At 38.5% G+C, this 72089-nt stretch overlaps 2 protein-coding genes across 5 annotated transcripts; both read left to right on the forward strand.

The window, feature by feature from the left end:
* Positions 1-3299: 3299 nt before the first annotated feature.
* Positions 3300-7908, forward strand: FABP7 (fatty acid binding protein 7, brain). 3 transcript variants are annotated; one of them, XM_011944450.1, is made up of 4 exons: positions 3300-3684; positions 4106-4278; positions 4929-5030; positions 7556-7908. In XM_011944450.1, exons 1-4 carry the CDS (start codon positions 3612-3614, stop codon positions 7604-7606), a joined length of 399 nt encoding a protein of 132 aa, XP_011799840.1. In that variant the 5' UTR covers positions 3300-3611; the 3' UTR covers positions 7607-7908. The 3 variants fall into 3 exon arrangements, with proteins under 3 accessions (XP_011799840.1, XP_011799841.1, XP_011799839.1); XM_011944451.1 differs by lacking the exon at positions 7556-7908 and adding an exon at positions 5590-5679 and having other exon boundaries at positions 3375-3684; XM_011944449.1 differs by lacking the exon at positions 7556-7908 and having other exon boundaries at positions 3375-3684; positions 4929-6723.
* A 4385-nt stretch (positions 7909-12293) lies between these two features.
* Positions 12294-32229, forward strand: SMPDL3A (sphingomyelin phosphodiesterase, acid-like 3A). Of its 2 annotated transcripts, XM_011944452.1 has the most exons (8): positions 12294-13285; positions 19138-19351; positions 20288-20432; positions 24385-24481; positions 26731-26900; positions 27983-28163; positions 29313-29437; positions 31598-32229. In XM_011944452.1, the coding sequence occupies exons 1-8, from the start codon at positions 13174-13176 to the stop codon at positions 31913-31915; spliced, it is 1362 nt and encodes a 453-aa protein (XP_011799842.1). In that variant the 5' UTR covers positions 12294-13173; the 3' UTR covers positions 31916-32229. The 2 variants fall into 2 exon arrangements, with proteins under 2 accessions (XP_011799842.1, XP_011799843.1); XM_011944453.1 differs by lacking the exon at positions 19138-19351.
* The last annotated feature ends 39860 nt before the right edge of the window (positions 32230-72089 follow it).

Raw genomic sequence — 72089 nt, forward strand, 5'->3', positions numbered from 1 at the left:
TTTTTTGACCCTTTCTGGTTTTCTGTATATTTCTATATTTGTTCATATGTTTGGCATTTGTGGAGCACATATCAAGTGGACTTGATACTATGCTAGACAATAGTCATAGAGCGCAATGCAGAATAAAATTGATGTTTCAAGGAACTTGTGTTCTTAAGATGGGAGAAATATACCAAACAACTGATTATAAAAGTAACAGAAATTATGATATATGTGTAATACATAAATGAAATCATAGGATGACATAACCATAGGGTTTTGACCCAGTCTTCCTTGAGGAAATATTAACTGAAGTAAACCCTAAAAGTGAAGTTAATCAGGAGGCTGGAGAGAAGAGTTTTCTTGGCAGAGTTGTGGCATATGAGTGACCCGAGCAGAAGGAAGGTCCCAGGACTTTTTAATAATAAACCTGGAATATGCAAAAAGTTCTTTCCTCAGTCACTATGTCAGATCTAGAAGCAGGCTAAGAATGGAATATTTAAATAATGGGAGGTAAAAGGAGAGAAAACTGCAGAATATAGTAGAGAAATGAGAAGGACAGTTCTCCAAAATGCATCTTTCAAAGGGTATGCCATACTTGGAGATATATCTCCCTCTAACCTAGTCTATATTGCTCAGGCTGGACTGCAGTGGCACAATCAGCTCCCTGCAACTTCCACCTCCTGGGTTCAAGAAATTCTAATGCCTCGGCCACTTGAGTAATTAGGACTACAGGCATGTGCCACCACATCCCAACTAATTTTTGTACTTTTAGTAGAGAAGGGATTTCATCATGTTGCCCAGGCTGGTCTCGAACTCCTGAGCTCAACAGATCTGCCCACCTCTGCGTCTCAAAGAGCTGGGATTAGGGGCATGAGCCACCATGCCCGGCCAAGTCTACATTTTCTAAAATGCAATAAGATAAAAGTTACATATCACCAAGAGACAGAAAATTCACTCATTTTTTCCTACCCCCACACCTCTTCACACCATCATATTCCGTTACTGATATTGCATTTAGCCCTTGCTTGAAGATTGGAATCCTCATCCTTCCTGGGCAGGAGCTGGCTTAGCTGGTTGATTGGTAAGGGTGGGCATGATAAAATGTGTACCCATGAACAGACAGGTAAGCCCCTAGGGAGTGTCTGTACCATTGCTTCAGCAAAAACAGTTTGTCTGATCTTCCTGAGGAGAGCAAAGATCACCTGGGGGCCATCAAGCAGATGGTGCAGAAGCAAAACTCTCTTATCAGAGGAATTCGGAAGTAAGTAGACTTCCCTATTATCTAAAACAGGTATCTGGTTGCAGGTTTCTTTCCCAAACATTTGTAACTAACTAGAATTTCTATATATCTCCAGGATACATGTGAATCACAACTCATTGTGCAACCCTTGCTGACATTAAGGCACCAAAATGTCTACAAATGTAATCATTTATCATGACCTAAGTGGCTGATATGATCTAAATTACCCTTAGGATCCTCCTTTAAGGACCATAAATACTCCTAAGGAAAAATCCACTGCTGCACACTCAGTCCTCTTAGTGAGGTGCCCACTGCACTCTTCTGGAGAATTCTTTCTATCTAATAAAACTTTTCTTTTTAAATCTATACTAGCATCTGTAAATTCTTTTTGCCAACCCTTAAGTTGACCACTTTCCAATGCCAGGGTTCTGACACCTTGCCCGGCATTACCTATTATGGGAGAGACTGTGGGCCAATGGTCCTTTTATTGTGTAATTACATTTCATTTCCAGCTACAGAGATATTCAATTACTATTTTATTCTTTGTAATTTGGTAAGAGAGAACCTCAGGCAGCAAGTACAAGATATCCCAGCTTTTTGAGCTGAACCAATGTATGCCTTCCATGTATTGATTTATATTTTTATATTTAATTTTATATTTTTGACTGCACTTCCTGGCTCCCTAAAATGTATAAAACCAAACTGTAACCTGACTGCCTTGGGACCACTTTCTCAAGGCTTCTCGGGTTTGTGTTTTCCCTGGGCCTCAGTTGCTCATATTGGTTCAGAGTAAACCTCTGTAAAATGTTTTACAGAGTTTGGTTTTTCTAGTAACAAGGCAAAAGAGATAGGCCTTGACATCAAGTTTGATTTTAGTGGTTAAGTATTAGAAATGATTCAGAGGTCTCTGGTTTGTACAGTCACAAATAAAGTGAAAATTGGAAGAAAAGCAGTTGTGAAGGAAGACTACAGTTTTTATTAAACAAGCACCCTTGAGACACCAAAGAAGACGCATGTAGGCGCCAGTTAGGGTAGGAGGGCCTTCCGAGCCTTATCTGTTGGATCTGGTGTGGAATGGGTAGAAATGTGCTGAGCTGCAGTTTAATTAGCAGGGAAGAGAGAAGGGCAGGGAATACTAAGTCGGATTCTCCTGCTCTGTCCCCAGGAGAGGCAGGTAAACTGCTTTCATTGCTGGTCCGCACTAGTAAGGCAGGAAGGAATCTCTTTGGGTGAAGGGGAGTTTCAGAGACTTCCTGTAAATACTCTACTTAGAACCCTCAAGGTATTTGCCATTCTTGGGGAACCCTGAGTCAGGGCAAATTGAAACAAAGTTCTTCTGATTCCTACTGCTCCTCCAGTTCCTGCCCTTCCCCATCACTAACTCCCAACAAATGTACAATGTATGCAGATTGTATGTATGTAGATGTGGCCTCAGGAAATCAAAAGGTCCTAGAATGCAGGTAATTTAAAGTCTTACCCAATAATCTTCTGTCCAGTTTTTCCACATGGATTCTATAATCTATTCAAGGAGGTGGGGGAAGAGCATTCTTTTCTTTATTTTTGTACCTCATTAGTAAGTCCTAACCATACTCTTCCTTAGATCCCTTTTCCAACTCAGTCTTGTTCTCACATTTTTAGAAAGGACAACGGGATCTTTAAATTCTCTCGGTTTGTGTTGGGAAAGGACCCAAATTAGTGTGCTTCCTCATTGACAGTCAGAGTAGCCTTCAAGCAGTATATCTAGGGAAGGCATTTACACCTCCTCCCCCTCCTCTTTTTCAGTTTGGCATACTCTAGCCTGCATTTTGCTCTCCCTGTAACAATGAGAGAAAATAACACACACTATTCACTCTTCTTTGTCTGCAAAGTCTGGCATTTCAGTGGTTTTCTTTAAGGGAGTCCTCATTTGTGACCAGCTTTGCCATTAACGGAAATCAATCTGAATGCCCCATTGTGCATCTTCTTTCTTTCCTTGCAGTCTGAGATTGCCTTTGCCAAGTTTTTTCTCACTGAACTTGAAAGACCTTCTCTCATTTTCCCGTTCCCTGCCTCCAGCCCCATTGAATCCCTGCAGAGCTTTCTCAGGCATAAGGGCTGTAGTGTGACGATTGGGAGGAACTCGACCTACTCTGCTAACCCAGTGGCCTGAGCCAATCACAAAGAGGATTGGAGCTTCACTCCTTCCCTTCTCCTCCCTCTGTGACAGCCTCTTGGAAAGAGGGACACTGGAGGGGTGTGTTTGCAATTTAAATCATTGGATTTTTGCCCACCTTCTTTCCAAATAAGAAGGCAGGAGCTGCTTGCTGATGTGTAAAGGGTCTTCTGAGCGGCAGTGGCAATTAGACCAGAATATCCTCCCTCCTGTCTCTAAAGAGGGGAACGGGCAAGGATGGTGGAGGCTTTCTGTGCTACCTGGAAGCTGACCGACAGTCAGAACTTTGATGAGTACATGAAGGCTCTAGGTAGGTAACAATAAGAACGGCTGTTCTCTTCTTATCGTGCTGCTTTAGATACTTGCAGATTCCATTTTTCACTCATCATGTCAGCAAGAGGCAAAGACAGATCACATTGTCCTGATCAGATGCTAGGCTATGCATTTTCCACTGAATGGATTTTTAATGTGGCACTTGTTTGCCTTCTTACCCAGGGCCAAAAACACAGAGCATCTGCTATTCTGTGGAGAAAGTGAAGCTTCTCTGACTTTTTTGGTTTTCTTCTGCATCCACTGATGATCACAGTAGTGTTTTACATGATTAATGGCTAATCATGTTCTAATGAAACTTACACTTTAGAACCTGGATTCCAGAATCAGAAAGCAGATTCTTGCTTTGTGAGCTATTTTGGAAGTTGCTGCAGACTGTACTGTTCCCTTTGCTATTTTAGGTGTGGGCTTTGCCACTAGGCAGGTGGGAAATGTGACCAAACCAACAGTAATTATCAGTCAGGAAGGAGATAAAGTGGTCATCAGGACTCTCAGCACATTCAAGAACACGGAGATTAGTTTCCACCTGGGAGAAGAGTTTGATGAAACCACTGCAGATGATAGAAACTGTAAGGTGAGAAACTGCTTCTTCTCCAGAGTGGGGATGGGGAGGGGGGAATAAAGATAAAGATTTCCAATGCATGTTTTTTTTTTTTTTTTTAAGATGTTGGAAAGTGTAGAATATTTTCAATATTTCAATCCAAGGAGAAATACACCAAAGTTAGTTTAGTGTGCATATGTTATATTTTGAACAATGGGTACTTGCTATAGCATAAATCTCAATTGTATTTGTCTCTTACCATATACTGTTCACATTTTATATCAAGCTTGTATTTCAGAAAACATTTGATAAAGTTTGTTTGAAAGAGAGAGTGCATTTTGTTTAATTCCCCAGGTTGCCTCAGATTGACTAGATTGACTAAATGGGCAGTTTGCCTCATTCTAAGGCTTTCTTTAGAAGGACGACTAGCTGCAAAGCACTAGTTTGGGATTTTTGTTTTTAAAATATTAAATTTTTGTTATTTAGATGTATATTTTTAATCAAATTATGAATTATTCAAATTTACATAATAATCTAGAAGTAATAGAGATAACAATAGGATAATTAATTGATCATGATTTATTCAATTACACAATTCTTTCAAAAATCACATCATTTGTCTTCCGTATCAGAAATCTGAATTGTATTTATTGCTATGTTTTGCATTTCATTGTTGGTTTCAGTCTGTTGTTAGCCTGGATGGAGACAAACTTGTTCACGTACAGAAATGGGATGGCAAAGAAACAAATTTTGTAAGAGAAATTAAGGATGGCAAAATGGTTATGGTAAGTAATGACAGTTCTCCATTCTTCCTTGTTTTTTACTCCTCTCTCCACACCTCTCACCTCCTTCCCTCTTCCTTCCTCCCCCTTCCATTCTTCCTCCTTCCTTCCTTCTTTAATAATACATCACTGGCAAGGTTCTTTAACTATATATAAAACAGGGGAAACAAAAAGATCCTAGTTAATTGTCTTCTTCAGCTCAACAATTTTGATTGCAGAAAAAGAGAACATTTCATGTGTAGTTAAAAAAATAAAAGTTGCCATTGATTTGTCTAAAACTGTGTCAAAAGATTTTTTTGTAGGATAACTATGGATGTCTCTCAAATAAAATTTAAATATAAAGCCCATAATCACTGAAATATATAAAGATAATTGCTATTATAAGAGAATCTCAGACAGATGACTTTATAGCTCCTGTAATAAGAGATCTTTAGTTTATATTTTAATTTATAAAGTTACAAAAGTTCAGCGCAGATAATTTAGAATATAACAGAAAAGTATAACATAAAAGTTAAAATCTCCTCTAATTTCTCATCAGAGATAACCTTTTTTTTTTTTTAAGATGAAATCTTGCTCTGTCACCCAGACTGGAGTGTAGGGGTGCAATCTCGGCTCACTGCAACCTCCACTTCATGGGCTCAAGCGATTCAACAACCTCAGTCTCCCAAGTAGCTGGGAATACAGGTGCAAGCCACCAACGCCAGGCTATTTTTTAAATATTTTTGTAGAGACGGGGTTTTGCCATGTTGCCCAAGCTGGTTTACAACTCTTGAGCTCAAAGTGATGCTCCTGCCTCCTGCCTCGGCCTCCCAAAGTGCTGGAATTACAGGCCTGCGCCAAGGCTCCTGACTCCCGTAGAGAACCATTTTGTCATTACTTCTTTCCAGTTTTTTCTTGAATGCATAATATGCCTTTTAAACATATATATTTAATACTAGGTAGCCATTAAAAATATTTGTTTCAATCACCCTCTTCTTACTTACTAGGAATTATCTGTAAAAGAGGATGTATTAGTGTCCTAAGGCTGCCACAACAAAGTACCACAAACTTGGTGGCTTAAAACAACAAAAGTGAATTTTCTCAGTTCTGAAGTCTAGATCCCTGAAATCAAGGCGACCCTAGTGCCACTGTCCTTCTGTGGGCCCCCTCCCTTGCTTCTTCCTACTTCCTGGGTGGCTCTTGGCAATCCTTGAGGTTGTTGGGCTTATAGTCGTATCACTCTGATCCATTTCTGACTCCATCTTTACAAGACTTTTTCCCTGTCTGTTTTTGTCCTAAATTGATCAAACATAAAATAATTAACAAATAATTTCTCTAACGATGGAGTAGTATCACAAACGAGAAGAAATATTATGCCTTGACCAAGTCCTCCTCAGACACTTTTTGTGTGACCTGCAATGGTATATTGATGATACTGACATAGGTGGGCAGGCTCATTCAATTTTGGAGGAGGGTGTGAGAATGCTTTACACAGTCCTTGTAAGATGACAGCAGAGAAAGTTTTGTTGTTTAAGAATGGGGACTCATGTTCCCTTCTCGATTTGACTACTGTAATGAGCACTGTTCTACACTGAGATATTCATGTTTCTGTGGAGATGGAGGTGGGGAGCAGAGGGACAGTTTTCCTTTAATGTTAAAGGATATTTGCTCACATTTTTTGGCAACAATCGACATAAGAAAGGACTCATTTCTAAAAGATTCGCTCTGAAGTTCTCCTTTATGCTTTTACCTCCATTTTTTTTTTTTTTTTTTGCTTGAACACAGAAAAGTAGATAGCTCAACCGTGGCCTGCATGACTACCATCAGGCAAGATTGAGTTCAAAAAGGAAGATTAAAGCAATAATTACAAGGATATACTATACTCCTGAACATCCCATCAATACATGAAAACAATGAGCACTAAAACCCCCTAAGTTCTGTAGAGTGGTTTTATAGCAACTCTTCAAGTTAGATTTGACATTAGAGTAACGGAGCTGATGTTCCACATCCTATCCAGCTACCTACCTGGGTTCACATAGGCTAAGCCATGACAACCAAAGCAAGAAGAACATTTGTACCTTTACATTTTCCTATTGATTTTGGAACAAGTCATTCCAAATACCATCAGCTCAAATGATTGGATTTTCTAATGACTGTTCAAAATTTATCTAGGTTATGAATTGAAAACTGTTATGTAAACCTATTATACAACTCATTCACTTTTAAAGCAGATAGCTGAGAAAAGAATATAGACACTCCATTTCTCACACTTAATCTGCTCAATTACCCTGATAATTTAAGGCTAAAGGAATTCTTTTGACCTGAATCTAAATTGCTAATCTCAGTTTTTGTTTCATTCTCATTTCAGAGACATAAACTATATTATCAATATAGAGTATCTTTTCAAGATGTAAAATGTTTATGCAGCATTTAATGTTTGTAAATGTCATTCTTTCGCATAATACTTAGATCACATATATGATGATCTTTAAAATTCAGTGACTGATGTTCGTGTATAAAAAGATTTCATTATCTTTTGAACCTTGCAGACACTTACTTTTGGCGATGTGGTTGCTGTTCGCCACTATGAGAAGGCATAAAAAAGTTCCTGTCTGGGCTTGGAAGAGCTCTTCAGTTTTTCTCTTTCCTCAAGTCTCAGTGCTATCCTATTACAGCATGGCTAATCATTAATTAGAAGGTTATCCTTGGTGTGGAAGTGGAAAATCGTGATTTAAAAACTTGTTACTCCAAGCAACTAGCCCAATTTTAATCTGAAAATTTATCATGTTTTATAATTTGAATTAAAGTTTTGTCCCTGCCCTTTTTTTATAAACAACTGAATATATTTTATAATTTCTTTTGGAATGTAAATCAAATTTGAATAAAAATCTTACATGTGAAATTTTGTTGTTGTTTTTAATATCATTAATCTGGCTAAGAACTCTATATTAAGACAATTTTAAGTAAAATAGTCACTCTTACAGCATAAAGTAAGGCTGAAAAGGTAGCACTTTGTTTAAAATATTAATTTAAAAAATAAACAAAAGCCTTAGAAAATATGGAAATGCCACAGTTTTGGTTGAGCCTTCCATGAAGAATCTGTGATAGTTAAATTCATTTGGCCAGGACCCAGAGATGCCTTGTATAGTGGGCTGGGCTATGGAAGTGGTGTCTTGTTTTTTCTTATTTTTTTTTTTTTTGAGATGAAGTTTCACTCTTGTTGCCCAGGCTGGAGTGCAGTGGCACCATCTCGGCTCACTGCAACCTCTGCCTCCCGGCTTCAAGTAATTCTCTTACCTCAGCCTCCTGAGTAGCTGGGATTACAGGCACCCGCCAACACATATGACCAATTTTTGTACATTTAGTAGAGACGGGGTTTCACCATGTTGACGTGGCTGGTCTTGATCTTCTGACCTCAGGTGATCCACCTGCCTTGGCCTCCCAAAGTGCTGGGATTACAGGCATGAGCCACTGCGCCCAGTGGAAGTGATGTCTTTAGAAGAAACAGTTTGAAGAAACAAAACGATGTATATCAAAATGTCTTATTAAAAGGTAAATATAATAAAAATATCATGTAATCAAAATTTCTTATTGAAAGGCAATAGAGAAAGGGAGTGAATTTTATCCTGGATTATAAAAAATGTTTCTCCAGACAACTAAACTGAGTTGGATAAAGTCAGTGAGAATGCAAATGGAGTGTTGTGCATGAAGACACTGAAAATTTCAGGATCCGCGGAGCAGGGCAGGATGAAGAAAGGGAAGGTGATTGAGTTGACCAAACCAAATTAAATACCTGTTTGTATCTGGCTAGGGTCTGAATTTGTAAAATACAAACAAACAAATATTATTACATATTTCATCATTTATGAAATACCTTTTATACATTTTCTCAACTGTACAATGTTTAGCAAGAAGGCAGGTATTATTTATTTTTACTTTACCAATAAGAAAATTGAAGTTTAGATTTGCATGTCCAAGTTCTCATGACTAGTAAATAATATTGAGAGCTGCAAATCCTGCAATATTTCCCTCTTTTTCCTCTCCAAAATTAATATTTCAGCTAACTTTTCTTCTGAAACAAAAACACAAGATTTTATTCTCCCTGATCATTCCTTTTCTTTGTTAGCCTCTTGGGAGGCTAGGGAGGTAAATTTATTTCAGCACTTATATGTAATACTGTATTTATTTTTAATCAGCCCAGTGTTTTCAGCAAGTTTTTATAAATTAATTCAAAGTTCAATTAACTGGCCGGGCATGGTGGCTCACACTTGTAATCCTAGCACCAGCACTTTGGGAGGCCGAGGCAGGTGGATCACGTGAGGCCAGGAGTTCAAGACCAGCCTGGCCAACATGGCGAAACCCTGTCACTACTAAAAATACAAAAATTAGCCAGGTGTGATGGTGCATTTCTGTAATCCCAGCTACTCATGAGGCTGAGTTACAAGAATCGCTTGAGCTGGGTGGTGGAGGTTGCAGTGAGCCAAGACTGTGTCACTGCACTATGGCCTGGGTGACACAGAAAGACTCTGTCTCAAAAGAAAAAAAAAAAAAGTTCAATTAGCTTACAGCTATAAGTATGAGAAAATTTTCTTTTTTTTTTTTTCCGCTAAGAGATGGGGTCTTGCTTAGTTGCCCAATCTAGTCTCAAACTCCTGGGCTCAAGCAATCCTCCTACTTCAGCCTCCTGAATAGCTAGGACTACTGGCACACACCACTGCACTCAGTTTACCTGTCTTTAAAAGCATGAAACAGAACATAAACAGGGTGTTGGCTCCAACTGTTCCGACGGCCACTAACTCTGCTTCTAGTGGAGGGCTGCTTAACTTGGGATTCCAGCCTACGCTCTACCAGAAGCTCAGATTCTGGCCTCTCTCTTATTAAAGATACAAAGCCAAAGACAGAGATTTATCTTTAGTTCATTATAATGAAGCCAAATAACACTGGCACCAGTTTCCATAACAGCTGTCTCACAGAGTGAGGAATGAAAAGGTTTTTGGGTGGCCTAAATGGGAAACAAAGATGCAATGGTCTGAAAGATCAAGGGTTGCAGTGGTAGAACAAATGCATTTTAAGGGGGAAGACAATTAACATGTTTGCTTCCTAAATTTTTCTGGGTAGTCGCAAATCATTTTTCTTCAAACCAAATTCTATTTCACACTGTCTATCTGTCAGTGCACTAACTTTTCTGGTTTGCCGTCTTTGTTTTGTTCTTTAACATAGTTAAGAAACATAATTAAAGGAAAGGAAAAACTACTGAGACCAAAGGCAATTTGACCAACAGGCCCTGGAAGAACATTTTTGAAATGATACAAAGGTCTCAAGGATACAAACTAAACTAAGCTAAGGTTGTTTTGTGAAGCTTCTGCCCTTCTTTCATGTGATTTCCCGCACCCAGATACACACACTCAGAATGACATATATGTACACCTGGAACATGGAGACCTACAAATATACGCCCATGGTTGAGATATACCTGTAGAGATGTTGGGGCACTGTAGTTTTTTGCTTCTTAGTGAGTATTAAAAAAAAAAAAAAAAAAGAAAGTGGAGTGAGTAGAAAGAAGGATGGTGTTTCTACCCACTAATTTTAATATGCTGTACTTTTTAGGATTGTAAATATTTTTTAAGTCTCAAAATGTATATGCCTTGTTTTATGCTCTGAAAAACTATTTTGCAACCAGTTACTTCCAGTAAAGAATATTGAAATTGGAAAAAAAAAAAAAAAAAAGGAGTGAAAAGAGCTATTTTTATAATTTATCCTTTTCCTAGCTTTCAAACGTTTGGACTAAAAACTCCTCTAAGTCGTTTTGTTAATCCTTACAGTTGTTTTGTCTCACCAGCTCACCATTTTTTTCTGGCTCCATTTTCTCCCATACTCTAGAGGTTGTGAACTGAGAAACTCCAAGGACCATCTTGTCCACCACTGGAATGCACTCCGGTTCCTGCAAACTTTGGAATCATCCAAAAGCTGAAGCAGGACTTGGGCTGCCCTGGCAGGACTTGAAACAGTAAACCGAAAGTACCTGAGACAGGTCTCAATCAATTTAGAAAGTTTACTTTGCCAAGGTTAAGGATGGGCCAGTGACACAGCCTCAGGAGGTCCTGACATGTGCCCAAGGTGGTCAGGGTACAGCTTGCTTTCATACATTTTAGGGAGACATAATACAGCAATCAGTACGTGTACGATTTTACATTGGTTAGATCTAGAAGGGCAGGACAACTTGAAGCTGGGCGGGGGGGTGGGTGTTTCCAGATCATAGGTAGATTTAAACATGTCCTGATTGTCAATTGGTTGATTGAAAAAGTTATTATCAATAGAAAGGCTGTCTGGGTTATAAGACGTTGTGAGACATAGATTTTATCACACAGATGAAGCCGTCAGGTAGCAGGCTTTAGAGAAACAGACCTTAAATGTGCCTTGTCAGACTTAAGGTTTGTGTTGATGTTAATTAGGCATGTCCAAACCCCCCCCAGCCTCCTTCTTATGGCCTGAACCAGTCTTTCACGTTAAACTTTAGGGTGCCCTGGCTGGGGAGAGAGTCCATTCAGATGGTCGCCCATTCAGATGGTTGTGAGGGGCCTTCAAATTTTATTTTTGGTTTGCAAAACAGAAAATGGAAGCACCTTGCTTCCCACTTCAAAACCCCTTTCATGAGACATGCTCCCATTAAATTACATGGGATACAAAACAAACCTTTCTATGATGGGAAAGAAATACCTTCTACAACATCTTTTTTGAGGTTAGTAATTATGGAAAGCATTTTCTTCTGCAAAGGAATTCCACACCCTATAAATTTAAATTATTAGCTTGTCATCTCCAAGCGATCAGAGTCCTCATAAATGGTGAGAAGGAACATAGAACACAGAATCCAGCAGTTTCAGGATTATTCATCATCTTTGCTTACTCCTTTGTACACTTCTTTGCCAGAAGTATATTCAAAAAAGTTCTTTGGAAGCATCAAATCAGCCACCTCTACCTATGATTTCCATTCATCTCTGGAATGCATAAAGTATGATTTTCAGACATGTTCTAATTCTAAGACCCTTCTCTTCCCGGCAGTTTAAAACAAAAACAAAAACAAAACCAAAAACAAAACGTGGTATCTTTGAGCATTGGTTTTCAAACATCACAATCACTTTAACATGACTTGAACTGCTTGTGAAAACACAAACTGCTGGGCTCCAGCAGGTTTCTGACTCAACAGGTCTAGGGTGGTGCTTGGGAATTTGCATTTCTAACTAGAGTTCCCAGGTGTTGCTGATGTTCCCAGTCCAGAGATAACAATTCGAGATCCACTGCGGTATCCAGAACTTTTGCTGATTCCCTGCAAATCATGATACTTCAGGGCTCTCTCTGCATCACCTCTACTGAGGAGCCCTCCCCATTAAAGCTGGGGTAGGTTGGCCCAAGAAGGGAATCAGGATCGTTGAGATTTCAGCACCCCAGCACTTTTTTTAGTGACTGAAATAATGAAAATTCTGATCAGGCTCCTGCTTGTTTGCACATTTTAACCAGTAGCTTTTTGCCCAATATTCTCCCTGTTTCCATAATATAATTATAAACTGCTGATACACTGCTTCCTCGTCAAGAACAAAGAGGTAACTTCAGGATGACAAAAATGTTTGTAGAAGGGATGAATACCTCGAAGGGCTTTGCAATCAGCTGCGGATGCCTGGACGTCTAATTGCTCAAGGTATTATCTGAGACTGAAGAAACAGACTTCCCCTGGATTATTTGAAACTCTCCCTCTCTTATTCTCTAGCAGTATAAAAACTCTCCGCTTTTTCCTTTTTACAGACGGATTTGAGAGATCTTGCTCTCCCTCCTTCTGGCTTTCACCAAATTGAATGTCTTTCTCTATCCCCAAGCACCAGTGTGTCAGTGTTTGACATCAACTGCACCACTGATACACGAGCCTGAATTTGAGCTTCTACAAGAACTTTCCTTCCTAGGCCAAACACCGACGCTAAGAAATACGAGAACAGATCATCGCTAAACAGCAGCTGAAGGCCAGGCGAACTGACTCGCCGCGGAATCTGTCTTTGCACGTGATCAGCCGGGCGTCTATACCCGCAGCCGTCTTCTGACTCCTCCTCACCCTCAGGCCTGACGGTCAGAGTGGAGCTGCGAGACAGCCCGAGCCTTCGGGTCAGCCCCGCGGTCCTCCATGGCGCTGCTGCACGCGCTTGTCTGCTGCCTGCTGACTGCTTGGCACTGCCGCTCCGGCCTCGGGCTGCCCGTGGCGCCCGCAGGCTACAGGAATCCTCCTCCGGCTGTAGGTGAGTTGTCCGCTACCCTTCTCTTCCCAGCCAGGGCCGAGAGCGGGGAGCGACGGCGCCTGCGCACAGCCGGAGAAGTGCGGGAGGGCAGCTGCCCCCGGCAGAGGATCCGGCTAGCCGGAGCCCTGACGCATCCGGCGTTCACTACGGCTGCTGGGCGCGGGGAGGGCGACCAAGGGACTAGAGCGTTAGGGCGTCCAGCCGGAAGACCGGTGCTGGGCGAGGGGAAATGCCAGCGCCGGTGGGGGCGCTCCAAGGGCGCGTCGGCCGGATTTCAACAGCCTGGCTTTTGTTTACATCCTGCATCTCAGTTGGTTTGCTCCTTGGGGAAGGAAGGAAAAGCTGCGGGACTCAAGGGAAGAGGAAGCTGGGAGTCCGATGTCCAGCACTGCAAGAGGCCCCGAATCAGTGCTGAATGGAGGGGGACTGTAGTTTCCCCCTCAGCTCAGGGATGTAAATTTCAGCGTGACTCAGACTTTCTTCTGTCTTGCTCGACCGAGATCGGTGGCTTTTTCTGCCACTCACCCAGCTAGAGCGCGAAAGCACCCTCGGTGTAGACTCGCCCCTTAGTCAACCGTGGAACTCACGGGGACTTCATTTCGCCTGGATGTCCACTAGGCTCTCTGCGGGCGGGACCCATTTTATTCACTCCCAACACTTAACACAGTGCCTGTTAACAGTAGTGATTCTCTAAGTGTGGCCCTGGACCGGTGGCAGCCCCCGCGGCACCTGAGCTTGTTAGCATTGCAAATTTCTAGCCCATCCCAGACCTACTGAATCTGAACCGCCGACTTTGGGGTTCCACAGTATGCTGTTTAACCCATCCTCCGCATGATTCCTTCCGGTCAGCTAAGTTTGAGACTCACTGGTCCAGAATAGATACATTTTGGTGGGAGATTGTACAATGCCATCCGAGCCTACAGTTTCAAAAATCAAGGTGCTCACACCTCCTCAACTCCCTTTAAAACTAATTGCACTGTTAGAGGAAAAACAAAATTAGAGAAGTGGAATTCTGTTTTCTTTGGGGGAAGAGTTGTCCCTGAGACTCGGTAGCAGCACCTAGTGCTGAAACTTCTCTCTTTGCTCATTCTGTGCTTTCTCAGGACTTGGGAGCGCTGTAGGGCAAATATCTTCTCTTTGAAGGCCAAGTCTTCATGACTCAGCTGTCTGGGAGGTCTGAAGCAAAAATTGTAAATCTGGTTTCCCAACTGTGGCAAATGTCAGTCATTACAAGAAATTTCCCCGAAATGTTTATGTATACTGGTTTCTGCATTTATTACAGCTTAGCTTATGTTACTTTAATTATGTGGCCGGTTAGGGTTTTGAAATAAAATGTCTCCAGTTGCTTGAGGCCACACAATGGCAAATTCACTGTGTTTTAAGGAGGCCTCAATGAGCGCTTTCTGGGGACTATGTGAGTCTTCACACCTCCGTTTTGGATGGGAAGCTGCAAGGTTGAATGCCCTCATACTGAAGGGGAAGGAAGAGGGGCTACTGGAGTTCACAGGTCTGAAGTGTTACTGGAATCACCGGAGTTCAAAGGTCTGAAGTATTCACTCAGCAGTTTCACAATTCTCCTTGTTTGTAGTATTTTGCATATTTTCCACTTGATGTGACAACTCCCCTGCCTCCTCCTCTCAGCCCCAAATGCTTGGACTTCCTTTCAACACCCTGTCTGGCTACGGCTTGCTTGTTATGTTTTTGCTTTTAAATTTCCAGTCTTAGCTTTCTGCCCTGTCAAGTCCTGGTGGTCGGAGGACAAAAGTCCTAGGAAGCTTCACATGTGTGTTTTTAGCTACAGTTCTTTAGATTTAGTAGGCTAGGACTGGCTTGATTGGTACTGTTAAATCAAACTAAATACGGCCTGAGAAGGACTCCTTACTTCTATATTTGAATCCTTGTGAATGAACTGTAACCTAGCTTAATAGTCAGATGAGACTGAAAACCTAACTTAAGAGTATTCACTGGTAACAATAGCTAAGTTTGGCCAATCCCAGCAGTCATACTTCAACCATTCATATACTGCTGAGTGTTCAAACTGTTCAAATAAGGAAGAAGGCGAGCTGAATTATGTCTGAACTATGGTTCATTGGGTTCTTGAGGAGAAGTTATAACATTTTCTTTAGATTAAAAGATTTTCTGGTATAATTTTGAGAGTTTTTCTAGATATGTTGAACACACATATTTTTGGAAATCTTTTTAAAGATGGTCTGCAGAACAGGAAAACGTGGTGTAGTAAAAAGAACTTTGGACTTTGAACTAGGAAACATGGTTTGGAGTGTGAGCTCTACCACAAGCCAGACGTTGGAAACACACATGCACACCCATTTTTTTATACAGTTTCATTAGGGGAGGGAGATGAGACTTCCAGATATTCATTATTCATGAGTCCCAGGTTAAGAACCTGTCAGATCTCTGTTCTTGGCTTCTATTTAAAGACATCTTTCAGTGAATTTAAATGACTATCCCCTAATTTATCTGTCTGGCAATGCCATGCAGCAGAAAATCACTAGACCGGAAGTCTGGAGAGACTGGTTCCAGTTAAGCTTTCATTACTGAGTCATCATATGATCTTGAGGATATCATGAAATTTGCCTTTGCCTAAATGTCATCATATATAAATTAAAGAATGTTTGTTGAAGGGCTACTATAAGTCATTGCATATTCTAGGTGCTGGAAACATAAATCTAGGTACTAAATTATATCAGAGGGGTGTCCTCTTAATGCATTTCAGCTTTGGGTTTACTGAAACAGATACTGAAAATTTTTACAGTCTTTTTCCCCTAATCTTCACAGTATCTGGTGTGTAGATATTGGCATTATTGGTTTTCTTTCTTCTTCTTCCTTTTTTTTCTTTTTTTTTAGAGACAGGGTCTCTGTCACCCAGGTCGGAGTGCTGTGGCCCAATCTTGGCTCACTGCACCCTCAATCTCCCTGGCTCAAGAGATCCTTCCTACTTTTTGTAATTTTTGTAGGCATGGGGTTTCACCATGTTGTCCAGGCTGGTCTCAAAATCCTGAGCTCAAGCGATCCTCCTGCCTCAGCCTTCCAAAGTGCTGAGATTACAGGCATGAGTGCCTGGCATCATTATCTGTTTTCATGTGAGGCAGGTGAGACTGGAGATATTTGAATATGAAAACACAGAGAGGAATTGTATGTGGATAAGGGCAATGTGGACTCTGGAGTCAGATTTTCTGAATTCATAGTTTAGCTCTGTTGAAGATGATGCATGTAACTTGAATTTAATCTCTATGTGCTTCAGTTTCTTATCTGTAAAATGGAGTATACATAATAATGAGTTCATACATGTGAAGCATAAAAAATAGTACTAAACATGTAATAAATACTTGAATTTTAAGTATTACTTGGAAATGGGGTTTGAAGTTAAAACAAAAAACAAAAAACAGTAAAACTAACATTGAGCTTACTTGGTGCCATACACCTTCTAAGGGCTTTACTTCTGCTAAGTCACTTAAACCTCACAGTAGGCACTATTATTCCCATTTCATCAATGAAATAGGCCAAGATCACACAGCTAGATTAGTGGGTGGTGGAACTTGGGTTGGAAGTCAAACAGTCTGACTCTGGTCTCCACTCTTAACCGTGACACTGTATTGTTTCATGTTCATTTACTATACCCTTACATTCTCGAAATAATACAAATACATGTTCACATTAAAACGACTCTCTGGGAACACTCTGAGCTATTTTCCATCTTTACTTTTTGTGCTAGATAAAGTATATATAAGATGGAAATAAAGATTGGAGTATTTTCTGCATTATGGAATAAAATAAAATTGCTTTTGGCAGATATTTTCAAATAGTGACTAAGTGCCAAGTAATTGACCATACTACTACTTTCTTCTGGATCTTTTGTCTACCATTTCTTAGTTGTGAACATAAATGTGTTATAAAATTATAATGACAATTATGTTGAGAAGAAACAACAACCAAAAGATAACTCACCCCTTTCAGCTTAACATATCAACTGTTTCACCTTATTATCCCAGCTTTGGATTTTATTCAGTTGTATCATATTGTTATAGTTTAAAGTTTGCATCCTACCTGTTTGCTCTGTGCTTCTGGTGCAGTGCATGCTACTTTGTCACTTCTGATGTGTTTCTAGTTATAATCAGAGTAAACTTGAAAACTCAAAAGTGTGGAAAAAAATCTCTTTATTAAAACAATTTAAACATGGTCTATAAGGATCATTGAGTATATATGTAAATGATGTATAAACAAACTTGGAGGCCCTTCAGTATGGGAGTTCAGATTTGTTTGCTGTGTATACTTTAACAAATTTTCCATTTGACCCAGCATGGTTTTTCCTTTCTAAAATAAGAACCATAATTCCCAGTTCAGAGAGTAGTTTTGAGAATCAAACGACATAGTATATTTAAATTGCTTATCACAGTGCCTGGCACATAGCAAATACTTAATAAAGAGAGATACCACTGTGATTGTTTGTTCTAGTATTACCTTCGATAAAGGAAACTTTCTTGGCTGGGTGCGGTGACTCACACCTGTAATCCCAGCACTTTGGGAATCCAAGGTGGGCAGGTCACAAGGTCAGGAAATCGAGACCATCCTGGCTAACACGGTGAAACCCCGTCTCTACTAAAAATACAAAAAATTAGCCGGGTGTGGTGGCACGCACCTGTAATCCCAGCTACTCAGAAGGCTGAGGCGGAAGAATCGCTTGAACCTGGGAGGTGGAGGTGGCAGTGAACCAAGACTGCGCCATTGCACTCCAGCCCGGGAGACAGTAGGAGACTCCATCTCAAAAAAAAAAAAACTTTCTTAAGATGATTTCCAAGTAAGGATGCTATTAAATGGGCCTGGCTGCTTCCTAAAAACCCAATGGAAGCATCCTTTTTAACAGTTGCTTTCCTTAATATTATTAACATTTTATACGAGTATATATTAGAAGATGTACCTCTATTAAATAGCTTTTAAGAACCTTTGGGAATTCCTATTTTTGGCTTAAAGCTTGTATTAGAGATTTATGTTTTTTGAATTAATGTTCAGAGGCAATATTTACAAGAAAGTAAGAGTGATAGATAGTTCCTGGTTCTGCAGTCTGCTTACTCACTGTGTAACCCTAACAAACGACAACATATTTATATGTCAACTTTTCTACAAGAAGAATGTAAATAATTTGTGAAATCTTAAATTCTTAAAGGAGACACACTATTAAGACACAAGATGATGTCATCATTGGCCTCTCCAAAGGATACTTTCATACATTTTATTATGGAAACATAGCTTTGCTAAATACTCTTTGTTCGGTTATCATGCTGATACTAATACTGAGCTCATCCATTCTTTTTTTTTGAAATGGAGTCTTGCTCTATCGCCCAGGCTGGAGTGCAGTGGCACGATCTCAGCTCACCGCAACTTCTGCCTCCTGGGTTTAAGCGATTCTCCTGCCTCAGCCTCCTGAGTAGCTGGGATTACAGGTGTGTACCACCACACTCGGCTAATTTTTTTATATTTTTGGTAGAGATAGGGTTTCCCCATGTTGACCAGGCTGGTCTCGAACTCCTGACCTCAAGTGATATGGCTGCTTCAGCCTCCCAAAGTGCTGGGATTATAGGCATGAGAAAGCTCGCCTGGCCTGAGCTCATCAGTTCTGACACACTTAAGTAGTAAATTGTTCCTACAGTTCCTTGAAGCTCATCTTCTCACAGAGAAGGATTGTATTTAACTTCAAGGTGTATGAACATTTAAATTACCAAGACTTTCCTCCATCACAGTGAGGAACAACCGTCTCTAGTCTTACTATAAATATTTATATGAAAATTCCAAAAGAGAACAAGTAGATTTATCTGCACTTTTTGTCTAATCAACAGGTCAGTTTTGGCATGTGACTGACTTACACTTAGACCCTACTTACCACATCACAGATGACCACACAAAAGTGTGTGCTTCATCTAAAGGTGCAAATGCTTCCAATCCTGGCCCTTTTGGAGATGTTCTGTGTGATTCTCCATATCAACTTATTTTGTCAGCATTTGATTTTATTAAAAATTCTGGACAAGAAGCGTCTTTCATGATATGGACAGGGTAAGTGATTATATAAGTACCATTAATTACTTAATATTTATTTACAGTGTCCTAAGCTTCATAAGAGTGCTGAATTTCATAAGAAGATTAGTTACATTTTAAGAGTTATTTGAGTTAAAAAACTCTAGGTCAAATGAATCAACATTATGAGAGGTAAGAACAATTTTAGAAGTGTGTTTTTTTTTTGGAATACAGATTTCAGAAATATATCAGTGTTAACTAAGAGATGAATCCATAAACAGCACACTTGCATCAATATCTTGAGATGTTGATACTAGGTCTTCATGAAATTATCAAAGACAAAAGGCAATAATGGAAGTTTACCTGTCATGACAATTTTGTAAAGCATCATCTTCTGGCAGTATAACTAACTGGTTCCCTTCATCATTACAGAGTGAAGAGGCCCATATTTCTTTACCTGGAATAATGACCATGGCTAATATTTGTAGAGTATTTACTTCGGGCTTGGCGCTGTTTTAATTAACTTATACATTGTAACTTATTTAATTTTTACAATGGGTATTATTATTCCCATTTTACAGATGAGGAAATGAAGGCACTGAACATCTAAGTAACCTATCCGAGTATACGCAGCTGGTAATTGGCAAAACTGGGATTTGAAATAGGCATTTGGGCTCTGGTTCAATTGGCATCTGCTTTCAATTATTGCAGTTTTTAGCCCCTTATAAATCTTCAGTCAGGTAGTGAAATAGACTGGGATTCCCAGCTTATTTTTTGTATTGTATTTTGTTAATTTTCTTTTATAGGATTCTCTGTAGGGAAGAGGTAGGTGAAGAGTAGTTTATCAACTCTTTAGCTGTAATCTGCTGTTTTAAAATGGAAGTGTGCAGTAATAGGTATAGCAAGGCATCATGCATAAGTCTAATAACTCTTTATGAAATTGATTTTGTTCTTTACAATCTGTCTCTTTTTCAGGGATAGCCCACCTCATGTTCCTGTACCTGAACTCTCAACAGACACTGTTATAAATGTGATCGCTAATATGACAACCACCATCCAGAGTCTCTTTCCAAATCTCCAGGTTTTCCCTGCACTGGGTAATCATGACTATTGGCCACAGGTAAATTTAATAAACTTTCAGAAGTGCTTAAATAATTGTTCCTATTAGTAGTGTCAAAATTGTAACAATAACTAGCTAGTGATAGGGCATGGAAATGGGTCTTATAGAGGAAGAATATGGTCTTAATCCTAACCATCAAGAAAGGCAAAGACAAGTACTTTGCAGATTGTAAAAGGATTCTTTTAATATTTCATGAGAAGTTATATCAATAGTGAGTTTTCAAAAGCAAATTCTCCCAGTTTGTGGATTATTAATTTATGTTTTCCTTCATAATCTTCTTCAATTTCTCTTTTCTTTTGAATAATGTTTATTTGCATGTCCATGGCAAGGTTAGCAAGTAGGTTAATATTGATAAATATATACTTTTTCCAGAATTCTTATTAGGCCTACAAATATGTGCATACCCCGATCTAAGCTAGACTATAAATAAAAACAAAAACATTACAAATTACCATAAGAAGCAAAGAGGAAGGAGGTCTATGTTCAAGTCTAGTTTATCTAATTAAGACATGATTCAAGGCAGAGACTGTGTTCAGAGCATTTAATGCCTAGATACCCCTGGCTCCAACAGATTTTTATTTGAGAACCAACCTGTGCATAACAGCCAGATAGCAGTCCTGTTTACAGCATCCTGTTGTAGTAGTGTAAAATTTTAGATTTGTACCCAGCGATTTTTGTTTAGTCCAGGGCTTGGAAATTGTCCCCTGTGGTACAAATTCAGCCCGTTGCTTGTTTTTGTAAATAAAGTTTTATTGGAACACAGCTATGTTTCCATTCATTCCACATTGCCTTTGATTGTTTCATGTTTCAGAATAGAGCAGTTGAAATGGATAGAAAAAAGTTTGCTGACCCCTGATCTAGACCTACCCTTTATTTTGTAAGTGAGAAAATGAAGGCTCAGAAATGTGAATTACTTGTTCAAGTGCTCAAAATCCATTGCGAGCAAAGCCCAAACTCTGGATCTTTTTACCTCAGATCTATGTTCACTTAAACCAACATCCTTTTGCACATCTCTTGCTCTTGCCTGACTAACATACTCAATGTTTCCAAATAAATCTACTTTCACGCCTCTCTGTGTTCACATTCTTCTCTTTGCTTAGAATATCTTCCATCTCATGTCAAATGAATGCTGAATGGGGGTTTTGATTATTTTTGGTTAATCGGACCTGAATACAGTAATTTTGACGAGTTGTATTCTAGAACAAGCTGAAGTTTCAAGTGACTTCTTGGCCCTGGCCTACTATCTTGAGATGAGTAATACGTGAGTCTTTTTGAGTCAGCCTGTCAACGAGCTTTTGTTCCTGTTGAGATATTAGACCACACAGTGCAGAGGCTTGGGAACAAATGAGTTCCAGCAGCCCAAGGTCACACACATTGTGTTTATATGTCTTAGGTGGCAGGAAGACTGGAATATTAGAAAACACAGGGGTTAGAGTCATAGTCACTAGAATGTAAATCTTTAACCAGCCCTGCCTTCCACCCCCTCCCTCCCACCGCCACACCTCCCTCCCAGCCCTGCTTTTAATAGCTTGGCCAACTTGGGTGATTCACTTAACATCGCTGATGCAGAGATCACTCATTTGTAAATAGAAGCCGTAGTACCTACCTTGTAAAGTTTTTGTGAGCATTGGTGATATGAAAAGGGCATAGCTTACTACCTGCCACAGCATAAGCCCTCAGTAAGTGGACTTGTGGTGATTGTCACATTAAGTGGTGACAGGGGATACATGTTTGTAACTCCTTTGAGGATTTGTTTTCATTTTATTTTTATGTCTGTCCCCACCCATGACATCAGAAGTAGGTATCAGTGTGGACAGCCTGGAGGATTCTTCCTGTTGCCACCCAGGGAAGAGTCCCCATTTACTCCTACACTGGCAAGACTGGTGCCACTGAATTTGTGGGTGGGTCACTTTCCATTAGGCTTCATTTCTCAGCACTGGTTATGTCATAGCCATAAAGGATTGGGAAGGAAACATGGTGCAATAGACAACTGGCTGTGAGAGTTTTCATGGGATTTAGACCCGCCCTGAGACTGACCATCTATACCTAGACCAGCCGTCTAACTTCTCTGGTGCTTGTATTTCTCATTTTTAAAATAGAGAAGAAAGTCTAAAATGATTTTTCCATAATTCTAAGCTTTTCCATCACCATACCATACTTGGTATCCATCCCAAAGTAAACAAGACTTTATGGCCAAGACTTTATGGCTTTTTATTATATGATGATAATGATGCACACCAATTTTTAATCAGAATCTAGATTGGCCTAAGCTGTTGTGTAATTCTCAGACAGGCGACCCTGATCTTGGACACAAACTGAAAATACATGTTTAGTCCAATTAAAACAAGTCTTTTGGTTATTACTTGCCCTGGATGTATCTATACATTCATCATGTATTAGATGCATGCATCAAGAACTACTATGACTTGGGCATCTTCTTGAAAAATAACTTTTGATAGACTCCTCTCAGAAATAGGTCTATTTTACCAATGTACAGAAGTAAGTGAAGAGAGTGAAGAAGGAGCTTCAGTCATTTAACATATTTTTTTTAAAACAAAATTAAAAACAGTTATCCAATGCACAAATGATTTCGGGGTTTTTATTCAGTATTTACCTTTTTTTTTTTTTTTTTTTGAGACAGGGTCTTTTTCTGTCACCCAGGCTGGAGTGCAGTTCAGTGGCACAAGCATAGATAAATGCAGCCTCGACCTCTGGGGCTCAAGCTATCCTCCTGCCTCAGCCTCTCAAAGTGCTGGGAATACAGGCATGAATCACCATTCCCTGCTTCAGTATTTACTTTTTTAAAGTTTTGTTTGTTTTCCCCCGGGCGAGGGTCCCCATTTACTTCTACACTAGAGCTTATATCATCCTGAAGACACTTTATGATAATAAAAATGTTTTATACTTAAAATGTATTATTTTAAAAATCAAAATATTTTGATATAATTTATGCTGCCATAAAGAGACTTATCCACATCAAAAGCATGTGGTTGTAAATCTTTCTTCAAAAAGTTAAGAAGCTTATAATAGTTTGAACAGTTCGGAAGACTTTGTTAAATTCTAAAACATGGTGTTTTCCTGTTCCCTCAGCATGCTGCATCAGGCAGTGCACGTACAGGCTCAAACCTGCCTTTGGCGTCTCTTTAATGAGCACACTCCCACATCCTTCCTATATCCTAGCTATGCTAAAGCATGAGCTTTTCTCTGTACATGGTACACACCTATGGGACTTTGTGCCTGTGCCTGTGCCTATGCCTGTGTTTGTATCTGGGCCATTGCATTTGCTTTGATGCCCTTTTGTTAAGTTGATAAAATCCTTAGTTAAGGCCTGGCTTAAATGGTCTCTTCACTCTCTACTCTAATTCCCTGGGCTACACCTTTGTTTTTTTGTTTGTTTGTTTGTTGGTTTTTTGAGCCAGAGCCTCAGTCAGTTGCCCAAGCTGAAGTGCAGTGGTGCGATCTTGGCTCACTGCAACCTTCGCCTTGTGAGTTCCAGTGATTTTCCTGCCTCAGCCTCCCGAGTAGCTGTGATTATGGGTGCTCACCACCACGCCTGGCTAATTTTTGTATTTGTAGTAGAGATGGGGTTTCACCATATTGGCCAGGCACTTCTTGAACTTCTGACCTCAAGTGATCTGCCTGCCTCGGCCTCCCAAAGTGCTGGGATTATAGGCATGAGCCACTGCACCTGGCCCTTGGCTACACTTGATTGTTCTTGCTTCTAGGCTCCCAGACATCTCGGTAGTACCCAGCACATTGTCTTATAGTTAAGTGGTTACATTTTGTCCCCTAGTCTCCAACAAAGTTATAATTCCTTGAAGATGAAATCTATCTAATAATCATCCTTGCATCTCTGGATGCCTAACATAGTAGTCAGTGCTCAAGTAGTGTTTACATTAATTCAGCTGTGTATCTTTAAATTTCAATGGTGGATTATATTGTTTGTGGCCAGGATCAACTGCCTGTAGTCACCAGTAAAGTGTACAATGCAGTAGCAAACCTCTGGAAACCATGGCTAAATGAAGAAGCTATTAGTACTTTAAGGAAAGGTAAGTGAAAGACTTACTTATTCCTATTTTGCCTCAATTTTTATTCATGTTATTTAGACTTAAATTGTTAATGTTTGCTTGAGTGTGCCAATTCTGGAGCGCAGCCCCCAGTTTTTATGGAGGACAGTGAGTAATAATGCTGCCTGTGACACAGGTCACGAACCTGTTTATCTTGCAGGGAGCTCTTCCTGTTCTTCTTCTACTCTTTTTTCTTCTTCTACTTTTAATTAGGTAGGTATGTTCCCCATGGAGCAAAAGCTGAACTTGGAATTTCAATGTAAATAAAAGTATATGTTTCTAATTGGAAAATTGATTGAGAAGAGAGAATGGACACTAACTTCTAACAAAGCAGCACAGTTATATAAAACAAACAGCTGGTAAAGTGAGAATAATTAAGCTTTTAACATGGACTTTGAGGTGTTTGGGAAAGCAATGCATAATTAGTGCATAGTAAGGCCTTCCCTGGGTCATGTCTAAAGGCCCTCTGCTTCAGTGGCTCTTGACACATCGTTATGTAAATCCCTGACATTTTGTGAGCTTAACTGAGGTGCCCAGCTGTTAAACTAAGACTTTGGTGTTTTTAGAATGTTGAGACAATGTTAAGTTAATGGCTAGACTTCTCTCAGTTAAAACACTTCTTTCAGTGTTTTTGTTAACCCTTTGGCTTTTGCCACTATTTTGTTATTGTTTTGGCTAGCATGCAGCAAATCATAGTGTTTATGAATTTGAGACATGATAGATTAGAATTAGACTATGGTTCTGATTAATCTAGAGAACTATATCTAGTCTTTTTGTTTGTTTGTTTTAGATGGAGTTTTACTCATTGCCCAGGCTAGAGTGCAATGGTGCGGTCTTGGCTCACTGCAACCTCTGCCTCCTGGGTTCAAGCGATTCTCCTGCCGCAGCCTCCTGAGTAGCTGGGATTACAGGCACCCACCGCCATACCTGGCTAATTTTTGTATTTTTAGTAAAGATAGGGTTTCACTGTGTTGGTCAGGCTGGTCTCAAACTTCTGACCTCAGGAGATCTACCTGCCTTGGCCTCCCAAAGTGCTGGGATTATAGGCATGAGCCACCATGCCCGGCCTATGTCTAGTCTTATACTTCACGTCCTACAAGACACATGGAGAGCTTGTGCAGGTTGAAGGGAGAGCCATAAAGAATGATCAAGATTCCTAAAGAAATGCTCTGCCTTCTAAGAAGACTCAGCATAAAGCACGGGAGGCAGAAAAAAGCTGAGAAGTGGAATGCAGGCCCTAAGAAAAAACCATATGAGTTTCATAATAATATCCATTCCAATGACAGCCCTCAAAGCTCCAGTTAAACACTGGAGTATAATATTACGTTAAAAGTCATAGAAGGCATCCTGAGAAAGTCTTAAAGGCAAAAGTGATTTGGAGCAGAGATGCGCTGCATGAGGGGCCTCAAACTTTGTCATCCCCGAGGCCCTAGTGAGACCTGTTGTCATTTTCTCCTCCTAGGACATGAAAGGCAGCATCTCAAAAATAACTTCTGACAAATTCAAACCCAACTGCCCTGCTAATACCGTAGTAAAAATAATAAGGTGTTACGACTACAAGAAAGAATAGAGAAAATTAAAGGGGCAGTGATCAATCATGATTGAAAGCTAGGGAAAGCCGTGCATAGTGAGTAGGCTCAGGACAAAGAAAGCTGAGCCAGACCTTAGTGCCTAGCTCTGAAAGTGCCATTGCAGCAGACCCTTGGGTGTCCCATCACCGGTGGTTCAGAGGCGTGGGTGGAGTGATGCCTTTAAACCTCTTCTCCCCTGAGATTGTAGCAGCTGTGGTTTGTCTGGCTTTTTTTTCCAAGTAGTCTCTAGCAAGATCCATATGTGTTACCATTTTTTGGATTTTATATTTCACAATGCCTCTCATCTTAAATCCCTAATCACAAAAGTAGAAGCTGGTGTGTAAATCTTTCTTTCATAAAATTCAATCGCATTGCTTACTGCCCAAACACTTACTTATCTTTTCATGTGAATATTGGATACAACTGTTGTTATCTCAATATGTTGGAAGTGACAGCATGGGGCCTGGCACCATAGCAGGTTTTCAGTAAATGCTTGTTAAATCTGATTCTTATCTAATGACAGCCTATCTATGTGCAAACTAAACAGTGAGAAATAAGCACCAACCTCCTGACTGGATTGTAAACCTCAGGAATTTGCTTTCACAATGTTTGTGTGTATGTGTATGTCTTCCTAAATGTGTTTTAAAATTGTTTTTATAGGCGGTTTCTATTCACAGAAAGTTACAACTAATCCAAACCTTAGGATCATCAGTCTAAACACAAACTTGTACTACGGCCCAAATATAATGACACTGAACAAGACCGACCCAGCCAACCAGTTTGAATGGCTAGAAAGTACGCTGAACAGCTCTCAGTGGAATAAGGAGAAGGTAGATCCCATAGACCAAAACCATCTGGGAATAAACAGAAGGCAAAATTTGTATGTTTATTAAACTTGGGGTGGACTCCAGTATCAATAAAAGTATTAGAATTTGAAGGTTTTTTTTGCATAAACACTTTGTAACTCATGGATTTTCTTTCTTTCTTTTTCTTTTTTTTTTTTTTTTATTTTGAGACGGAATCTCACTCTGTCGCCCAGGCTGGAGTATAATGGTGTGGTGTTGGCTCACTGCAACCTCTGTCTTCCAGGTGCAAGCGATTCTCCTGCCTCAGCCTTCCCAGTAGCTGGGATTACAGGCACCCACCACCACGTCTGGCTAATTTTTGTATTTTTAGTAGAGACGGGGTTTTACCATGTTGGCCAGGTTGGTCTCGAACTACTGACCTAGGTGATCCACCCATCTTGGCCTTCCAAAGTGCTGGGATTACAGGTGTGAGCCACTATGCCTAGCCAACTCATTACAGTTTTAATTTTTTTTTTTTTTTTTAAGAGACGGGGTGTCTCACTCTGTTGCCCAGGCTAGAGTGCAGTGGTGCGATCATGGCTCACTGCAGCTTCGGCCTCCTGGGCTCCAATGTTTCTCCCACCTCAGCATCCTGAGTAGGTGGGACTACAGGTGCACGCCACCACACCAAGCTATTTTTTTTTTTTCTGTTATTTTTTGTAGAGACAAGATTTCACCATGTTGCCCAGGCTGGTCTCAAACTCTGGGTGGCTCAAACTCTGCTTTGGCATCCCAAAGTGCTGGGATTACAGGCCTGAGTCACCTTGCATTGCAAGTTTTATTTTGTCTTGCTTTTAGGATTAGTGGACATCTACTGATATAAAAAGAGGCCAGTTCAAAAAATTGTGACTGAAGTCACAGTTGCCTTATATCATCAACAGTGCGCAGATATAGTGACCTTAATAGTTTTATAATTTTGTCTCTATAATTTATAAATAGAAGAGACGACATATTTGGTTTCTAAATTTTAATTAATATACTTTCAATCTTGAGTATCCAAATGTCATTTGGTTGTGACCAATGTGCAGACAGATTCTCATGAGGCCTCCTTGTGTTTCTTTTCCCAGGTGTACGTCATAGCACATGTTCCAGTGGGGTATCTGCCCTATTCACAGAACATCACAGCAATCAGAGGATACTATAATGAGAAATTGATAGATATTTTTCGAAAATACAGTGATGTCATTGCAGGACAATTTTATGGACACACTCACCGAGACAGCATTATGGTTCTTTCAGATAAAAAAGGTAATGTAATGCTGTGTTTGCATCTCCCTAGTCTAAGAGTCTAGAGCAAAGCGGTGAATATCCAGTCAATGTGCTGATTTAGTAAATTAAACATTTTATTTAAAAATCTGCCAGCACTAACCTTTTCTGAATTATCCTCAATGGTTGTATGATGAGTGTCCAAATCGTAACATTAGGCCTGCAGCTGGATTTTTTCAACATAACCTCCTGTTAGCTCCACAGGGCCAGCGTTATTTATTTGCTGTCAACACAAAAGCCACAGAAACCCTCAGCTCACTCAAATTTTCTTTTGAATCTTCGAGTTTAAAGGAATATCACTCTATTTTAACTGCTACACTCAAGTTTCTTTTGATGTTACTTGTTTTATTTCTCAGAATTTAGAAAGCAAAGCACAATTTACACAACAGCTTAAAATAAAATATATTAAGCTCTTACTTGTAAGTTCTTATTGATACATATATAAGCAGAGAGAATGATACAAACAAACCCCCATGTACTCATCACTCATATTCAACATCTATCAAGATTTTTCGCTTTTTTTTTTTTTTTTTTTTGAGACGGAGTCTCGCTCTGTTGCCGGGCTGGAGTGCACCCTGCGATCTCGGCTCATTGCAACCTCCGCCTCCCCGGTTCAAGCGATCATCCTGCCTCAGCCTCCTGAGTAGCTGGGACTACATGTGTGTCACCATGCCTAGCTAATTTCATCATGTTGGCCAGGAAGGTCTCGATCTCTTGACCTAGTGATCTGCCCACCTCAGCCTCCCAAAGTGCTGGGATTACAGGCCTGAGCCACCACACCTGGCCTTATATTCTTTTAATTTTTTTGCTGGAGTATTTGAAAGTGAATCTCAAACACTGGATCTATTTCAGCACTACATATTCTATATTCATTGCTAAAATATATGGATAATTTACATAACCACAAACTTACTTAACAAAATCAACAATAATTATCCAGTATCAATAACAAAAATGCCCCTGTTTTCTCAAAATTGTCTCTTTATAGTTGTTTCAAGTCAGTATCCATCAATGATCACATATCACTTGGCTATGTCTGTTGATCTCTTAATCTGGAACCTGTTTATATTTTTAATATAGTTAAACGCTATTATTTAAAAATGTTTGTTTATGTGCATATGTTTTGCTCAGGAAGTCCAGTAAATTCTTTGTTTGTGGCTCCTGCTGTTACACCAGTGAAGAGTGTTTTAGAAAAACAGACCAACAATCCTGGTATCAGACTATTTCAGTATGATCCTCATGATTATAAATTATTGGTAAGTTGGCAGATTTCAGAGCTGACCCCATATTTATGCATATCTTTGTAGTTTTCATTAGTTTAGTTGAATTTTTCTCAGAACAGTCATGTGAGATGTATTTTATATTGAAATCTCCTGGCATCCTTCTTTTTTATACTTGCAATGTTACCAGGACTTACTAAGTGTGAGCTGATGAGGTTAATCTTTGGAAGGCTGTTTCTATTCTTCTAAATACTTCACATTTATTTAGATGCTTTCATTGGTTAGTGCCATGTTTGTGGACTTGTATACATACTGTTTCACTAAACCATGTTCATTCTTCTTCTCCTGAATATAAGTATCAAGAAGAGTGTAGGCTCTGTTACCATTCCCTCTCATGAACCATTATTTCTAAACTTCTCTGTGTCCCAGTGTATTTATCCATGAAATGGGAATTAAAATATTATTTAATTCACTGAGTTGCTATGAGGATTGCATGAACAAATCTATGTAAAGCACTTAGAAAAATGCTTGGCTCATACTAAATGCTTAATAAATGTTAAACAAGATTTTATTTTCTTTTTCTTGTTTTGTAACCCAGGTTTGGCTCATACTAAATGCTTAATAAATGTTAACAAACAAGATTTTATTTTCAAGTTCTTGTTCTGTTACCCAGGCTGAAGTGTTGTAGTGTGATCATAGCTTACAGCAACCTCAAACTCCTGGGCTCAAGTGATCCTGCCACCTCAGCTTCCCACGTAGGCAGGACTACAGGCATGCACCACCATGTCCAGCTAATTTTTATACTCCTGTTGTAGATATGGGGGTCTCCCTGTGTTGCCCAGGCTGGTCTCGAACTCTTGGGCTCAAGTGATCTTCCCACACTGGCCTTTCAAATTGCTGGTATTACAGATGTGAGCCACTGGGCCCACCCAAAAAATTCTTTTAAAGGAAAAAAAATTGAATTGGATATTTAGGACAAAAGCTCTTTGGAGCAGCTTCATGGCTCCCTGCTTTAGAACAATTTAGCACAAAAGACTGGCCGTTTAGCTTATGGGTACTTCAGTTTGGATAACTTCCCCTTTCTAGAAACATAATTTCAAAATAATTCACGTCAATTAAAGCCATTATTGGTATAACTGCTTTTTTTTTTCTAGATGAATTTAACTAGGAGATGGTTCTGTTATTCCCCAGAAGAACGGAGGGAGGAGGTACAGTGGCAGAAATCTGGTCTGGGGAAATGAAACAATTGTGTGATAAATTAGTCCAAAAGAATTTTTTCTACAACTTTCAGTTGCCTAATTTTGGATCTGAACCTCAGATCCAAAACACACACACATGTATATATCTATCTATATATGTGTTTATGTATCTAATACACAGCATCTGAGGTTCAGACCCCGATGTATATATACATGTGTACATATGTACCGATGTGGGAAGATTCTCCTGATATAGCACTAAATAATTTCTAAAAATATAAAAATAATTTCTTGTATAATTTCTAAATAATTTCTTAAAATACAACAATGTATATAGTAAGACTCCATTTTTTTGAAAAAGCCAAAAATGTAAGTATGCACATTCCAAATATTTATCTTTGTTTAGATATAAAGCCTAGATTACCACACATACACTGGAGTACTGACAAGTGTTTAACAACTAGTTCACTGAGGGGAAAAGTGCCTTAATTTGTAGTGTTTGCCAATATCCATGACAGAAATACTCACATCATGGACAATTTCAAGCTACCAAAGTGCCACAAATTTCCTTTCCTTTTTCCTTTCCTTTCCTTTCCTTTCTTCGAAGTCTTGTTCCGTCACCCAAGCTGGAGTGCAGTGGCGCAATCTCACAATCTCGGTTTACCACCACCTCTTCCTCCTGGATTCCAGCAATTCTTCTGCCCCAGCCTCCTGAGTAATTGGGATTACAGGCACCCAACACCATGCCTGGCTAATTTGTGTGTGTGTGTGTGTATTTTTAGTAGAGATGGGGTTTCACCATGTTGGTCAGGCTGGTCTCAAACTCCTGACCTCAGGTAACCCACCCGCTGCAGCCCCTCAAAGTGCTGGAATTATAGGCATGAGCCACAGCGCCCAGCCTAAAGTGTCACAGAAATTTAAACATGAACGCTTCTTGTTGTACAGTGCCTTATGTGCCAAAAAGTGAACCAGGTTTTGTTACTGTTCTTAACTGCAGGATATGTTGCAGTATTACCTGAATCTGACAGAGGCGAATCTAAAGGGAGAGTCCATCTGGAAGCTGGAGTATATCCTGACCCAGACCTATGACATTGAAGATTTGCAGCCGGAAAGTTTGTATGGATTAGCTAAACAATTTGCAATCACAGACAGTAAGCAGTTTATAAAATACTACAATTACTTCTTTGTGAGTTATGACAGCAGCGTAATATGTGATAAGACATGTAAGACCTTTCAGATTTGTGCAATTATGAATCTTGACAATATTTCCTATGTAGATTGCCTCAAACAGCTTTATATAAAGCACAGTTCCTAGTATTTCACAGTTTTTGTTAATAGAAAATGCTGCTGTGATTCTGAGATCAATTTGTGGGAATTTTACATAAATCTTTGTTAATTACTGAGTGGGCAAGTAGACTTCCTGTCTTTGCTTTCTGTTTTTTTTTTTTTTTTTTGATGCCTAAATGTAGATATCTTTATCATTCTGAATTCTATTATATATTAAAACTGCTCATTAATAGAACAATGGATGTAAATTGGATGTAAATATTCAGTTTATATAATTATACCTAATTTATACCCTTGTTGAAATTGTCATTTATACAATAAAGCAAATTCTTTATCTCTAAATATGATGAAGTTTTCTTTTTTTTTGAGACGGAGTCTTGCTCTGTCGCCCGGGCTGGAGTGCAGTGGCCGGATCTCAGCTCACTGCAAGCTCCGCCTCCCAGGTTTGCCTCAGCCTCCGGAGTAGCTGGGACTACAGGCGCCCGCCACCTCGCCCGGCTAATTTTTTGTATTTTTAGTAGAGACGGGGTTTCACCGTGTTAGCCAGGATGGTCTCGATCTCCTGACCTCGCGATCCACCCGTCTCGGCCTCCCAAAGTGCTGGATTACAGGCTTGAGCCACCGCGCCCGGCCAATGAAGTTTTCTTAACATGATAATTTTAGTTAAAATCTGTGTGTTAACTGAGGTCCAAGTTGTTTACCTCTCATATGTAAACAGAGGTTACCACTGTTTACATGCATTATCTACTCTTGGGAAAATACCATGATCATTAGGAGCATGCTGAAACATCACAGGGCATGTATTGCCTAGCTTTCTTCATTCTGTGAATCTTTGGCATTGCTAACTTTTAAGGATGAGAATGTCACACATACTTACTGCAACTGTAGTACTAATATAAGGCCTGGGTCCTAGTCTAGTGCCTGGTACCTAGTAAATAATTGTTGAAATGAATTGAAAGCTATGAATATTTTTCAAAGAAACATCCTAGATTGCAGTGGTGGCATTTTCTTTGTCACAGGATTCCAAGATAGGACCAAAATGAGCCTTGTATTTAATGGGATTGTTTTTAGGACTCTCCAATGGCTCAAGCTGTTTTCTGCTTTCAGGTTAAGAAGGAGAATTAAAGTAGAAATGGAGGGGAGAGTGGGAGAGACTGGGGGATTTAAAGGAAGAGAAGATTGTATATCCCAAGTTTTTGGCATACTGGAGAAGACTGTTAAAGAAAAAAAAGCTCATCATGACACTTGTTAAAGATGTTAAGGCAAACGTTATCCAAGGTAGACCCCAGTGATAGGTATAGGGACCACTGCAATGGAATCCCACAGTGAGGGAGAGACAGTGGGCTCAGTTCTGACTTCAACAAGGCTGAGTGGGGATTTATAACCAAGGAGCAGGGCGGGGATCAGCGAATGGAAAATTACCAGGAGGAAAAAACATCAAAGGTAAGAGCTTTCTGGCTATACCAACTTGATAGGATTATTGCTGAAGGCAGGCCAGTGTGATAGGATATCAAGGGTGGTCAGATACCAAGGGTGGGGCATTCTCCCTAAGCCAACTTAACAGGATTCTTGTTCAAACTGGATCCTGCAAGAACAAAGAAGGAAGCCCAGTGTTGGCCTAGTCAAGCAGAGGAATTGGAGGAGCCTGACAAAAGTTTTGGTCAAAAGAGAGAGTCTTTGTCAAGACATAAAATGAGCAACCTTAGATTGAGGAGAATGGAACTCATCGTCCTTATGACTAGCTTGATTTTGTATATTAAAATGTCTTTTAGATGTAACATTGCATAATAACGAAACCAAATTATCCTAATTTCCAGAGAGCTAATAAAATAAGTATTATAAAACAAAGATATCATATGTAAGAAACAATCAGGATTCATTAGGTAAACTTTCTTTTAAAATTTTTACTTTTTAGGTTTCAACACATAAATTAGTATGTTTTAAAAGTGAGAATGCTGAAACAAAGCAAAAATGTATTATAAAATAGTCACATCATTTAGAAGACTTCATGCCTGCAATTATATTTAAAGTTGGTATATTCAAATGACTAGATTGTGTATTCATACATTTTTTTAATTTTTAATTTTTGTGAGTACATAGTAGGTGTACATATCTTTGGGGTACATGAGATATTTTGATACAGGCATGCAATGAGTAATAATCACATCATGGAAAATGGGGTATCTATACCCTCAAGCATTTATCCTTTGTTACAAACAATCCAATTATACTATTTTAGTTATTTAGAAATATACGATATTCACGTATTCTCATACTTATGGACAGAGGTTCTAAGAAAACAAGTTTGCAACATGTAGGAAAATTTAGAAACAGTGAAAAGCAAATATGGTTTTAGCTGACTTGGAAAATGAGTCCCAGCACCGGAAATGTTCGCAGGGTTATTGTGGAGAAAATTTCTGCATCTGTTGAGGGTTTGGTGCAGTGAATACTTAGGGTCTATCCTACTTTATTCTAGAGTTTTTACATTTTTAATTACACATTTTTGTATTCAGTTTACTTTCCTCTTGAAATAGAAATAAGTGATTTTAAAATCTGAGTGATATTTAGGGCCATTATCAACAGTTAAATTGATCTTTCCATTGTAAAACCAGAACATGTTACAATTATTTGTTGTGGTTTATTTCAGATTATGTTCAGATAAACTGTGAATTTTATTATGTCCACGGTAAAACTTACCTTAATTTGCCTCTGTTTATTGGTGGTGCTTTGGCAAATTCATAAACTGTATCCTGTTTAGATATAGACACTGCTACTTTGAAAATGGTTTTGAATGAACATTAACCATATATTGGTAGGAAAAAAGGGGACAGGGAGCGATGCCTCACGCCCAGCGCAGTGGCTCACACCTGTAATCCCAACACTTTGGGAGGCCGAGGCGGGTGGATCACCTGAGGTCAGGAGTTTGAGACTAGCCTCGACTACATGGTGAAATCCCGTCTCTACTAAAAATACAAGAATTAGCTGGGCATGGTGGTGGGTGCCTGTAATTCCAGCTACTCAGGAGGCTGAAGCAGGAGAATCGCTTGAACCCAGAAGGCGGAGGCTGCAGTGAGCCAAGATTGCACCACTCCACTCCAGCCTGGGCAACAAGGGAGAGACTACCTCTCAAAAAAGGAAAAAAAAAAAAATTGTTACAGATAAACATGACTTACTTCTAGAAGTGTATTATCTGCCCCGGCCCTTCTGGTACTGCCTAAACCACGCTAGACAAATGTTGAGGAGATAAAGGAAAGGACAGATAAGATGCTTTGTGTTTTTAAAATTTGTTTTAATTTTAATTATTATGGATACCTAATAGTTATAGAGTGCATGTGATATTGTAATACAATCAGACAATGTGTAATCATCAAATCAGGGTAATTGGGATACCCATCACCTTAAGCAGGTATTATTTCTTTGTGTTAGGAAATTCCAATTCTACTCTTTTAGTTATTTGGAAATACACAATAAGCTATTATCAGCTATAGTTGTCCTATTTTGCTACCAAACACTAAATCTCATTTCTTCTATCCAATTGTTTTTTTGTACCCATTAACTATCCCCTCTTCATTCTGTCCCACCCCGCCGACTACACTTCCCAGCCTCTGGTAACCATCATTCTACTCTCCATCTCTATGAATTCAGATTTGTTTACTTCCCACATATGAGTGGGAACATGCTGTGTTTGTCTTTCTCTGCCTGACTTATTTCACTTCACATAATGTCCTCCACATTCTTCTACGTTGTTGCAAATCACAAGATTTCATATTTTTATGGTTGAATAATATTCCATTGTTTATATGTATCCATTCATCCATGAGAAACAGTGTGATTTCCTATCTTGGCTACCATGAATGGTGCTGTAGTAAACATGGGAGTACAGATATCTCTTTGGTGCATCAACTTTCTTTCTTTTGGATATATACCTAGCGGTGGGATTGCTGGATCATATGGTAGTTCTATTTGTAGGATTTTTTTTTTTTTTTTTTTAGAAACCTCCATACTGTTCTCCATAGTGACTGTACTAATTTACATTCCCAGCAACAGTATACAAGGGTTTTACATATATGAATAAAAACCTCTATGTGTGTGTGTATATGTGTATATATATATGCAAAGGACCTGAAATTATACATAAAATATGTATTATATATGTATTATAAATGTAAATAGAATATACATATTAATTATATATGTATTCTATAGTTATATTGAATATGCATATTAAATATATAATCATACATTTATTATATATAGAGGGCCTCTCTAGATTTTTATATACTATATTTATATATAAATATTTATATATTATATAGAGGCTCTCTATATAAATATATGTGTATATATAGAGAGAAGCTTTATATATATAAAATATATATAGTGAGAGGTTTTGTATATATAAACATATATTTTATAGCTATAACTCCCCTATTTCTCTCTATATATGTGTGTGTGTATATATATAAAACCTCTCTTTCTCTCTACACATGTATAATATATATTATATATTGATATATTTCTGTATTACAAAGATACGTATTTATATATTTTTCTATAGATAAAATATATATTATATTTATATATGGGTAGTTCTATATATATATAAAATATATAGAGGGGTTTTATATATAACTTATGTATTATATCAATAATATATAACTATATGTTATTAAATTTTATGTATATATAGAAAGAGATGGTGTTCTCTTGAACTCCTGGACTCCAGTGATCCTCCCACCTCAGCCTGCTGAGTAGCTGGGACTACAGGTGCATGCCATTACACCTTGCTAGAAATAGTTTTAATTAAATTATTGATGAGCTATCTAATTTTTTTGGTGGAGAATGAGTTCCCTTCTCATTTAGAATCCCCTACTTGGATTAGTTCTCCTTGGAGCAATTATATGGATTAGCATAATGTGGGTGGACAGTGTCCATGGAACACTGGACAAAATAATGAAAAGATAAGGATCATGTCTATTCTATGACTTCAATTTTCAAAGACATCCCTAAAGTTCCTATTATACAAAATTATCCTTATTAAACATCAGCATGATTCAGCATCCTTACTCATTAATAGAATGAATTTCTTTCTATAATATGTATTTGTTCTTTAATTTAAAAAATTTAAAGCAGTATAAACCTTTTACCTTGTATTATAACCCTCCAGATCCTTTGCATTCTGTTCTATACATAATGCATTTCCGTCGGAAAGTTTGGTGTCCTCAAACTTTTAAGAACTAATGATTTAGGAAGATGGCTGAGGATATCCCCTGACCATGGCCTTGTAGGCCTGGAGGACTCCTTTTCATACAAGACCAGGGATTGATATGGCTCTATTGGTTTCGTAGCTTTGTTTTTCATTCTCAATGCAGACTCCTACATCTCCCATCACCAGCCATATTCTAATTAATTAAAACAGATTGTCAGTTTCTAAACACAAATGCAATACCCATATCTTTACCTTTTCTCATATTATTCCTTTTCCAGTCGAAACTACCCTATTTCTTCCTCTCCAAAACTCTTATTTTTTCTAGAAGACCCAACATAAAATTTACCTCTGTTGTTAAGACTTATCTAATGTTTCTAGGTATAATTAATCTTTTCTTCTTGAGACCATCACAGCACTTTACTTACAATCAGGAGTGCCACTGATCACACCTCCTTTTCTCTATTTTCCTCACCGCCATTACTTCTGAGCAAATAAGGGCTCTGCTTTACTCGACTTTGTATCCCTACTGTCTAACACAGTGCTTGACAAATAGGTAAGGAAGTGTATTAGTCTGCCTGGCACCACAATAAAATCCATGGACTGGGTGTTTTAAACAAGACAAATTTCTCACAGTTCTGGATATGCCAAGATCAAGGCTCCAGCAGGGTCAGTTTCTGGTGGGGCCTCTCTTCTGGGCCTGCAGACAGCTGCCTTCTCTTGGTGTCCCCACATGGCCTTTCCTCTGTGTGCTCTCAGAGAGACAGCATGTAAGCCCAGAAGTCAGTGAGCTCTGGTCTTTTTCTCTTCTTGTAAGGACACTAGTCCAATCAAATTAGGACCCCAGTGTTATAGCCTCATTTAACCTTGATTACTTCCTTAAAGACCCTATCTGTAAATGGAGTCACATTATGGGTTAGGGCCTCAGCATATGAATTTTCAAGGGGGCAAATTTCATTGCATAACAGTAAACTTTGTAATAAAAAGTATTGAATGAATGACATTATTCTTATTTTCAGAAATATTTTTCTCAAATACTTGCAGATGTCTGAATTCCTTTAGAAATAGACAAACTTTGAGCAGCAGAGATGAATGGTTTAAGATAGAAATGTTTGGGTGAGGCAATTTATTGAAAATCATTTATTCTAAAGTCTAATGAGTTGATTAGTCACCATTCTACATGACTGAGTGCACCTTGTTCCAGTTCAGACAGAGAGGATGGATTCTGGCATTGGAGGGTTGGGGAAAGTGAACTGGAACTGAGAAAGATGGGGATATTGAGTTATTAGAAAAGAAAAGACAGAATATTCTCTCATGTTCTGATAGTGATGAAGATTGAGTGACTAGGAGGTAATTTGGAGGTGATATAATAAAGCAATGATGGCCAGAACTTCTAGTTAGAGGCATATGAGACTGATCCCAGCTCCTCCAATTTTTTCAATTGCAGCCAAGTTATTTACCTATCTGTAATTCAATCTGCCTCATCAAATAAATGAAGGTTATAATATCACCTAATTTACAACTTTGTGGAGGTGGTTAAATAAAAACGTAGAGTGCACATTCCAGTTTCTGGACACAGTTAGCATTATAAGAAATTAGAAATATTGATACTATTTTTAATATTATTGGATGCTCAAATGAGGTGTTCGTGATACAGCACTGAGCATAATAGACAAAGATTCCTGCTCAGGTAGAGCTTGCTCTAGTACAACATCTGTGCATGTGTGTGTGTCTGTGTGTCTGCTTGTGTACAGCTTCGGAGTAACACTGATTGTCTTTGAACACACCACATGTAACAAAATTGATTTAATAATTAATGTCTTCTTACAGGGTCACTTTCAGTGTAATAGACTTCATTCCCAGAGCACTAATTTATAGAGGCTGTGACTATCAAGGCACAAAATAAAAATGTTGGAAATACTGTCAACTATATTACAAAGATGTCCACTTGAGTTTTAAATATTTGGGAAGAACGATGAAAAGTTACTAAAATAACTACTTTGTCTAAAATCATGTAATTATATAAACATGGCAATGATTAACATAATATAGAAGAAAAATCTATTTTCTGATTACTTTCATTGGCAGATTTTATTATTTCCCTGATTGGTGTTGAGGTACCTTTCTGACACTTACAAAATCCCTTTTTATGGATGTTCCTTCAAAGCATTTATTCTCAAATCACTCAGACTGCAAATGGAATTGTGTTTGGAACAATGACTAGTGTTATGTGGAGCATTTCCCTACAGTGTTCATTTGTCTTCTTTCCTGTTAAGCCCTTAAATTGCTGCCAAGTCGTGTCAAAGAACCATAGCAACAACAGGAGGTAGTTTCTATTCACCTGAAAATTCATTAATCACAATTTCCCTTCGAATCTAGATAGAATCTTTAGCTGAAGTGTATGTAGTTTTTTATAATCTTTTGTTAGGGAAGGGTTGGTAGTAACTGTTTTAGAATATATAAATATTAAATCCCTTGAATATAAAAAATGACTTGAAAAATTCAAAATGCCCTTTACTAATTATTTATATTTTAATCAATATGTTTGTTTCACCAGAAAGAACCAAAATCTTTCATTTGAAATTTTGTGCTTTGGAAGCAAAACAATATTAATTCAATAAGTGCACATTTAAGATTCTATTTATCTTCTTCAATGGGTGTCTATAAGCCACAGATAATTAAATTTGGGGTTTCTTTGTTTAGAGGCTACAAATGTGTTTATTTAAGTCACTCCTATGTTCAACAACTATTTTCGTAAAAGGGAGGAGTGGGCTCATGCATTTACTCATCAAGCATTTTCTTGGAACCTGTTATGTGCAGGGCGTGAGCTAGGTATGGAGTACGAAGATAATTAAAATATGAAACAAAAGGGAAGATAAATACTTAAGTAGGGAAATAAAAAGAATATGTAGTAGAGAAATTTTGTTGATTAAGCTGGTATATTTTGCCCAGTTCTTTGTAGTTTTGAGCTGTGGTTTTTTTGTAGTTTTGATTTATAGTTTTCTGCACTCAACTGAGGCTTTTAATAAGTTTCCTTAATTTATTTTTGGTTCTCACGATGAATTCTTTTAGAAATATAATACCCCTGTGAGTCTTAAAGGTAGTGTTTTCTTTCCTTTTGTTGTTAGTTTTCTATAATATTCATGGTGGACCTTTTCTGTCAGTCAGCTTCAAATGATGTACACTTATTTCTGTATTTTACCACCAGAAAGAAAAGAGTGTTTTTCGTTTGTGAAGTAGAAATAGTAATAGTACTTCACATAGAGTGGTGTTGTGACAATTAGAGTTAATTGTTTAAAAGCATAACAATGTCTGGCACATAGTAAGTGCTGCAAAATGTAGTAAAATAAAATAAATAAAACAAAATATACCTTATTCTCCATTCCAGTCATTGTCTACTTGCTAGTTGTGGTTGACTTAAGTCAACTTACCCTTTCTTTTTGGTAGAAATGGTAGCCATCCCGAAATTCTTGAGTTTCAAGTAAAAGTGAAAGCAAACTTCAGCCAAATTATATCACTTAAACAGACGTTTATTAACTAAATATTGATTAGTAAGAGAACGTATAAAACAAAAATTAAAACAAATATTTTGTACAACTTATTTTATAGTTTCTGGATAGCTCCAATTCTCCAGCCATGAAGTGCTTTGATCTCTACCCTGAATGAAAGTTTTGCTAGAACCAAATGCCGAAATTCTAGAGACAAGACATTTCAGCTTTGTAGACTCTCAGATGCTCAGAATCAGGATAGTGAGGCACTTATCACAGGTGTGAAATTTAAGGAGGTGCCAAAAACTCAGTAATCAGGAGTAGTAGTATTTTTAAAAATAATTCTTTTAAAAAAAGAATTTATTTATTTAGAGACTGGGTTATGAGACTGGCTAATTTTTGTATTTTTGGTAGAGACATGGCTTCACTATATTGCCAAAACTTGTTTCAAACTCCTGGCCTCAAGTGATCTACCTGCCTCAGCCTCCCAAAGTTCTGGGATTACAGGCATGAGCCACTGCACCCCACCAGGAGGGTATTTTAAGGTAGGATTGAAAAAAAAATTTTTTTTAAAATCATAAAAATATCAAAATGTTACATAATGGGAGGCTGTTTGCTTTATGTCTCTGGGTTACTGTGCAACAAGAGAAGTTATATCCAAGTAACCAATGGTTCTGGGGCTGCCAAATGGCTTTATAGGGGTTGACAATGACATGAATTGACAATGGCATCCCCTTGGCATCACAGCAGATAACATGGCGCTTTATATATAGCCACCTTCTTTTACTGTAGAGACATTATTAACTTGTTTCACTTAGTTCAAAATGTGGGAGAATATTTTTGTAAATGTATATAGAGGCACACTTCTTTTCTTTGCTGAACTCAGATTCTAGTATGCCTTGATGGGGCACTGCTCAGATCCCTCACTAGTTCACCTCTGGGGGTAGGAGGAGGTAGAGATTTAGTCCAGGGGATTATCTCTAAAGGCAAGACTTTTGGCCTTTCAGGGTTCTTCTACTTTGTCATGCATATTAGGAGGAGTCAGTGTCTCTGTAAAACAAACAACCCAAAAAACCCAAAACTACATACTTCGAGTATTTTAAATTTCCTCATTGAGAGTTTCATCATACTACATGCTAATCTACTGGCCATTATATCCACCTGTAAAAACCCATTTCTGAGATCCAATATGCTAATTAGCAAAGAGTAACAGTTCCTGATTAGAGCTCTCACTGACTGCCTCTGGGCCCTGCATTCTTGATGGTAAATTACGTGACCACTCCCAAACGTGAAATTTGGATTACAGTGAAACCGCCCCTAGATTTGAGTTGGTATCTTCTTTTGTCTCTACTCGTTTGTTTTCTGAGAAGCTAAAACATCAGAATTATGGGAAAATCCCTAATTTCCCACAAGCAGTAGTATTTGGGCTCATCTTGACTCCATATATACATATAATTTTATTTAAGGAGACTACATCTCCCAGAGTTCAACAAACATTTCTCCTCCATAATTCTTGCCCAGTTATTTTCTAGGGATTTTAGTCACTAATTTTACATAGAAGAGATAAACTTACTGAGGCTGCAGGGAGACCAACATATAGGTGTCTGCACTCTGTCTGGTGAGAGGTATATTCCTTGATTTCTAGCTGGTATCATAAATACCTTGTACTTCTGTGCCAGTAGCAGATAGAGGGGTAAAGACAAAGCATTTTCTTTTTCTTTCAAGGCAGCAAATTTTCATTGCTTGACCATATATTGTGCAGGGGTCAGTAATTGTCTTCCCACCCAACTGTCAGTTGTAATTCTTTTCAGATTCTGGCAACAATATGACTCTTAGTCCTGGTTAGTTAACTTACTCTTTCATCAAATGTTTATGGAATTTTTCCTACATACGAGGTGCTATTTTAGGCACTGGGAACACAGATAAAATATGCCTGCCTTTATAAAGCTTAAATTCTTGTTTTGCCTTTTCATCTTATTCTGTGAATTCATGGAGTAGCAGTAAGAAGAGCTGCTAGATAGATGTCATTTGACACTGAAGCCCAACCTAAAACACTTTGGCATATCTAGTGAATTTTAAATATTAGGGTAATCACTTTGATCTTTTCTCATATCCATAAATTACTCATTAAGGAAATTTAAATTGTTAAATAAAGCTGCACAGCATTTTATATATCTTCTGCATGGACTTTTAACACAATTCGTTTAGTATTTTAATGTTTCAGAAGCATTTCAGTCCATCCACCACATTATTTATGGGCAGAGTTGGCTCAGAAAGATGAAGTAAACTGCTTAAGAGATATTCCTAATTAAGTAAAGAAGTTGAAACTCAAACCCAAGTCTTTTGACTTCAAGTTCTGTGATAATTCCATTATACTAGTCAAATATGCAGTTTCCAGCACTTTCTATGTTAATGAATAATTCATTAAATTCATAGGGCAACAGATAATAAACTCTTCTACTAAAACATTTCAGTTGTTTTTTTTCACAATTGAATTAGGCCATGGATTTTTTCCCAGATTGCCTGTCAGTAGTTCCAAATGCTATGTGTATTCAGTAAGCCTCTTGCTTCTTTGACCTGTTTGAGTCTGCTTATTCTGAGTGCTCAGTATCAAACACTCTTCTGATGCTACAGGCCTCCTTATAAGGACGTACTCATTTCGTTGTTATCAGTGAGATGAAAACACAACCGATACTAAGGCCACATGATATTTCTTGATTAGCTTCTATTGCATTAAAGCTCCCATTTTATATTTTGGTTTCCTTTTCCTTCTGACCAAGATATAATTTAGGAAGCATTCAAGAAAGAGCCCATCCTTTTTCCAATACCTCAGAGAAGGTAAAATCTATTTTTTCAAGTTTTAGATTTTTTTCAATCTAGATTTTCATATATTAAATGCATAATGACTCTCAAATATGTTGCTAGAAAGCTTTCTTTTATCCTCTAACAGCCCATTACATATTTAATGAGGCTCAGTCAGTTACACATTTAACATGGTCTAGTAAGCATCCATTTTAAGGAAGGCTCATAGTTAGTTCCTACAAGCTCGACTGCTCCAGTCTATGGAATGGTTTCAAGTTTCTGTATTGGTACTGGATTATCAAAGTCCCCAGAGCATCTGATATTAAAAGAGACCTTGGACACCCATCCACCAATCCCTTCATTAAGAAAAGAAAAAAAAAACCCTACAATTGCATGTCAAGAACAATAATTATGTTAGGAAAAACACATTGATATATGGTTTATATCATGCCCCAGAACTTTCTCTGAATAGAGGAAACATGAATAATAACTGCTGCACACACACACACACATACTTACACACACATTAAGGTACTCTTACAAGAGGAAAGACTTTTCACTCAAAGATATGTGAGTGGGAAAGAAATATTTCTATATTTCTCAAAAAGTCAATTAAATTTTATGTTTGATCAAATTGCCCAAGTATCTCTCAATACATATCTAAAGGCATAAAAGTGAGAAATGACACAACCCAAAACTCTTATCTTAGTTTCTACTAATATAGTTTTTTCAAAAGATATTAAAATGATTTTTCAACCTACAGAGTAATAATTATTTCAAGCAAGTATCATCAATGTTTGCTAAAACTATAGAGTGAAAATCTGAATAGGCACAGTATATTGTATTATCTCAAAGTCTCTTTCTACAGCTCACAAACCAATTACAGAAATTGAAACAGTGACTTTCCCATAAAGAAACCTGGCAGATGCCACCCTAACCAAGTATTCGTAGTTAACTCACTAATAATGGGACAAATAGCTGATCCTCCTGTTGCGATGCACGAATGATATACCATTCCTGCCTAAAATACGTGAAATGAACATATAGTTAAAGAAACATCAGACAAATTCATATTGAGGGACATTCTACAAAACAACTGGCCCATAATCTTCATAAGGGTCAATGTCATGAAAGAAAAAGAAAAAAAGACGGAAGAATCATTTCGGGTCAAGAGAGACTAAAGAGACCTGACAAGTAAATGGAAAGCATGATCTTGGACTGACACAAAAAATTTCATAAAGGATGTTATTGGGGGCTGGGCGCGGTGGCTCAAGCCTGTAATCCCAGCACTTTGGGAGGCCGAGACGGGCGGATCACAAGGTCAGGAGATCGAGACCATCCTGGCTAACACGGTGAAACCCCGTCTCTACTAAAATACAAAAAACTAGCCGGGCGAGATGGCGGGCGCCTGTAGTCCCAGCTACTCGGGAGGCTGAGGCAGGAGAATGGCGTGAACCCGGGAGACGGAGCTTGCAATGAGCTGAGATCCGGCCACTGCACTCCAGCCAGGGCGACAGAGCGAGACTCCGTCTCAAAATAAATAAATAAATAAATAAATAAAGGATGTTATTGGGATAATTGGTGAAAATTGAAAATCAACTGTGTGTACTATAATATTACATTAATGTTAAGTATCCTGAATTTGATAAAACTAGTTTTTGAATATACAAATACATGTTTTCATATACATGTACATACACATATACAAATATATATGCATTAAAATAAAAAAATTGAAATATAAAATATGAAAAAGTTAATCCAAGAAAAACATTGTACCTAAAAAATAAAACAAAGCAAAGCAAAAGGGAACAAAAATTATTAAGACTACAATGGTTGTCATTCCTTCTGTCTGTGTTTTGGAAATAATGAAATAATTCAACCAAGTTATAAAGATGAGGAACAAAATTTGTGAGACTTATTTTATTTACAATCCTTCTGCTATGGCGAGCTCCCTGAAATACCTTTTTGTTTTTGTTTTAGTGTCATAAACTACTTCTTGTTTTAGGTAGCTTACAAAATTTTATATAGAATGCAACTTAATTATGTTTTCTTGAAGATTTTTCTCTCTCTTGCTATATTCACCATTTAAGCAAACCCTTGTTGCTGTAAAACAAGGAACCATTAGGTTTTATACAGCCCTATCCCTGGTGCCTTTATGTAATCTACATTCACACTCTGCATATTTAGCATCGCTTGTAATGAGGCCTCCTGAACCATGGCAACCCTTGTAACTCAGTAAATAATGGAAATTAGATGGATCATTCTTTCCAGGGGCATGTTGTGAGGTAATCGGCTTTCATTACAGGATTTCTTGCAGAGGTGATTGGGATTAGATGCTGTAAACACAGAGCAGAATATATTCGTTTTCCCAAAAGCCAAGTTCAAGATTTGTATAAATCATAGTTGTTACTTTCCCACAGCCATTTTCGGCTTCTTCCCGAGCCTGTAAATGGACAACCTTGCTTAACATGTCTGCTTTCCATTTTCAACATCTCTTTAATGGATTCTGGTCCTTCTGTAGAAATCGTCCAGAAGAAAATATTTCTTTGTTTCATATATTAATTTTGCAATGAGTAGTCTATATAATGGTAAGCTACATTTTCCTTGCAGAAAAGGGACTGCTTCTCTTAGCTTACCTTGGAAGCTTAGAAGAGAAAACTATAAAGCTCTATTTTGTGTATGTGGTTGTGATGACCTACTGTCTTATGCAAAATCAATTAAATATATTAATTTATACTTTCAAAATTTTCAAAGTTACAAAATGGCAGGTTTTAATGAAAGAGCTTACTCAGCACTTGTACAGAGCACAGCTGCCCCTTCGTGTCTGTGAACAACATGGGTTTGAACTTTATGGGCTTGTTTATTTATTTATTTATTTTGAGACGGAGTTTCACTCTTGTTGCCCAGGCTGGAGGGCAGTGGCGCGATCTCAGCTCACTGCAACCCCCGCCTCCCAGGTTCAAACGATTCTCCTGCCTCAGCCTCCTGGGTACCTGAGACTACAGGCGCCCGCCACCACACCCGGTTAATTTTTTTTGTATTTTTAGTATAGATGGGGTTTCACCATGTTGACCAGGCTGGTCTTGAACTGCTGATCTCAGGTGATCCACCCGCCTTGGCTTCCCAAATTGCTGGGATTACAGGTGTGAGCTACCACGTCTGGACATATGGGTCCATTTATACAGAAGTTTTCTTCTGCCTCTGCCACTCCTAAGACAGCAAGACCATCCCTCCTCAGGTTACTCAGCATGGAGATGATGAGGACGAAGATCTTACGACGATCCATTTGCACTTAATGAATAGTCAATACGTTTTCTCTTCCTTATAATTTTCTTAATAACATTTTATTTTCTCTAACTTAACTTTATTGTAAAAATAGAACATACACTACATATAACCTACAAAATTTGTGTTAATCAACTGTTTATGTTATCAGTAAGGCTTCCAGTCAACAATAAGCTATTAGTACGTAAGTTTTGAGGGAGTCAAAACTTATACATAGGTTTTCAACTGCGCAGGGATTGGTGATGTCTGTGTTGTTTGAGTCAACTGGATTTTCATAATATCAGTGACCTGGGATTGTCATCATTTTCTGGTGCTTCCTCTTGCTATTAAGTCGTCATTAAATGAAACGTGCCTTTTAGGCATTTTGTTGTAAGGCAGATTTTGTTGTAAGGCAGACTTTGTCTTACTGTGTCTCTTTTACTATCAAAGTTACTACAAGCTCATTTCTCTTTGGTTGTATTTCTCTTCGAAGTATTTTGAATTGATAACTAAATAATGTAGTCCTCCCTTATCCATGGGATAAGTTCCAAGACTCTTAAGTGAATGCCTGAAACCACAGATACTGAACCGTATATATATTATGTTTTTCCTATGTGTGCAGACCTATAATAAAGTCTAATTTATAAATTAGAAACAGTAAGAGATTAACAACTTCTCTTTGGCATATGTTTGGGTTTCTTTTGGTATATGCAAGTTGTCAGCATCAGTACTCTTGCACTTTATTAATTAAAATAAGGGTTACTTGAACATAGCACTGCCATAGCAAGACAATCAATCTGATAACCAAGATGGCTGTTGAGTGACTAATGGATGAATAGTGCATATCGTGTGGATCTGCTGGACAGAGGGATAATCCATCTCCCAGGCAGGACAGCATGAGATTTCTTCACTTTACTCTGAATGGTGCATAATTTAAAACTTATGAATTACTTACTTTTGGAATTTTGCATTTAATATTTTTGAACTGCTGTTGGGTAAATGAAATCACAGAAAGCAAAACTTTAGATAAGTGGGGGCTACTATAGTGGTTTGCACTATTATATTTGAAAGAGGAATGGTTTAAACATTTGGCTTTTGTTGTAAATGAAGAAATTGTTTTTGGGTGGGAGTAATCACCTAAAACCTTAATAGGTTGTGACCTTGCTCAAAAATCCAAGAAGTGTTTCTTTTTTTATTTTTGTTTTGTTTTGCATATGTAGTATTATTTGTGTTTGTTTGCCTGATTATAGATGAAAGTTGTTGATGAAATTCCTAATATTTATTCTATCTTTAGGATTATGTGGGCATAACAATTAAAGCTTATAAACAGTAGAGTTTCATGCCCAGATAATTATGGCAAGAATTTTTCAGGTGCACACTTTCTAATATTTATATGCCTAAGGAAGCACTTATGATTGAAAGCATAAGGACGATTCTTTTTCTCTGCCCCATTCATAAGCATTTTTTCCTCCCATTTTACATAGAAAGCCTTTCTGCTTATCTATTTAGTATCTTTATATGACTGATGATCCCACCATGTAAAAATTTCTCAGATACAAAATAAAGGGACACTAGAAATATTACAGTGTTGAGAAGGTGAATACTCTAATGCCTGGTAAGCAAATCCTTTTGAAAGCCAGGTGAGTTCTAATTCTTTGCTATCGATATATACAGATAGATTATTTAAAATGATTTTGATGATTGATCACTATAGGAGTTTGCAATTAACTTGGAAACAATTCAAATAATGGATTGGCCGCATGCTCATGCCTATATCCCAACATTTTGGAGAGGCTGAGGTAGGCAGATTGCTTGAGCCCAGGAGTTTAAGACCAGCCGGGGCAATATGAGGAGACCTCATGTGGATAATTTAAAAATTAGGCAGATGTGATGGCACGTGCCTGTAGTCCCAGCTACTCAGGAGGCTGAGATGGGAGGATTACCTGAGTTAGGGTGACAGAGCAGGATGCTGTCTCAAAAAACAAGAGAAACAAAGAATAGATTGATATTTCAATACTAATATTATATTTACCCCAACTATTATTTATGTAAATGTTTTTCAACATGTATATCCATGAAAAAAATTAAGGGAGAAAATAAATTCTCACATCTGTCTTATTCTAGAAATATGACATATCTACAATATGTAAGCTCATTGGAAAGAAAAAAAATCCTACAGTACCATCAATATCCTTAACAGATGCCATGGTAAACTATGTTATTGGCCTTGATTCCTTACGTTTCCCATTCTTTGCCTTGAAACTTTGCAGTTTTCTTCACAAAAGTAGCAGATTATATTTCTGAGTAGGAAATCTCCTTTTATTATACTCTCACTATGTTCTCAATACATCATTTCTGACACCAGATGTGTTGCTTTTTTTCTACACAGACCAATTCTTTGATACCAGCAGAGTTTTCTTTAATTTAATTAAATGCTTACACTGTCTACTTGAAGACAGCATTAGATCCACAGTTTAGGTCCCACAAGAAAGGCCCCTCTTCTGACATCAATCATAAGTCCATGTTGTCACTTCTGAGTGATCCACTGTAAAGTAGAGGTTCCCATTGTCGCTTCCTCGGGTCAGGTCATTTGCTAGAAGAGCTCACAGAACTCAAGAAAACAGTTTACTTGGTAGATTAGAATTTATTGTTAAAGGATGCGACTCTAGAATAGCCAGCTGGAAGAGATGGATAGGGCAAAGTCTATGGGAAGAGGCACAGCTTCCACACCGTCTCCAGCTCTCCAGGCTTACCACCCTGTTAGCATCTCAGTGTGTCCACCAGCCTGAAAACTCTCTAAACCGCATTCTTTTAGGTTCATTATATAGGCATAATTGATTAAACCATCAGCCATTGATGATTAAGTGAATCTCTAGTCCTTTTTCTCTCTCTGAAGGAAGGAGTAGGAGGGTGGGGCTGAAATTTCTAGCCCTCTAATCACTTGGATGATTCCTCTAGCAACCAGTCTCCATGCTTAGGGGCTCTCCAAAAGTCACTTCATTAACATAAACTCAGGTGTGGTTGAAGAGGCTCGCTATGAATAACAAAAAATGGTCATTTCACCTTTATCACTTGGAAAATTCCAAGGGTTTTAGAAGCCTTTGCCAGGAACTGGGAGGAAGACTAAGTATATGCCTCTTATTATAAATTACCATATCACAATTTCCCAATTCCTCACTTCTGGGTTGGACTTTGCGACTTGCTTTAGCTAATAGAATTGGCTGGAAGAGACAGTGTGCCAGTTCTGGGTATAGTGCTCAACAGACATCACATGTTTCTGATTTCTTCCTCATGCATCTGCCAGAGCTGTGGCAAAGAAGTGACCAGGCTAAGCAGCGTGTGGAAGCAGAGGATGAGAGACATGTGAAGTAGAGTTATCCCAGATGATCTGCCCCAGTCAAAAACAGCCAGAGGACAGCTCACTCCCCTCTGCCCCACAGACACATAAATTAGAATAACAACTAGTAAACTGAATCTGTTGAGTTTTGGGTAGCAGCAATTGCTGACCCACATAGATATTTAATAGTTAGCAATGTATTATTCTTGTAATTTTGATCACTTGCTTACTATTAATAACAAAAATAAGAATAAAATCCATAAGACATATTTTATTACATGTCTTACAGCATTATGGCCACAGACAATTAACAAATTATTTTAGGTACCTATTTTTGTTGAAGAGAAATATTAATGGGTGGTCACATTTGGGTAAAATAAAAAATGTAATTCATTTGAATTAAAATGCAATAAGAATGTGAATACAAGAAATGGAAAAGTATTAAGAAAAAAAGATAATGTATTTATTTTTATTTTTATTTTTATTTTTGAGACACAGTCTTGCTTTGTTGCCCAGGCTTGAGTGCAGTGACATGATCTCGGCTCACTGTAATTTCCGTCTCCTGTGTTTTTAAAGTGATTTTCCTGGCTCAGCCTCCGGAGTAGCTTGGATTACAGGCACTTACCACCATACCCGGCTAAATTTTTTTTTTTAGTAACTAAAAGACAGGATTTCATCATGCTGGCCAGGCCAGTCTTGAACTCCTGTCCTCAAGTGATCTGCCCGCCTTGACCTCCCAAAGTGCTGGGATTAAAAGCATAAGCCACCATCTGTAATGGTGGGCATCATTTTGCTATGGTGCTTAGGTTTCAATCAGAGATGCAAAACCATTAGGGGGGTATCTATCTCTCTATCTATCCATCTATCTATCTATCTAATTGATTAATTGGTTAATCAATGTATCTATTTTTGTAAAAGAAAGGATTTGTTACAAAGATTTGATTTTATACAATTTTGGGATCTGGTTAAACAATCTCTGTAAGGTGGTAGCTTCTGCATCTGATGCTGAAGCTTCAAGTCCACAAGGCAGACAGTCTGGAAGGGGAACTGAATGTAAAGTCAGAGAGAATTAGAACAAGTTGAATCCCTTAAGCATGAGCTTAATCAAGAACAGACTGGGATCCACATTGGTTCTTACTGCCCCCAACCGTAATGATGTGGAGATGCTGCAGGAGAGGCTGGTGCTCTTCATCAAAGAGCTATACACACATTTGTTCCGGGAGTTAGAGAACCTGAAAGAAGATCCAGGGACAGGTAGAGCAGTTGAAGATCAGGCAGCTGATCCATGCCAACAAGGTGAGCAGACAGATAAGCAACAAAATGTATGAGCTACAAAGTGGCCACCACTTCTATCCTGCAACTTCCCACAAGGTTTTCTTGTGTGGCCACCCTTACCAGAAACATACAGTAAGGAGAATTCTAGAAAAAATAGTTTGGTCTAATCTCATGGACACAGTAGAGTGATCATACTTTTAAAGAGTTTTTCAAAGATTTATTTAAAAATGTTGATGGGGTTCACAACATGTTACCCCCAAAATATGGCACCTTGGCATTTGAGAAAATGGTGGAAGCCAGAAGATCACTCTCACCTTCCTCTTGCCCTTCTCTGAAGCAAGTCATAAAACCGAGAAAGGTCAATCTCTGACCTTCCTCCACCTTTCTAACCTGAAGCAGGTCATAGGACCTTCATTCCAGAAGGACCCTGCCCATGCCCAGAAGAAAGAACTACCTTATCTCTGAAGGCACAGGGACACAGAGAAGAATCTGAACAAACAAGTCTCACTAGGTTTCCCCCAGCTGTTAACCATTAGATGATACATACTTTGTCTGATCATACTTCTCAACTATCCATTTCATCATAGCTAGTATAAGAAACCCACAGTTTTACCTGTTTCATTGAAGCCTTCACTTCAGAAGGCCCCAGATCATAGAAAAGGATTAAATAAATGTATATCTAATCTATCTTTGTTATAGGAGACTTTTAATTAAAAAAAAAAAAAACAAATAACCCTCAGGAGTTAAAACATCTTGAAAGGGACTGATAGAAAATCTTAAATATACTTTAATACAAAATGGCATAATACATTGTCTGACACAGAGGTTAAGAACTCAACTTCTAGATCTAGACAGCTACAGTTTAAATCTCATCTTTACTACTAGTTACCCATAGGAATTTGGCAGTTTTCTTGGCTTCAGTTTCCTTATCCATAAAATTGTTATCTGACAAAAAGTGAGTACTACCTAACTGTAAATTACATTATTAAATAAATGAAGTGAACTCTGCACAAATGTAAACTAATCTCTTACCTTTTTAAATTCTAAGTGTCATTCTAAAACCTGTATATCTCACATTCAAATTATAATAGGCTTAATGTTTTATTATTATTATTACTATTATTATTATTATTTGAGATGGGTCTTGCTCTGTTGCCCAGGCTGAAGTGCAGCGGCGTGATCTCAGCTCACTGCAACCTCCACCTCCCGGATTCAAGTGATTCTCCTGCCTCAGGCTCCCAAGTAGCTGGGATTACAGGCTCATGCCCCACGCCCTGCTATTTTTTTGTATTTTTAGTAGAGACGGGGTTTCACCGTGTTAGCCAGGATAGTCTCGATCTCCTGACCTCATGATCTGCCCGCCCCAGCCTCCCAAAGTGCTGGGATTACAGGCATAAGCCACCATGCCTGGCAATGTTTTCATTATTTTGTTTACTCAGTTAGAAGGAAATTGGTATTTGTATGCTATCAACTTGGAGTTCAGCAGCTTCCATATATGAATCTACCAAAAGTATCCTTTTGAAGGAGTATCATAAAAGGATGTGACTTGGTATTGTTGAAATCTTTTAAGAAGAGGGAGATGATGACAAAGAGGTAAATACAGTGAAGAAGTTAGTGAGCTCCTTGGTGAGTGCTGAATGGGTAGAAAGATGCATAGGTAGGGATGGGGAGCAAGTGTAGAGACGAGGTTAACAGATAAGTAAAGAGAAAAGGCTCAGATCTCAGGGCCACATTAAGTCAGAACCAGTATATTTCTTCTGGTACAATCCATTTGTGAGATCACCAATGATGTTATTGTAATTAATTTATAAAGGATTAACTAATCATCTGCCCAGGGAGAACAGATGTATTATAGTTAATTTGTATTTTAGATATCATTTGATCATCTTTCGTCAGTGTTATAGTTTTTAAAGTGTTTTCAAACAAAAGTCATTTGTACTTTCAAGAAATGACTCTTCCTACTGCTTACATTAAAAAATAAATGACATGCAAACTATGTGTAAACTATAAAGTCACAAAAATACTGCTTGGAAATAATTAGCAGTTCACCAGAAGCTTAAAATGCAACAGACATCATCAGTCCCTGGCGTTACCACACTGACACTGCATTTCCTTCTTATTTTTATATCTCTGTCTTTTTATTTGTTTATTTTGCATCTCGACACTTTCCTCCCACTCCTGATGTTAAACATGCAGCTTCACCCAAGTGTGAACTTCAGAGAGTATTCCATCAGTTACTCTCCCTCTGTGGTCTGCACAATGCCCTAACAGACTGGTATGAATTTTGAAAGCCTTCTCCCGGCAGCAGCCTCAGGGGTTCCTTTTCTTTCCTGCTTTAGGGATGCTTTGTCAGCCTGTGAATGCTGCCTCTTTGGTTGGCTTTGTGGAGACAGCTTGTGCTCAGATGTGATTTAGTTGTAAGCTGATTGCTGCTCCATATGTGAAGGGAAAGAGAGAGTGACCAGTTCCGAGGCAGCCAGTCAGTGTGCCCCAGTCCATTACGTCAGCATCGCATGATGGGGAACCGGGCAGTGCCAAACAGTCTCTTCTTGATGCCCTTTCTTTCTTTCTTTTTTTTTTTTTTTTGGTCTTTTAAGGAAAGATAAGAAAGCCTGGGAAAAGAGCAAGAGATGCAAGATACGCCTGCCTTGCCTTGAGAATGACTAAATGCTATTTATTATGAAATACGTTTTTCTTTTAAATTGAGGTTCTGTAATGGAGGAGGGGAATAAAGAAGGATAGAATCTTGGGGAAGAAATAATTTATAGTATATTGAAACTCAGGTGCGGTATATCAGTTTTATCTGTTTTGGTATTTTATTGATTTCCCCCTGCCCCCAACTTGCTCTTAGGTTTTTGTAACGGTTATATTAATTTTTATCTAGAAATATGTACATTAGCAGAGCAGAGGCAGAAAATAATACTTTTTTCAGTTGGGAGGAAGGTTAATTAACATAATGAGAATGTTTCTTCTGTTATCTTTCTGTTCTGGTTATTCTCCCTCAGACTTCATTGCTTAAAACAGACTGTATGCTTCAAAAATATAGTAGGCTAGTTCCCATATGTCTCATCAATATCACATATTGTTCAGGGGAGGCTTATCTGAAAGTAATGTGACACATTGGTTTACTAGTGTTGTTATCCGAGGACTGTACCATGGACATTCCATGTGCCTTGTGGAAGCAATTTTAGTTGGTGTTGATAATGCATTTTCACAATAGGTTTCATGGCAATCAACAGTGTTTTGACCCTCAGTTTGAACATCTCATCAAGGAGGTTTTTAAAATAAGAGCCTGGTTCTACTGAAGTCCACTAACTTCTCCGTATGAACACGTGAACCAAACCCTAAAAGCAGTTCTTGCTGCTTATCTACAATAGAATTGTAAATTATTTGTTTGATCACATGGGGCTAACAATGGTAACCCTCCTGATACTACTTGTTTTCACAAATTAAAGGAAAGAGGAATTTATGTTAAAAATAAAGGAAGGAGGAATTTGTGTTAAAAATAATAAAGTATGTTTTCTTATTCTTCTGGGAAGAGAGATAACTTTCTGAGAAAATTTATTCCAGTTATGAAGCAGAGGCACCAAATCACACACTTCAAATCTTTCTGTCACTTTTAACAAAGCTGATTGATTATGTGAGTTTATACCTGTCACCTTTCCTTTGGCAAAGGAAGCCTTCGCTTTGTCTTTAATGTCTGAAATGTTAAGAATATCTTTATGTATTATTTAATAAATTTTTTATTTGATAAGTGAAGTAGCATTGTCACTGTAAAAAAAATTAGAAAATGCAGAAAACATAATGGAGAAAAATCATTCCATTATTCTGTTACATAAAGGGAACCTCTCTTATTATTAAATGATTGATTGGCTGACAGGTTATTTGCTAAAAGGAAAGCATCCAACTATCCAACTTGATTTTGGTACTTTTCTTTTTCAGTACTTGTTACAGCTGAAATGATCTAATTCAGGGGCATTCAATCTTTGGCTTCTCTGGGCCACCTTGGAAAAAGAACTGTCTTGGGTCACACGTAAAATACAACAACACTAATGATAGCTGAGAAGCTTAAAAAATGCAAAAGAGATCTCATAATGTTTTAACAAAGTTTATGAATTTGTGTTCAGCCACATTCAAAGACATCCTGGGCTGCACGCAGCCCATGGGCCATGGTTTGGACAAGCTTGATCTAGTCCTTTGTGAAATTTTTATTTTTATTTTTGGCTATCTCTCCCCACTAATATATGAGCTTCATGAGGACAGGTGTTTTTTTCTATTTTGTTCACTGTTGTTCCCCAGTACTATTAAGAACAATGTCTGACACTAGAAGCCATTCAGTATTTGTTAAATAGTGCATTAATGAACAAGCGTTACCTTTCAAGAGTCCTTGCCCAGTTGAACTTATCCTGTCTAAGCAATTTTTTCTCTTGATACGCAAATTAGCTTTCCAGAAAGAATCTTTCCCTAAGCTTTACATTATGTTGCAAAATCAGAAGCTAAGACTGTTGAACACCATGGGTTTGGATGATTAGGGCAGGTTCCTTTGTGTTTGTTATTACATGATTGTTCTATTACTGGACTTCTTGGCTTGTTCTTTTCAAGCTACTTTTCTTTGGCTTTCATTGAAAGGAATGGCATGGAGGGACGGCCATGCCTTCCTTCAACAATTCCTTCTGGCCTCATTGGCCTTTTGAATCTGCCAAACTCTCGTGCAGGACTTCACATGAGCTGTTCCCGTGCCTGGAAGTCTCCTCTGTGCTCTTCAGGGGACAGTTCTTTCAACTCTGTGCTTGGCTATCAGTTACCCAGAGCGAGACTCCGTCACCAAAACAAAAACAAAAACAAAAAACAAACAAAACAAAAACAAAAACCCAAGTCAAAAGGTCAAACCCTGTACTTGTCCTTCCAGTCGCTTGCTTGGGCCTCTTCCAAGTGTACATCTTTTCCTTTTGTTCCTGCTGTGAAGCTTTTTTTTTTCCTTTCCTTCTCTTTCTTTCTTTTTTCTTTTTCTTCTTTTTCTTTTTTTAAGACAGGGTCTCAGTGTCACTCAGCCTGGAGTTTAATAGCGTGATCTTGGCTCACTGCACCATCCACCTCCCAGGCTCAAGCAATCCTCCCACCTCAGCCTCCTGAGTAATTTTTTTTTTTTTTTTTTTTTTTTGGAGACATGAGGTTTCACTATGTTGCCCAGGCTGGTCTCAAACTCCTGAGCTCAGATGATCCACCTGCCTCAACCTCCCAATGTGCTGAGATTACAGGCATAAGCCACTGAGTCAGACCCCTGCTCTAAAGTTTTTAAATCAACTTTCACTCGTGCTCTAAAACGTGCCTCAATCTCTTCTTCTGCCTTATGCCCCTCAGTTGAATTTTTTCTTCTGAGAAGACAAGAATTGAGGTGGCTGCAGACCCTTATGGATTCGCTGCTTGTAACTCGGATACTCACCACTGCTAACAGTTTGATTCATTCCAGATACCCTATCTGATATTGCTTAGAACATTGGACAGAAAGACAGATGAGTTTATGTAGTGCTCTTCAGATGCACGGTGTGGATGCTTTCTTTCTCCATTTCTCTAGCAGCCCTGTACATTTCCAACCAGAGACACCCACACACGTCTATAGAGTTAGGACAAAGACACAAAGGTCCTAGGTTGATTTTTACCTTAAGCAAAATTCTGTGAAACAGGGATGTGAATTAGACATTCTGAAATAAGTCAAATATTTGGATTAAGAAAAATAATTGCCCTAAAATAGAAATCATTAACCCCATACAAGACACGGATTTAATTAAAGTCATTTAAATATCTGATCCTGATAAAATCACTATGATTTTCTTTGGTTGCAGGCTTCAGATGCAATGGTAAAATGCAATTTGAGGAGTATTTATTTTGAGATGCCATGTTAAGTCAATGCCCAAACTAATCTCCACAAACCCTTTGATGACACTTTAATTCGAGCCAACAAAATGGTGAGTGAATTTTATTAGGGGCAATACAACATAAAAATAAATTAGTTTAAACTATAATTTTTCTCTGTCGTACAAATACTTTATTGACCAGACAGCAACTCTTTACTGCCCTCCCCTGATCTGTTGTGGAAATACTGCTTCTGTTGGAGAAAATGATAGTACAAAGAAAAGAAAATTTAGCCTTTTCATCCCATGGATAAAGTCAAATGGCTTCTTTCTAGGATGCAATATCACCTATGTTTCATATTGCTATACATTAGTTTCTCCTCAAAAGTAATAAGAAGAAACTATAGCATTTAGTTGATGCTATCTTAGAGCCCTGGGATCTCCTGAGTGGTGCTAACTTTTCTTCTCTTTCTGGAAATATTACTTATTCTCATTAAAAAAGTAGATATGGGAATAACTAAATGGAGTCAAACTCACTCCCTGATATAGTTTTACTTCACACAAAAGGGCCTTTCTATTGAACTTGTGGGTATTTAACTGAATTCCAGTAGCTCAAATACAACTTTATGGGAAATTCATTGTCCCTGTCTTCCAGCCTGAATGTGAAATTAAAACAGGTAGGAGAAGTTGAGAGGGTGTCCTGTTTAAGTGGGGCGGTTAGACCATTTACATTCAAGTTTAGTATTTATACATGAGGTTTTGATTCTATCACGACATCGTTAGCTGTTTGCTTTGTAGTTTCTGCTGTGTTTTTGCTTTCTGGGGTCTGAGGGCTTTGTACTTCAGTGTGATTTCTGTTTGTTTTAGAATCGCGGGATGGTAGAACCAGAAGTAAATGAGAGTTAACAAACCAAGTGCTAGCCCTTTGTGATGGTTAATACTGAGCGTCAACTTGATTGGGCTGAAGAATACAAAATATTGCTTCCAGGTGTGTCTGTGAGGGTGTTGCCAAAGGAGATTCACATTTGAGTCAGTGGGCTGGGAAAGGCAGATCCACCCTTCAACTGGGTGGGCTCACTCTAATCAGCTGCCAGTATGGCTAGAATATAAGCAGGCAGAAAAATGTGAAAAGAGAGCCTGGCCTAGCCTCCCAGCGTACGTCTTTCTCCCGTGCTGGATGCTTCCTGCCCTCGAACATTGGACTCCAAATTCTTCAGTTTTGGAACTCCGACTGGCTTTCCTTTCTCCTCAGCCTGCAGACAGCCTCTTGTGGGACATTGTGATCATGTGAGTTAATATTTAATAAACTCCCCTTTATATATATATTCCATTAGTTCTGTCCCTGTAGAGAACCTTGACTAATACTCCCTTGAATTAAATATGCTGAAACCAAGGTCCAGAGAGTGAAGTGATGTTCAAGGTCACATAGCAAAACAGAGGTTGATTCTGCTACCCCTGATTTCCTCTTCCATGTAGGCTCTTCTTCATTGTCTGAGTTTGGAAAACCCATCTCTGTGTGCACCTGGGTTGTAATAGCTTCCCCAGCTTTCATCAAACCCTGAATGCTGTTGTGCTGCCCCCTGGTGACAAGGATTATCCACTACAGCTACAGAATTTGGCGTAAGCATGCTCCTCCCTCTGTATTCATTCAGCGGACAAATATTTATTGAGATCTACACTGTGCCAGCTCCCTTCTAGACACTGGAGTTTCAGTAGCAGAAAAGCAACGCAATATCTCTGTCAAACACATTAAATAACACATAAGGCTATAGAGATGATAAATCAGAGAAGGGACAGGTATATGGGCCTGGAGAACTGCAGCTTTAAATCATATGTTCCTAGTTTGGCCTCTCTGGAAATAAGGCGTTTGAGAAAAGCTTTAAAGGTAGTGAGGGCATAAGCCATGTTGGTGCCAGGGGAAGCAAGGCCTGGGCAGCGGAAATGTGAAGATGCCAAGGATCAAGAGGGCGTCTGCTGGTTCTGAGGAATGGTAAAGAGGTCCTTGTGCTCTGAGTTTAGTGAGATGCGGAGAATAGAGACGAGCACAGAGCCAAGCAAAGGCAGAGAGGGGAAGGACCAGTGGGGCCTGTGGGCTGGAGCAAGAGTTTGGTTTTTCTCTGGATATGGGGACCACTGGCCTTTTGTGAGTAGAGGTATGACACTAAACTTCGGAAGCCTTTAGAGTCCTCTGACTGCTGCATTGCGAATACACTGGAGTGGGGACCACGGTGGAAGTAGAGAGGCCTAGCATGAGGCCATCGCAATCACTGAGACAAAACAATAGCAGTGAGGACTGAGGAGGCAGGTGTGAGGCGAGACCCTGCGCATATCCTGAAGTTAGAGCCTTTGCTGATGATGTGATGTAGGAGGTGTGGGAAAGACACACATCAATGTTCACCCCAAATATTCTACCTGAACATGAACGAACGGAGTGGCCATTAAATGCGATAGAAAAGGCTCAGTGAGAAGCAGATTCTCAGAAGAAGACGAGGAGCTCAGTTTAGAATGCATTAATGTTTCTATTTATTTATGTATTGATTACTTATAGTGCTGTTCCTTCCCTCTTGTAGATCCAAATTAGCATCTGGTATAATTTTCCTTCTATCAGAAGAACTTCCTTTAACATTTCTTTTAGTCCACATCTGCTGGTGACTAATCCCCTCAGCATTTTCTGAAAACATCTTCATTTCACTTTCAATTTTGAAGGATATTTTCACTGAATATGGAATTCTGGGTCAGCAGTTCCTGCCTCCCCGAACCTCCTACCCCTACCCCAATCCATAAGTTTGGCTGCTTCAGTGTCTACTGACTTTTATAATTTCTGACAATAATCCTGTTGTCATATTGATCTTTGTCCTCTGAATTTAATATGTTTTTATTTCCTGGTCAAACTTAGACTTTTCGCTTCGTCGTGTTTTCAGCAATTTGATTATGGTGTGCCTTGGTATGGCACCCTGTATGTAATTCCTAATAGACTCATCTAGTTGTCTAAGCTAGACTTGTCCATCTAAGCTGGACTTGTCTGAGTCATTCTCTGGTCTGTCAGCACCTTCCTAAGCTTATGGGGGAGAATGTTATAGTCCTAAGTTTTTCTCATAGCAGTAGTTTCACTTGATATGCTAGAGGGTATTGCCAATAGGCAAAGGAAGTGTTTTTTCTCTCCTTTCCATTTTACAGGGCTTATCACTGGAACCCAGTATTTTCTTTCTTTTAAAATTATATGCACACACATACATAAATTATGCACATATATATGTGTGCATATATACATGTAGTCTGTGACAAAGCTTTGGGGGTCCTGAGAACATGTGCCCCTGGTGTGGTTTTCTTTGTTTCTGTTTGTTCTTTCTTCTGTTTGGGGTTCTTAGAGGTTCTGGGATATGTGGGTATATGTTTTCATCAAATTAAGAACATTTTTTATCATTATTTTTTAAGGGGTTTTTTTTTTCTTCTGTCAATTCCCTTTACTGAGTCTTCAACTACATACTGTTAGATTGCTTGATAGTGTCAAATAATATCATTGACAAGGTCATGATGCTTCGTTCATTTTTTAAAAAGTCTTTTTGTTTTCTCTGTGCTTTATTTTGGACATTTTCTATTGCTTTAAGTTTAATATTTTTAAGTTCAATTTTGTAGGGTTTAATCTGTTGTTAATCTTTTCCATTATATTTTTAATTTCTGATATTATATTTTATCTCTGCAAACTATGTGTAATTCTTTTTATAGTATATCTACCACTTCTTCCCTCATAATGTTAATATTTTCTCCCACTTTCCTGAGTGTATGGAGTGTAATTATAATAGAATTTGAAATTTTCTGTCTGCTAATTTCCTCATCTCTGTAAATCTGGTTCTGCTGCTGTTGAGTGACTTTCCTTTTGGTTATAGGTCATATATCCTCCTTCTTTGATGTCTGTTATTATTATTGTTTTTAAAATTCTTGTCATTATTTTTGAGACAGAGTCTCACTCTCTTACCCAGGCTGGAGTGCAATGGCATGATCTCCACTCACTGCAACCTCTGCCTCCTGGGTTCAAACCATTCTCCTGTCTCAGCCTCCCAAGTAGCTGGGACTACAGGCATGTACCACCACACCCACACCTGGCTAATTTTTGTATTTTTAGTAGAGATGCTGTTTCACCATGTTGACCAGGCTGGTCTTGAACTCCTGACCCCAAGTGATACGAGCGCCTTGGCCTCCCAAAGTGCTGGGATTACAGGCATGAGCCACTGTATCTGGTTTGATGTCTGTTATTTTTAATTTGAAGACAGACATTATACATTTTGTGTTGTCAGGGGCTATATTTTGTTGTATTCTTTTAAATAGTGCTGAACGTTGTTCTGGCATGCAGTTAGTTAAGCTGCTTGGATTCAGTTTGAGCCTTCTGAGGCCTGCCTTAAGCTTTCTTAGGGTTAATCCAGGGCACTTTTTGGTTCAAATTTAACTTATCTCCAAAACTAAGCGGACACTCCTCTGAGAATTTTACCCAATGCTCCACCTATTTCAAGGTCTTTCTCCAAAACACTGAGTATTTTTCACCCTGTGTGGTTAGAATTTTTCTGCTTGCTGATTTTTAAAGGGGTTTTCTCCAGTTTCAGATAGTTTTCTGTCACGTGTGTTCACATCAGTACTCAGACAATGACTTGAGGTGCTCCTCTGCAGTTCTTGAATCCTTTCTGTGTAGCTCCCTCGTCTCTGCCTCACAGATTTCTAGCTGCTTTGGCCTTCCTCAACTCAGATCTCTTATTCTCTACTCAGTGAGATAACTTGGCTCTGGGTTTCTTCTGTCTGTCTCCTCTACAGTCTGGAAACTGTCCAAGCAGTAAGCTGATAGTAAGGATAGGGCTCATCTTACTCGGTTTTTTTCTTCTCTTGGGGAATCACTGTGCATACTACCCGTGTCCAATGGCTGAAAATTATTGTTTCATATATATTGTCTGATTCGGTAGGATGCTGCGGGTGGTGGTTAAATCCAATTTCTGTTATTCCAAATTGGTAGAAAGCAGAAACTCTTAGGGCATTTTAATGTGGGGATGTGTCTGTTGAACATGCAAGTACCGATGTCATGTAGGCATTTAGATATATGTGTTTGAAGATCAGGAAAGAGATCCAGATCAGAGATACATGTTTGTTATATGCATTTAATCACATATTGCCTTGGAAAATTTCTTCCCAATGGCCCCATCCCTCTTATCAGGACTAAATTGTTACACATTCTATCTTATCAGGTGTCACTAAGGAGATAGACTAAATAAAATGAAGTAATAGTGTCACTGAGTCACTCTTTCCAGGTACATATTTATTTGTTAATAAGGCCTACCCAACTCAATATTCTTGCCAACCAAACATAAATAGATTTTACCTGAATCGTCAATTCTTTTCCATTAATAGTGGCTTCCTGAAGTGCTATATATAGAAGAAATCTGAGGCAATGCCCAGGGAAAGAGTGCTATGACTGATGACTTATTTCTGTTGCGGAAGCAGGAAGGAGAATAGAGATAACTGTACCATGTGTTATGCTACCTCTTTTGGCATAAAACAATAAATGGATATATTTGGGGCAAGTGATATACAAACAACACAATATAGATTATCAACCATTTTGCTTTTACTGAGAAAAGTATTAGCTAGTAATTTCTGTAGAATAGCTCATGAACATATATTCCCAGCCCCAAACTAGTTAAGGACACAAATTCATGTTGAATTTTTTTCTAGTACAATGTGGTTAGAAAATATAATGTCTTCTTATGCAAATCATAGCTGGTTGTAGCGTGACAGGTCCCCCACCAGGCTACCTAAGGGCGTATGTCTGCCACCTGAACCCTGAAGGCTGGGCAGCGAGCCAAGGTCATGGCACCCAAACCAGGTGTCCCTGAAAACCTAACAACCTGGAGGATATCTGAAAACATACCAAGAAAAACAGTCTCATTGCTCAAACACAGCCAGCAAAGAGCCAAAAAAACTAGCTTAAAAGCATGCCACCATTCGGGAGTGCCCTGCATGTAAGTCAAAATAAACTCATCTACTGTTCAATCTGGACCTGTGTGAGCCATTCTTTGGTCTCTTGGCACCTTCCCAGTTTGAAAGGGAGGAACGTTACAGCCCCAAGTTTTTTTCTCTTAACAGTGGCTTCATTTGATGTAGTGGAGGGTGTTCGCCACAGGCAAAGGAAATCTCTTCTCTCTCTTTTTCATGTTATAGGGCTTATCAGCTGTCTTTCCTATATAAGGGGAAATCTAGAAGAAAAAAAATCATACTTTTTTAAGCTGGAAGTCAAGAAAAGCTCTGCCTGGAACATCAGAGCTACACCTTCTTTAGATTACATTGAATTGTATTTTCAAGTTTACTCAAATGATATGTGGAATATAGTAGGCTTCAATAAACAATTTGTGAATGCGTTAAGTGAGTGACTTTTCTATTTGCAACCTTGAATGGATCCTGTAGTAGTCCATTCTTACACTGCTATAAAGAAATACCTGAGACTGGGTAATTTATAAGGAAAAGAGGTTTAATTGACTCACACTTCCACAGGCTGTACAGGAAGCATGACCAGGGTGAGGGGGCAGGAAACATACAATCATGGCAGAAGATGAAGAGAAAGGAGGAACATTTTACATGGCCAGAGAAGGAGAAAGAGAGCAAAGCGGGAGGTGCTACACAGTTTTGAACAACCAGATCTCTTGAGAACTCATTCACTATCATGAGAAAAGCAAGGGGGTAATTTGCCCCCATGATCCAGTTGCCTCCCACCGCTTTCCTTCTCCAACACTGGAGTTACAATTTGACATGAGATTTGGGCGAGGACACAGATCCAAACCATATCAAATGCCTAAGTTTATTGCTAAGACCTTTCCTTGTAGCCAAATGTTGACACTCTGGGATCACAAAACACCTCAGGCAAGTCTTGCAAGACCTCAGCTACAGAAAAGATACTAATTGTGGCTGATCAATACCTTCAAAAGGGTGAATTTAATCCCGATAACAGGGTCATGATAGTTAATTTTATATGTCAACCTGACTGGGTTAAGGAATGCCCAGGTAGCTGGTAAAACATTGCTTTTAGGTTTTTATGGGGGTGTTTGTGGGGGAGTTTCTGGAACACATTAGTATTTGAATCAGTGAATTGAGTAAAGAAGATCCTGTGGGCAGGCATTGTTCAATCCATTGAATGCCAAGATAGAATACAAAAGTGGGGGAAGGGCAAATTCTCTCTCTCTTTCCTATTGAATTAGGACACCCATCTTCTCCTGTTCTTGGACGGCAGAGTTCTTGGACTCTGGGACTTATACCACCACCCTCATCTCTGCTTTCCTGGTTTTCAGACTGGGAGTTCTGCCACTCAATTTCCTGGTGTTATTAGCCAGGCTTCTCCCAAGGGACAGAATCAATAGGATACATGTATATATAAAAGGAAGTTTATTATGGAGATTTGGCTCACACGTTTACATGGTGAAGTCCCATGTTAGGCTGTCTGCAAGCTGGGGAAATAGAGAAGCTGGTAGAGGCTCAATCTAAGTCTGAAAGCCTCAAAACCAAGGAAACTGACAATGCAGCCTTCAGTCTGTGGCCAAAGGCTCAAAAGTCCCCAGGAAGCTGCTGGTGCAAGTCTTAGAGTTCAAAGACTAAAGAACCTGGAGCCTGATCTCAAAGGACAGGGGGAGTGAAAGCAAGCATCTGGCAGAGGAAGAACAAAGACAGCCAGGAGACTTGGTAGGGAAACTTACCCCACCTTCTTCCACCTGCTTTGTTCTAGCAGTGCTGGCAGCCAATTGGATGGTGCCCACCCACACTGAGAACAGTTCTTCCTTTCCCAGTCCACTGACTCAAATGTCAGTCTCCTCTGACAACACCCTCACAGACACACCCAGAAACAATACTTTATCAGCCATCTAGGCATCCCTCAATCCAGTCAAGGTGACACCTAATATTAACCATCATGCCGGGGTCTCTAGTTGCAGATGTCAGATTGTGGGACTTCTGGACCTTCATAATTGCTGAGTCAATTCCCATAATGTATTTCCTCTAATATAGAATTTATATCCATCCTATTGGTTCTGTTTTCTGGAGATCCCTGACTAATACAAGGGCCCAATGTGAGGTGGAGTTTCCATCTTTCCACACATTACCCATCATGATTCCTCTTCAGTTGACTCAAGCAGAGTTAGTTGCACCTGGGAACTTTGCTTGTGCTTCTCATTTAATTCAGTTTGACAAGCATTTAACAAGACCTTACTCTGCAGCAAGGTTTCTCAATCTTGGCACTCTTGACATTTTGCCTTGACATTTTGTTGTCTAATTCTATGCTGTGCTGTGTGGTGCTGTCCTGCACATTGTAGGATGTTTAACAATATTCCTGGCTTTCACTCACTAGATGCCAGGGGTACGTTCAACCACCCTCAGTCCTGATAATGTCTCCAGACATCAACAAATGTCCCAAGAGTAAAATCACTGTTCCTTGAGAAGTACTACCCTCCACTCTCACCTTTGTAAATAAACCTTCCTTGAATTATCATATTTTAAGTATGACATCTGTATCCTGTTGGAATTAGTGACTGATACACAGTGTGTGCAAAGATAAATGAATTTGAATTTCATTTTGAGGTGCACAAGGAGAAATAACATGTTTGGTCTTAGACTATTTGGTTATCTTATACAGTAATTAAAAAAATAACTCGGCTGGTAGAAAGAGTGAAGTGCTAGATCTAGAATCGGTAGAATGCCTAGACAGGTGATGATGAGGGCCTAAGTCAAGGATTCCCTACTGAATGAATGGAGAATAGCTGTACAGGAATATGGACCCCTCACACCTCGGGATGGTTGAAGGCGTTCGAGTCTTGTTTCCAGTAACTTATACAATCAGATCTTTTTGGCCAGGCTCAGTGGCTCGCACCTGTAACCCCAGCACTTTGGGGGACTGAGACAGGTGGATCACCTGAGGTCAGAAGTTCAAGAGCAGCCTGACCAACATGGCAAAACCTCGTCTCTACTAAAATACAAAAAATAGCCAGATGTGGTGGCAGGTGCCTGTAATCCCAGCTACTCAGGAGGCTGAGGTGGAAAATAGCTTGAACCCAGGAGGCAGAGGTTGCAGTGAGCCGAGATCATGTCACTGCACTCCAGCCTGGGCAACACAGTGAGACTCTGTCTAGAAAAAAAAAAAAAAAAAGATCTTTTACCACCATAGCCTATACTTACAGAAATTAATCATTTTCTAAAATGAAAATAATTTCCCTTTTATGTGGAAAGTGTGAAAACCCTGGCCTGAACTAACTCATGGGCAATGAGGACAGTAAAGAGGAATTATATTTCCAAGATGCTGATAAGGCAAACTTGATTAGACTTGGTGGTTGATTAATATGGGGGTGAGAGATAGTGAGGAGTCAAGGACGACTCAGGTATTTGCTTAGGTGCCTAGATAGATAGTGGTGGTCTTGCCAGCCAACACTGGAAACACAGAAGGAAGAGAAGAGCATGTTTTGGAGCAGTGGTTCTCAAAGTGTGGTTCCTGGACTAGGATAATCGGCATCACCTGGGGACTTGTTGGACATGCAATTCTCAGACTGCACCTCATCTACTCTGGGGGTGGGATCCAGTGATCTAAGAAACTCTCCAGTTAACTATGATCTATGTCAGAATTTGAGAGCTTCTATTTGGATGTAAGGTAATACTTTCCACCCGAGGCTTGTTGAATGTTCCAGCAGGACGTTCAGTGAAGTTCGAGTGGCCATCTACCATTGGCTTCTGTGTGCTTAGTCTTATGGGCTTTTGTTGTTGTTATTGTTTTGTTTGCCTGTTTTTTTTTTTTTTTTTAGTGAAGGAAGAGTTGTCAAGCTCCTTTTTACCCTGTTGTTCCTTGAGGACAAACAGAATCACAGAGAACATTTCTTTTAGAAACATGATACACACAAAACTTGGATAAACGATGGTTATGGTGTTAATATTTCAATGTGAAGTCTACTTTTTTTCAGAGCTCTGGAATTCTATGAACGGATGGGAGGATTTAGGTTCATCTCTTTCTGTTTTCTCTTCTGTGCCTTCTTCTTAATTAGTAAATGACTTGGGTACTCTGTGCACAACTCTCAAGTAGAAGCAGAGAAGTGCCTGTATGTCAGGAGGTACTTCGATACCATCTGTGCTCATCACTAGGTGTCAGGACCAATGAAAGTGAAAAGGTGAGGAAGGAGAAGTAGTGAGCAAGCCTGCTGCCTGTTCTTCCTCCCACCCATTTGTTTTCTATATCAGGGATCAGCAGTGGCCCATGGGCCAAATCTGGTCTCTGACCCGTTTTTGTAAACACAATTTTATTGGAACATCACCATGCCCATTTGTTAACATATTACCTATGACTGCTTTTGCACTACTCAGCAGAGTTTGGTTGTGACAGAGAATATATGAAGTGCAACATCTAAAGCTTTTTCTTCTCTGGCCTTTTAGAGAAAAAGCTTACTGACCTCTCTTTGAGACCAGTGGTTCTCAAAGTTCAGCATTCATCAGAATCCCTGGGGTGGGGAGGGGGGTTTGAAACATAGGTCACCAGGCCTCTGCTTCAGTGTTTCTGATTCAGTAGGTCTTGAATGCAGCCTGGGAATTTACATTTCTAACAAGTTCCCAGGTGATGCTGATGTTGCTGGTCTGGGGGCAACACTTTGAGAATGTATTAGTCCACTCTTGCATCTCTCTAAAGAAATACCTGAAACTGGGTAATTTATAATGGAAAGAGGTTTAATTGGCTCATGGTTCTGCAGGCTGTACAGGAAACATAATGCTGGCATCTGTTTGACCTCTGGGGATGCTTCAGGAAACTTACAATCATGGTGGAAGGTGACGGGGGAGCAGGCACTTCACGAGGCCGCAGCAGGAGCAAGGTGGTGGGGGTAGTGCCACACACTTTTGAACAAACAGATCTTGTGAGAACTCACTCACTATCATGAGGACAGTACCAAGGGAATAGTTCTAAACCACTCAAGAAATCCACTCTCATTGTCCAGTCACCTCCCACCAGGCCCCACTTCCAACACTGGGGATTACAGTTTAACATAAGGTTTTGGTGGGGACACAAATCCAAACTATATCAGAAAACTACTGCTTTCAGCAGTGTCTTTGTACACTCGGAACTCACGCTTGCCTAGATCAAAGAAAAAGCTGCCTATACAAGCTCAATCAGGCTCTGCTGCTACCTCAGCATGGACTGTCACTCTTATGGAACTCCATTTTCATCCTACTGGTTCTCTTTGTGTGTGAGTCCTCTCTGTACAAGTCTTTAAGATAAGCTATTTGCTTGCATAAAAAAAGTCTGCCTTTCTCCTTATTTTCCTGAGGTATGATGTGTTAGAATGTTGACATCTAGATCTTTTTAAGAATTAGCAACTATTCTCATTGATTATAGCTTATAATCATCTTTTTTTCTGTTTATTCATATCTATTTACCTTGTTCCTATACCAAATCAAATAAATTATTTGAAGCCACAATTTCTGTTTTCCTTATTTGAATGAAAGCTTTTAAAGAGAGGGAAACTATTTTTCACAAGTTGGAGAAATTTGTGAATTTCTCCAATAAACACAGTATCAGCCTGAAGTACGATTTAGGAAGAAGTTGAGATAGAATCAAACAGAGGTGTTGACTACTTTCTCCATTTTAATGAGCTTGGCTTTTACAAGGTTGTTTCATTACTTTGTTAGAAGTGCTGTGGCTTAATCACCACAGCACCAGACAGGGCCATATGTGAATATAGGTGAGAGTACATTCAATAGTAAAAGCTTTTGTAATATTCAGCACTTTTCATATGGTTGCTTTCTTCCCTTCCTACAGAAAATATAAAGGTGACTGTCTCTGGGTTTACCATGTAACGTAAGATCGGTATAATGTAATTTTGAACTATAAGTTCATAGGAAGTAGGACTATATTTGCTTTATTAGTTGACCAGCTATGAGTAAAGTACTATATCTACCCAATAGCTTAATAAATTCATGCAATAATATTTCTCCTCTCCTTCTTCTCATACTGTGTTTATCAGAGTCTATGGTTGAGGAAAAAAAACTACCAAGAAGTAGTGAAGGTTTATATAAGTCAGTTTGTTTCTCCCCAATTCTGCCTTGAAAAAAAAATTGGTAGTAGGAAAATAAAAGTCTGATAAACTTATCATCCAACTTTTAAAAAACATAAAAATTGATGAACTGTTGGGATGAAGAGCCAGGAAAACAGCTACCCAATCTATAAATTGCTCAGCCAGAATGACGTATTAGCAGCCACTCTTTAAATATGAAATGTACTAGCACTGGTTCTATCCATTTATCATAGATTTTATGCCTCAGATATATTCATAATGTATTACAGTGCTGAAGTTCATTTCGCACACATTTATATATTTAATATTTTCCCTCCAGAAGATTTGAATGTGGTTAAAGGCAAAGTTGTATTTCTTCTTGATAATAACAACATAATAAAGTGTTAACCATAAAAGAAGTTCAGTATGAATTTATGGCTGGAGCCAGGCTGTATTTTATGCTGCAGTAATAATGCTCTTACTCACCTGACGGTGGCTTCTTTCAACATCATTACTCTTCTGGTTTAGGACTTTGTGATAAAAAGTCATCTTCTTAAAACTGGCACTTTCAGTTCTTGATAATTCAAGATGATGGGCTTTCAGAAAAACACATACCCTGAAGGATACCTTAAGGAAACCAAGTGTTTCTAATTACTGTGTCTTTGATTTAATACCAGATGGTAATAATATGACTATTACAAAATGGCAGAGTTGTTTCTACTTAGGAATACATTAGTAAAACTATTCCGTGGCATTAGAAGGAAGAATGGTTATACCAGTTACATCTGGAAGGGTCATTACTTACTGGAAAAGGGCATGAAGGGTCTTTTGAGTTGCTGGAACAGTGCATTCTGTTTCTCCATCTCAGTGCTCATTTCACAAGTGTGGTCATTTCGTGTAAACACATTGACTTAGGATTTGGGTCCTTGATATACATTAAGCTTCAGTAAAAATGTCTATTAAATAAGAAAAAAGTACAATCTATTAGGGTGACTTGGAAAATCAGTCCTATCTTTTTCTGAAGTTGGAATTGTCATCTCTGTATAAAGATCAATTATTTTTTCCTTTGGAAAATCTGCTTAATTGTTTTTATTTTTGTACTGTAAAGCCAACACGATGTATGGTGCTTAGGCATCCTCTTCTTCTATCGATTTTCTCTGGGATGCTCCCCCCATGCTACTGACACTGCTTCTTTTGTGCCATATACGATTAGGGGAGGTCTCCATGACAACATGGCAAAAGGTTTCATTTTTTGTTTTACATAATTTATTACAGTTGGACGGTTCTCAGAATGACCCTGGAAAGATGTGGATGATATCTATTATTCCAGTTTACTTCTACAACTTAAAATAACACTTTAGGGGCAAAATATTTGCCCTATATACACAAGTGTGTATTATATTTTCATTCCATAACAATAGATATGCATATATACAGGTTGAACATCCCTACTCCAAAAATTAAAAATCCCAAGTTCTCCAAAATCCAAAACTTTTTGGTTGCTGACATGATGCCACCAGTGGAAAATTCTACACTTGACCTCATGTGATGGCTCACAGTCAAAAGGCAGTCAAAACTTTGTTTCATGTAATTGAAACATAAAAAATTTTGGGTTTAGAGAAAATCTAAAATCTGAAAAACTGCTCCCAAGCATTTTGGATAAGAGATAGTCCACCTGTAAGTAACTTCTGCAGTGAGCTTCCTTCAGCTGAACAGGAGCTGATAAACTCTCTCACACAGAAATGCCAATAGGTAACACTTGTTATCCTTCCCAGACCTAAATGCTTTATCGTGGAATGAAAACATTACACACACACAAAATATATATATATGTATATACTATATATTATATATATTACACTATATGTATATATAAAGTTATATAAAAATGTATATAATGTTATACACATATATGTATATTTTACAGATATAATATATATTATATATAAAATATATTACACTATATGTATATATAAAGTTATATAAAAATGTATATAACGTTATACACATATATGTATATTTTACAGATATAATATATATTATATATAAAATATATAAAATACACTATATACACACACACACGCACATATATATAATGTAATACAGCAGGTTGAGAATCCCTTATTCAAAATGCTTGGTACCAGAAGTGCTTGAGATTTGGGGTTATTTTGGATTTTGGAATATTTACATACATGTAATGAGATATTTTAGGAATGAGACCCAAATCTAAACATGAAATTCATTTATGTTTCGTAAACACCTTATACACATAGCTTGAAGATAATTTTGTACAATATTTTAAAAAACAAAGTTTTGACTGCATTTTGGCTGCAACCTATTATGTGAAGTTAAGTGTAGAAGTGAATTTTCCAATTGTGGTATCATGTCAGTCCTCAACAGGTTTTAGATTTTGGAGCATTTTGGATTTTGGATTTTCAGATTAGGGATGCTCAACCTTGATATTATGTTGTTTGGACTGGAGATAGGAAAGCTTTGGGAGGAAAGAGGGCATTTAGTATTTGGGTGGGGGACATGCTTTCCACTCTGACTGAGCACCATGGAACCACCCCCAAAACTGGTCATCTATGACCATATTTTGGCAAATCCCTTTGCAAGGGGTTTCCTTCAGACATGGGTAATGTAAGCGGGTGTAGTGGTGAGGATGCACCACTGGATTTGGTTCTTGCAGGTGCTTTGTCAGGACTCAGGTATGAGTGGCATTAACAGACTTTCAACACGCACAATTGGCTACTCCAGATGCCCTGGCCTGCTGGATAGACAAATAATGAAATGCTTCAAGCCATCAAGTTAATAAAAGCATCTGATAGTAAATTACATCTAGTCCTCTAGATTAGATTTCTACAGATGAATGTATATGTTTGCATTAAAGGCACTTATGCATGCATTCAGATCATTATGCTCACAACGTTA

This window comes from Colobus angolensis, unplaced genomic scaffold, assembly GCF_000951035.1.
Source record: "Colobus angolensis palliatus isolate OR3802 unplaced genomic scaffold, Cang.pa_1.0 Scaffold231, whole genome shotgun sequence".
NCBI lineage: Eukaryota > Metazoa > Chordata > Mammalia > Primates > Cercopithecidae > Colobus > Colobus angolensis.

Coding starts and splice junctions, on each gene's coding strand:
- FABP7 (XM_011944449.1), top strand. CDS start 3,612: ATGGTGGAGGCTTTCTGTGCTACCTGGAAGCTGACCGACAGTCAGAAC. Junction 3,685..4,105: donor TGAGTACATGAAGGCTCTAG/GTAGGTAACAAT, acceptor TTGCTATTTTAG/GTGTGGGCTTTGCCACTAGG. Junction 4,279..4,928: donor CAGATGATAGAAACTGTAAG/GTGAGAAACTGC, acceptor TGTTGGTTTCAG/TCTGTTGTTAGCCTGGATGG.
- SMPDL3A (XM_011944452.1), top strand. CDS start 13,174: ATGGCGCTGCTGCACGCGCTTGTCTGCTGCCTGCTGACTGCTTGGCAC. Junction 20,433..24,384: donor ATCATGACTATTGGCCACAG/GTAAATTTAATA, acceptor GTTTGTGGCCAG/GATCAACTGCCTGTAGTCAC. Junction 28,164..29,312: donor GGTTCTTTCAGATAAAAAAG/GTAATGTAATGC, acceptor TGTTTTGCTCAG/GAAGTCCAGTAAATTCTTTG.